This window comes from Pseudorca crassidens, chromosome 16, assembly GCF_039906515.1.
Source record: "Pseudorca crassidens isolate mPseCra1 chromosome 16, mPseCra1.hap1, whole genome shotgun sequence".
NCBI lineage: Eukaryota > Metazoa > Chordata > Mammalia > Artiodactyla > Delphinidae > Pseudorca > Pseudorca crassidens.
The window spans coordinates 44,795,914-44,868,002 of NC_090311.1; the positions used below are offsets into that span (position 1 = coordinate 44,795,914).

Consider the following 72,089-nt stretch of genomic DNA (forward strand, 5'->3'; position numbering starts at 1 on the left):
GACAAAGGAGGAAAGAACATACAGTGGAGAAAAGACAGCCTCTTCAATAAGTGGTGCTGGGAAAACTGGACAGCTACATGTAAAAGAATGAAATTAGAACACTACTTAACACCATACACAAAGATAAACTCCAAATGGATTAAAGACTTAAATTTAAGACCAGACACTATAAAGCTCTTAGAGGAAAACATAGGAAAAACACTCTTTGACATAAACCACAGCAAGATCTTTTTTGACCCACCTCCTAGAGTACCGGAAATAAAACCAAAAATAAACAAATGGGACTTAATTAAACTTAAAGCTTTTGCACAGCAAAGAAACCATAAACAAGACAAAAAGACAACCCTCAGAATGGGAGAAAATATTTGCAAATGAAACAACAGACAAAGGATTAATCTCCAAAATATACAAACAGCTCATGGAGCTCAATATCAAAAAAAAACAAACAATCCCAAACTTTTGTCTTTTTATTGAGATATAATTGACATATTACATTGTAGGTTTCAGTTATACAGTGTGTTGATTTGATACATTTATATATTGTAATATGATTAACACCGTAGTGTTAGCTAACAGCTCTGTCATGTCACATATTTATCATTTCTTTTTTGTGGTGAGAACAATTAAGATCTAGTCTCTTAGCAACTTAAAATGTATAATACAGTATTTTGTTGTCTATAATCACTATGCTATGCAGTAGATCTCCAGGAGGTAATTATCTTCTAGTTGCAAATTTGTATCCTTAAACAACATCTCTCCAATATTCACCCCCCAGCCCCTGGTAAGCACATTTCTGCTCTCTGTTTCTATGAGTTTAGCTTTTTTAGATTCCACATATAAGTGATATTATACATTATTTGTCTTTCTCTGTATGATTATCTCACTTAGCAAAATGCCTTCAAAAGATTTTATATATATATATATATATATATATATATATATATATATATATATGTATGTGTGTATATATAGTCTCACATCTTCTTTATCCATTCATCCATCAGTGACTACTTAGGTTGCTTCTATATCTTGACTATTGTAAATATTGCTGCAATAAACATAGGAGTGCAGATATCCTTTCAATATCCTGTTTTCATTTTCTTTCGGTGTATACCCAGAAGTGGGGTTGCCGGGTCATATGCTCTTTAAACTTTGCAAACTGCTTTGCTCTTTTAGGTTTGAGCGTTAGAAAATAGTTCCGAGGCTGGGCTCTGCGCCCCTGCCCCTAGTGGCTACAGAACACACCTGCCCTCCCTTGGACCCCTCCCCATGGACCTCTGGGGGCAGCAGAGAAGTGGGAAGGGCCACAGGCAGTCATCCCAGCTCGCTCTCCTTCACATGGTATGCCCAGGCCTGCAGAACACCAGCATCCTTCACGGGGACCATCGGTGCAGTCAGTCCTCTTGTGGTTTTTCTGCTTTTGGTCTCCAGCCAACAGTCCAGGTCTCCTGTGTTGTCAGAACAAACTGTCTAAGACTAAATCTGGGCTCGTCACTCCCTGTCTAAAATCTTTCAGGGCATCCTCTGTTCATAGGATAAAGTGGGAGATCCTTACCTGAGAGACCAGATGCTCTAGGGCCCAACCCTGATCTCTAGACCCTCCCTGAGTTTTCCTTAGGCCTCTTTCTACTGCTCCTAATGACCCCACCACCAGGCTGGCAGTTCTCCCACAGTGTGGCTGGTGTCTTTTTCTTTCCTTTACATATTTTCTTACTCCCTTTCTCTACCTGAGTAACTACACACTAATGTTTCAGGATCCAAACATCCAAAGCCAGGTGCTCTCCTGGAAGAGGAGAGAAATGCTTCAAGGTGAGAATGAGACTGAGTGGGCAGAAGCCTCAGACAGTGGGCAGAGCAGAGAACTGAGACAGGCCAGAGCTTCCCCACCGGCCACCTCCTGCTGTGTAATATCGGGTGCCTTAGTTAGCTAGGGCTGTTCTAACAAAAGGCACAGACTGGGAGACTTAAACAGCAGAACTTTTATTTTCTCACATTCTTGGAAGTTGGAAATCTGAGATCAAGGAGTTGGCAGGTTTAGTTTCTTCTGAGGCCTCTCTCCTTGGCTTGTAGGTAGAGGTCTTCTCCCTGTATCTTCACATGGTCTTCCCTCTGTGCTGTCAGTGTCCAAATTTCACCTTTTTATGAGAACACCAGTCATACTGGACTAAGGACCCCCCTAATGACCTCATTTTAACTTACTCATCTCTGTAAAGACCCTATCTCCAAGTAAGGTTACATTCTGAAGTACTGGGGGTTTAGGACTTCAACGTGAATTTTGGAGGGAGAAACACAATTCAGCCCAGAATGGGGCAATTAAAGGTGTCCTTTCTCTCACTGTTCTCAATTTAATCTCTTCATCTGTAACATGGGGGTTGGGGGGAGTATAATAGGTAATCTTGTGTATCTTTTACAGCTCTAGACTTTCGGAGTTGAAAATCAGGCAACACAAAATAAGAGCTTGAGCAATTAGATTCTTGTGTCTTTCCATTAGAAAACTAACCAACAGTTTCAGACCTGAATTATCTGTGTAGGTGTTGGAATCCTCCCTCCACTTTTCTTGCATGCATGCGTCATGAAAGGGGATCAGAGTAAAGAAGGGAATGAGTTTGCTACCTACTTTTCCCTATCACGTGGGAGAGATAGAAGAGGGAGTCAGAGAGGGTGGGAGGTGAAAAATGCCCAGATTTTTAAGTGTCCTGCAAGGCATGGGAGCCAGCATGAAATGGGCTTAGAGAGAGGGAAAGTGAGTGGAGGGAAGAGGGGAGCAGTACCAGTTTGTGTATCCACGTCCTAAAAGGACCAAGAAAAGTTATTTGAGATCCACAGTGGCCAGAGAAGAAAGTGGCCACCCAGGAGGGGCTGGGTCCTCTCCGTTCTTCCCTCCAATCTTGCACATGCCCCCAGCATATGCCCCTGTCAACATGAGAGAGATGTTTTCCTCTGACTGCTGGGGGATGCTCCCGGGGTACCCAGGGCTGCAGGCTCCTGGCTGTGGGCAGCTCTTTTTGGGGTTCTCTGAGTCATCCTAGCCAGATGTCTAGGAATGTCAGGCATGCGGTGAAGGATGGTGGTGGTAAGCATTTGGGACAAGAAATACCTAACGTTGCTAAAAAAAATTTATTTTTTTAAAGATTCTTATGTATTTACTTTTGAAACCAGCACATCCCGGAGGACTGGAAGGCAGAATAACTTGGTGATTTTGGAGGCAGATAGGCCTCTCCTTCCAATTTCAGGTCCAACTCCAGAAACATTCTCCTCATAGTGGCCCAGGGATTGAAACCTTTGCCCCGAACCCTATGTATTCCGTCATGTACAGTATTTACGTGATCATATTCACATAAATGCTAAATGCTCCTTATTGATTTTTGTCTCTTCAAGCTCATGTGTGGACAGAGCATAGAACACTCAGTCATGGTTAAGATGAAGGAATGGGTAGGTTGCACCACGCAGAGCCCTGTCCCCTCTCCTCACATACTGTTCCCTCTGCAGGGGAGACTCTCCCCATAATTCTCCTTCTCCCTTGCTCATTCCACCTTCAAATCTCAACCTCCAGTGAGAAGCCTTGCTGACCCTTCTGCAGGCTTGGATGAGCCCCTCTGACCCCATGTCCCTTCCTGGGGTCTCCACATCTAGTTGTGGAGACTGTGCACAGAACACAATTCACATTCAGAGTCATTATAGATACATATTGTAATACGACCCATTTTCCATGGATGGTAGTTACATGTCTGGAGCAAGGGGCATCTTGGTGGTGGTGGTTCACCCCCCCCCCCCGTTTTATTGAGATTTGATTGACACACAGCACTATATAAGTTGAAGGTGGGCAGCATAATGACTTGACTTACATATATTACAAAATGCAATAATTTAGTTAACATCCATTACCCACAGAGTTACAAAAAAATCTTTTTCTCTTGTAATGAGAACTTTTAAGATCTGTTCTCTTAGCAACTTTTAAATACACCATACAGCGGTGTTAACTGTAGTCATCATGTTTTAAGTTATATCCCCAGTATTTACTTATCTTATAACTGAAAGTTTGTGCCTTTCCACCGTCTTCATCTGATTCCCCCACCTCCTATCCCCCGCCTCTGGTAACCACAAATCTAATCTCTCTTTCTATGAGTTTAGCCTTTTTTTAGATTCCACATGTAAGTGAGATCATACAGTATTTGTCTCTGTCTGGCTTACTTCACTTAGCATAATGTCCTCTAGGTCTGTCTGTGTTGTTGCAAATGGTAGAATTTCCTTCTTTCTTTATGGCTTTATCCATTCATCTGTCAATAGATATTTACATTGTTTCCATGTCTTGGCTATTGTAAATAATGCTGCAATGAACACAGGGTTGCAGATATCTCTTCAACATAGTGATTTCATTTCCATCAGATATATATCCAGAAGTGGAATTGCTGGATCATATAGTGGTTCTATTTTTAAATCTTTTGAGGAGCCTCCATACTGTTTTCCATTGTGGCTGCACCAGTTTACATTCCCAGCAACAGTGCACGAGGATTCTCCACATCCTTTTCTCCACATTCTCACCAGTATTTATCTCTTGTCTTTTTGATAATAGCCATTCTAACAGGTGTGAGGTGATATCTTATTGTGGTTTAGTGGTTTAGATTTGTTTTTTCCTGATGATCAGTAATGTTGAGCACCTTTTTATGTACCTGTTGGCCATTTGAATATCTTCTCTGGAAAAATATCTTTTCATAAAAATTAACTTGAAATGGATTAAAGACTAAAATGTAAGACCTGAAACCGTAAAACTCCTAGAAGAAAACATAAGGGAAAAGCTCCTTGATATGGGTCTTAATGAGTTTTTGGATATGACACCTAAAGCACAAACAACAAAATAAAAAAATAAACAAGTGGGACTACATCAAACTAAAAGGCTTCTGCACAGCAAAGGAGATGATGAACAAAATGAAAAGGCAACTTACAGAAAGGGAGAAAATATTTGCAAATGATATATCTGATAAGGGGTTAATATCCAAAATATATTAAGAACTTATACAACTCAATAGCAAAAAACAAAAACAGTTTGCAACAATGGGCAAGGGGCATCTTGTTCTAATTCTAATGAAGGTGTCCATGGGTTACCTATGGGGCTGAGTGTACTCAGGGGATGGTGACAGCTGAATACTCCTCTGTTTTTTTCTCTGGACTGTGAGCTCATCAGGCATCAGCCATGTCAGAACAGCTCAAGGTGGGGTCTCCAGCTTGAACACAGGGCCTGGCACTGGACCGTCATTCACACAGTGAATCAAAGGAATTAGTGGAGGTCTGGGCAGTGAGAGAAGAGTCCATGACAGCACTGGACCGTCATTCACACAATGAATCAAAGGAATTAGTGGAGCTCTGGGCAGTGAGAGAAGAGTCCATCCCAAGGGGGATGAGCGAGGGCTCGCAGAGCTGGGCTGGAGGCAGAGAGGAGGGGGGCCCAGCAGGGCTCATGAGAGCACAGGCCGTGGGAGCCAGTTGTGTGACTGGTAGTCAGTCCAGCAGTACATGGATAGCACCTGTGTCAAGCGGGTAGAGGGGAATTCGTTGAGTTCATATTTCCAAACTGCTTAGAATAGCACTAGGCACACAGACATCAGGATACAATGTCAAGTATAAATAAATAAACTGAGAAAATGAACGTTAACCTTAACAATGTGAAATTAAGTGCGAGTGACGGAAAGTGCAGATGCAACTTGCCCAGAAGAGCAGTTGAGGAGACCCCAGTGATGGGCTGAGCTGTCCTGCGCAATCACAGCCTCCATGATAGGATGTCAACCTTCCGTTCAAGTGCATCGTCACCATTCCCTTGGCTTATGGTGCAGACTAACTGGACTCTTCCCAAAGCGAGGAAAACCAAGAACTTGTGACTGTCTGACGTAGGAGGTGTTGCCTTGCCCGCCTTGTGGTTCTGGGTACGCTGTGGTAATGAATGGCCACAGGATGAGCTGTGATGAAAAGGAGGGGTGGAGTGAGCGCGGTGTCTGGGGCTTGGCACTTGAGTGGAATAAGCACGGCTGCTACCTCCTCTCTCCCTTCCTGTGGTTTTCTTCCTGAGGCCTGGTGTTAATCATGTGACTTCTGGGTCTCCCACATGAAAAATCCTGTAGCTGGCTCACCCCTGAGCCAAGAAAAGGTAGGTGCCACATTCACGCAGGCTCCAATGCTTGTGTTTTTGGAGAGCAGAAAGAGGCAGATAAAGGACAGAGGCAGACAGGCCAGGAAAACGTGAGATCGCAGAATCAACAGCTGTGGCTAAGGAATCCTCCGCCCACATCCTGGGTGCTTGGGACCCCTCCAGGATCTGCCAGGGGGCAGCACGGGTGCTGGGGAGGCAGAGCACTTCCCTGCTGCCCCTGGCTCTCTCTTTGGGCATGCGTCTCAACATAAAGTCCCCCTCCATCCCCCCCATGAAGGAAATTTCACTCAAAGAAATGTTTCTATCCAGTCTCAGAAGCTCCATTAGTCCTATTAAACATCCTCTTCAGAAAATGGTCTCTACTTCTCGTTACCAAGGAGATTCATTCTTTCCAAATGCATTTGTTTCTTCTAATAGGAGAGTGCCAGAGAGAGGCGTCCTCTGTCCGTGCCATGGTGAGGTCCAGGCTCAGGGTATGCCAGGAACTCAGGCTCCAAGAAGGAAGAGGTCAGCCTCAGGCTGGACAGAGTGCTTGCTTAGGCTTCCAGAGGGTTCCCTGGTTGCTAGAGGGAGGATGAAAGGGGTTTCACAAGCCCCCCATCATTCAAGCCTCCTTCATCTCCACCTTCTAAACTAACTTCTTTTTGAAATACCTAAGATTTTTCAAAAACTTTCACTGGGGAAAAATGATAGGAAAACCACTATGAAAATATTCAACAGCTTGTCTAAGTGAGAAATAAAGTCTCAACCCTAGGGACCTGGTTCAGTCAGTCTGCCACCCTGTTCCCTCACTGTTTTGAACTTTATACAGCTGTGTGTGGGAGTCTGGGGCTTGGGGGGTGTGTTAAACAGACCTAACATGGTAAGAAATTTCCCACTTTTGCTGCAGGAAAGGGAAGAGACAAGTAGCTTTGTATGGCAAAAATGGTAGAATGTGAAGGTTGGGAGGTAACTAGGCCCTGAGATCAGAAGCAGGGGAGCAGTCCCTGGCCCTGGATCTCTTAGTGGGGGAACAGCAGCCACTGGCCCCCATGACCCCATTCTCTTGCTGAGGAAGGCTGAGGACATGGCCCTGTTCTTCCCTCTGAGCTCAGTATTAATGGTGATGGAGAGCAGTCTGCCCCCTTGCACATCCTTGAGAGCAGTCAGTGGGGATGTGTGTTAGGCTGTGGGGGCCTTGTTTACCCCTTCTCCAAAGAAAGTGTTCTTCAGTTTCATTGACCCGTCTTCCATCTATCTCACCCCAGTGAACGTGCAAGCGGGCTTCAGTGAGTGACACAGAACTCCTCGTGAATGTGTGTGCAGTGACCTTGGTTAGTTCCTGGTGGGCATCAGAGACCCAGGTGAACTGAGGGATGTACAGCATTATTTTTTCTCTTCTCTTACTCCCCCGACAAGTAGGATGCCAGAGGACAGGAAGGGCAGAGGAAAGTCTTAGCAGAGCTGGGAGGGGAAGGGAGACCTTCTGTTTTCACGCTTGGGCAAGAAATCCTAACATGCCTCCAAGTAGCATTGAGGACACTCTGTGGCCACTGAATGGGAACAGGATTCAAACCAGGGGCAACCCAAAGGCATTGTACCTACCTCTGTCAGGTGAGTCCACTGGGCATCTCAGTGAAGGATGTCCCAAACTATGAAAAGATTATTTTAAAGAGGCTATAACCAAGTCTCTCATACAGATATTTATTAAAAGAACACTTGTCAAGTATTATATTTTTACGCATTAATAATATAATAATTTTGGAATAATAATAATGCAATGAGTATGTGTAAGATGTTTCTTTCAACTGGTTCAAAGGTGAATTTAAAGTACCACTCATTCATAGGAAGACAAGAGATGTTAAAATTAACTTGGATGCAGAACGGGAATATCCATAGGGCAATAATTGCATTCCACTGAACACAGTTCATTTGTATTTCTACAGACAAGAATCGTTTGCATTATTATCAGTTTTTCACAATTGTAAAACAGCTAAAAGGCAGTGAAAGGTAGAGGTAAACCAGAGGGTTCAGTGGACAGGGCAATGAATAATCCTTTCTAGTTTCCATTTCAAACTCTTTCACACTTTTCTCTGACATTTCAGCATGCCCCAACAACTGATTTGACAAAAGTACTTCTGACCACTACTCATGCAACACTATTGTACTGGACTCCAAGGAGGGTTCCTCCTCAATCACCAGTTCTCACATGGTTTTTAGTGAAATAGGTCTCCTTAGTTTTTGAACTCCTATCTCTTTTGTTCATGTAGTACCGGCCAATCTAGAGAAAGTCCACCATACTGTACTCAGAACCACCTCTCCGGGCCACACTGGACCATCATACTTGCTCCAAGTTACCACATTCCTACTCTCCATCCTCTTGAAATGGAAATATACAAAATGGCCTCAGCCGGTCTACCCCGTTATGCCTGAAATGAGGAACAAACCTGATTTAGGCTACCAGGTTGGAGCTCTCTAAGGAAAAAAAAGCATTCAATTCCTACAATAAAAAGAAAACAAACAAAACTTCTTTAGTAATTAGAATATATAGAGATCATAGGACTCAGTGTCCTTGCGTGAGGGAAAAAAATAAAGTGTGAAGATTAGACAGTGTGATTCTTTTTTTTTTTTAACATCTTTATTGGGGTATAATTGCTTTACAATGGTGTGTTAGTTTCTGCTTTATAACAAAGTGAATCAGTTATACGTATACATATGTTCCCATATCTCTTCCCTCTTGCGTCTCCCTCCCTCCCACCCTCCCTATCCCACCCCTCCAGGCGGTCACAAAGCACCGAGCTGATCTCCCTGTGCTATGCGGCTGCTTCCCACTAGCTATCTACCTTATGTTTGGTAGTGTATATGTGTCCATGCCTCTCTCTCGTTTTGTCACAGCTCACCCTTCCCCCTCCCCATATCCTCAAGTCCGTTCTCTAGCAGGTCTCTGTCTTTATTCCTGTCTTACCCCTAGGTTCTTCATGACATTTTTTTTCTTAAATTCCATATATATGTGTTAGCATACGGTATTTGTCTTTCTCTTTCTGACTTACTTCACTCTGTATGACAGACTCTAGGTCTATCCACCTCATTACAAATAGCTCGATTTCGTTTCTTTTTATGGCTGAGTAATATTCCATTGTATATATGTGCCACATCTTCTTTATCCATTCATCCAATGATGGGCACTTAGGTTGTTTCCATCTCCGGGCTATTGTAAATAGAGCTGCAATGAACATTTTGGTACATGACTCTTTTTGAATTATGGTTTTCTCAGGGTATATGCCCAGTAGTGGGATTGCTGGGTCATATGGTAGTTCTATTTGTAGTTTTTTAAGGAACCTCCATATTGTTCTCCATAGTGGCTGTACCAATTCACATTCCCACCAGCAGTGCAAGAGTGTTCCCTTTTCTCCACACCCTCTCCAGCATTTATTGTTTCTAGATTTTTTGATGATGGCCATTCTGACTGGTGTGAGATGATATCTCACTGTAGTTTTGATTTGCATTTCTCTAATGATTAGTGATGTTGAGCATCCTTTCATGTGTTTGTTGGCAGTCTGTATATCTTCTTTGGAGAAATGTCTATTTAGGTCTTCTGCCCATTTTTGGATTGGGTTGTTTGGTTTTTTGTTATTGAGCTGCATGAGCTGCTTATAAATTTTGGAAATTAATCCTTTGTCAGTTGCTTCATTTGCAAATAGTTTCTCCCATTCTGAGGGTTAGACAGTGTGATTCTTAGCATTCTTTACGATCACTTGTTTATTTCTTTGCATAAAAAATAGTAGCTACTATTTGTCAATTTTCATCCATGTGCCAGCCTCTCTGCTAGGAATTCCTACATGCATTAAACTTAACCTTTATAGGATGCCAAAAGGAAAATATTATTATTGATATCTTACAAATGATAAAAAAAAAACCCACATGGCTGAAAGAAGTTGGAAGTTTTGGCCAAAGTCATAATGAATAAGTGGTGGCTCCTGAGTTAGTGTGACTCTAAAGCACATCCTGTTTTCTTCACACTCTTCAATGAAGGCTTGCAAAATGAATTCTCCTGCTTTCCACCTGGCAGGGTGAGAAGGAATTGCCATTCCTACTGGGATCTAGAGGCTGCTGCACATGATTATTAGCCCAAGGAATCTTCATTTCAAGCAGAACCAGATCTCTCAGCTGATTACTCACAGGGGAGAGGATTTGGCATACAGTCAGTCAGACAGGGACTGCAGAGACACACCAAGTCCTGGATATTTACAGTGACAAGGTGACCCCCAAAGCCCAAACACAGAACCTTGGGAGATTCCACCACTTCTCTTTAGAAACCCCTAGCTGGGTGGACTGCCTATAGGATACAGGCCAGGGGGACCAGAAAGAGCACAGTCATCATCAGTAGCCTTTGTCTTGCTGGAGGCTGATACTTCAGAGAAACACTCCAATGGGCCTTGGCCAATTGATGAGCCTCCTTTTCAGTTTTCACCTCTGTCCCTGAGTTTAAGCTCCGAAGTGCTGGTTACTTTGAGAGGCAAAAGGGAAAAACATTTGAGGGCATGAAGTATCCAAGGCTAGAAACAATCCGATGCTGATATTGGAAAAATTGTGTGTGTGCAGAAGGTACTCTGAAGTTCAAACAACAAATGATGAGGATGTGCGGAAAAGGGAACCCTCATACACTGTTGGCGGGAATGTAAATTGGTACAGCCACTATGGAGAACAGTATGGAGGTTTCTCAAAAAACTAAAAATAGAACTACCATAAGACCCAGCAATTACACTCCTGGGTATTTATCCAAAGAAAGAAAAGAAATGAAAATACTAACTTGAAAAGATAATGCACCCCCCTATATTCACAGCAGCATTGGCTACAATTGCCAAATATGGAACCAACCTAAGTGTCCACTGATGGATGAATGGATAAAGAAGGTGATATATAGATATATATAGATGTATAGATATATATATACACACACACACACACACAATGGAATACTATTCAGCAATTGAAATTTTGCCATTTGCAACAACATGGATGGATTTGGAAGGTATTATGTTAAGTGAAATAAGTCAGGCAGAGAAAGACAAATACTGTGTGATGTCACATATATGTGGAATCCAAAAAATAAAACATACTAGTGAATATAACAAAAAAGAAACAGACTCACAGATATGGAGAACAAACTAGTGGTTACCAGTACAGAGAGGGAAGCGGGGAGGGGCAATCTACTATGTATAAAATAAATAAGCTACAAGGATATATAGTACAACACAGGGAATATAGCCAATATATTATAATAACTATAAATGGACTATAACCTTTAAAAATTGTGAATCACTATGTTGTACACCTGAAAGTTATATAATATTGTATATCAGGGTTCCCCAACCCCCAGGCTGAGGACTGGTCCACAGCCTGTTAGGAACTGGGCCACACAGCAGGAGGTGAGTGGCGGGCAAATGAGCAAAGCTTCATCTGCCTCTCCCCATTGCTCCCCATAGCTCACATTACTGCCTGAACCATCCTCACCCCCCGCACCCCCACCCCCCTGTCTGTGGAAAAATTGTCTTCCATTAAACCAGTCCCTGGTGCCAAAAAGGTTGGGGACCGCTAATGTACATCAACTATATCTCAATTAAAAAAAAGAAAAGCATAACCAGGGTCATTTAGAAAAATATATAACTTTACTAGTAAATATCGCTTGGGAACTTCTTAAGTGTTTAAAAAAATCTGTTCTTAAAATCAGTAACTATATAAGTTACTAAAGTAACTTTTTCTCTCAAATTATATTGTTGACAATATAAGATAAACAATGTTGGCAGTTCACATTGCTAAAAAGAGTCTATGCTGGCGTAAACTTTGAATACTTAGGTCCTGAGCCTCTCTTAACTGTAATTTGGAAGTCAGAAAGAAAGTAAGGTATACTAGTTGAGACCCTGTCCATCCTAGACACAGCACGGCTAGCTTCCCCCTGCTCTCATGGGCGCCCACAGCAGAGGGACAGACACCCCAGGCAGGACTAGCTTCATGGGCACGCAAGCAGTACCGTCACCTGAGCCTGCTTCTCAGAAGGACCCCACATGTGGTTTAATGTTCTTCTGTGGCCATCTTGAAATCCTTAATAATTTCATCTTTGGACTTGCGTTTTGTAAATGAAGTCTGACGTGACACTGGAGCACGCGCCTGAGTAGAGGAGCCTGCGCTGGGCGGGCCCACGTGCGCACGCACCTGCCAAGCCAGTGTGCACCATGGGCAGAGGACGCCTTGCACGCCCAGCCATCAGCTTGGCTGCCCAGCACTGCCTGGAGCAGTGTGGGACACTGCAGGGCCCAAAGGGGGTTGTTATTTCTGGGGACCTGGGCCTAGACTGACAGTGGTGGCAGTGGTGGTTGCAGCAAAAGCAACAGAGCTGGCTAGAGTGGCCATGGTTTCAGGAGACCATGGAGACAGTGCCTGGAGGCTTCCCTTTTCCTTTTAGGCTATGTTATGTCATGTCATTTTGAGAGTAAATAATGTCACTATTGCCCCATTACATTCTCTTGAGTAATAAAATATTTTTAAAGGAAAACCTTATAGTTTTTCGTTTTTAACTGTACTCCTTTTCCTGTTTTCTGAACAAGGGACTCCCATTTTGATTTTTCCCTGGGCCCTACAAATTATGTAGCCAGCCCTTAGGACAGGACTTGAGAGAAGGCAGAATATTTTAAATCTAAAAACATGCAGAGCGAGCAGTGAGGGATTCAGACAATATGAAAATACAGAGTGATTTGGCAGAGGTTGGATGGAAATTAGGGAAGAGAAGTAAGAATTGGGTGACTGTGGAAAGGGAAGGCTGGTTCTATTAAATGGCTCTTGACATAATTTTAGCAGTAGTAATAGAGAAAGAAACAGTTTTCGGAACTGCAGCCTGAGTAAATAGCCTATGAAATGAAAGGAGATAATGAGTGTCAAAAATAGTCTAGTGTGTGACCCAGGATGTTGCAAAATAAATTTTTTGAATTGACTGCACTGGAATGAATGATGCCTGGGAGATGGGAAAGATGAGTGGCCAATAGCAAGGGATACTGTCAATAAATAACAAGAGAAACTTGGAAAAGGAAGAAAGAAGGATGTATATTTTTTAAAAGCTGTATTGCTGGTTAGCTAATGGGATGGAGAGCTGAGGAAAAAGAAAAGAGGAACTACTGTTTGTTGTATGGCCAGTATTTGAATATCTCATTGAGGCATCTCAATAGATCTCTAAAGAGAGATATAAATAGATACAGATATACACATAGGTGTGCACATACATATAGGATATAGATACATAATTAAGATATACTTAAATGATAGGTTTTATATATAAATATATATATAGTTTATATATAGTCTCTCTATATAGATAAATCTATATAAATCTCTCCATATAGGAAATCTATAAAATTAAGATTAATAAATTGTCCCAGCTGACACACAGAAGTTGGACTTGAACTCAGGATTTTCTGGCTCAGAATCCTGTGGATTTTGTACTCTACCCTACTGCTTTGCCTGCAATCTATCTTTTAAATCTGCTATAGGAACTCTGCAATGTAACAATTACTGTTTTAGGACAAATGATTCTGCTATTTTGAAAAGTTTAAATAAATACAAGATATTAACTACCAACTAATTTATCTAAAGTAACCATAATCTGAAATAGTATTTAAAAATATGAAAAAGAACTCACCCTCAGTTAAAAACAAAAGGCTAACCCAAGATAATATTGGTTTTACCACCAAGCAAAAGAAAGGAGGAAGCGTAGCCATATGAATGGGCAACAAAAGGAAGGGCTCATTGAAAAAGATGAGGGAAAGACAAAATCAGTACTGAGGTTGGGAGCTCTTCAGTTTATGAGGTGGAGAGGGGTAGATATTGAGAAGCACTCTACTGAGATTTTGCAAGCATAACTCCACTTCCTGCCCTCTCTTCAAGGCTAAACTTCTTGACAAAGTTGTCTAAACAGGCTGTCTCCCTTGTTTAAATCTCTGATTCATTTTTCAACTCATCTCTTTCTGGTTTTGTCCACAAAAATCTACCGAAATAGCTCTTGTCAAAGTTTCCAACAATTTTCACATGTCAAATTCAGTGGTCGATATTTTGTCCTCTTCTTACTTCATATCATAGCAGCATTTGATAGAGCTGTCTACCTCTTTGTTCTGGCAACATTCTCCTTTCCCATCTACTGTGATGCCACATTCCCACAATTTTTCACCTACTATTTATTCTCAACTTTCTTTCTGTACCCAATTTTAAAATGTTGATATAATTACTCAGAGCTTTGTTTTAGAATATCTTCTCTTCTTTGTCCTGTTTCCATAAAATATGCTATCCATTCCCATATCATTAAACAATATCTGTATGGCAAGGATATATAATTATAATTTATTAATACCATTAATCATGTTTTGTAATATATTTATTTATTCTTATTATGTTTTCTCCATTAACATGTCTGCTCCAACAACCATATGACTTTGTAAATTTGTTCACTAAGAGGTTAAGAAACAGGTTCAAGTTCTCAACGTTAGTGAGTGACGGAGGCAAAAATGGATCACAGATCTTCCTATTTCTAGAGTTGTGGCTGTGTGTTACTCTGTCTCTCATAAAATAAAAATTTAAAGGGGTTTCTAAGTATGACAAAAATAGAGTAGCTTGAAGTAGACCAACACTTGTGCCAAGAAAAATTTTAAAATCCAGATAAAATGCAAAATAAACAGCTATTGAAAGCATTGACGAGATACCAACGTAGCTAGGAATTAAGTGGCAAGAATGCCTGAGAGAAGTAAACCACATAAAATAAGCTCAACAGTTGGTGGTTTTCCCTCAAAGTAGTTGCCAAAATCAATAATAGAGGGGGGAAAAAAGCTGAATAGACTGAAAAATCAACAACTCTTCTTGATCCATAAAAGAGGGAAGGACACAGGGCAAACCACTGCTCCTAGGATTGAAGAGACAGACAGGCGAATACAGAGTCACAGCTTACCAAAGCAGAGACTCACACAAGGAAACAGCCTTGGGAACCAGTGGTGGGGTAGGAAAATGTGAACTGTAATTGATGAATTGCTAGAGGGTCAGTGCAGATAAATCTGAGAGCTAAAAACTCCAGGAGGACCCAGACATAGGAGGGTCCCCACAACCTCCAGGAGCTTGACCAGGTTCCCACAGTAAATATCAGAGAAAAATCTGCTCATGCTTCCGGCAGAAGAAAGAGAAAGGGAACCATTTTTGGAATATACCAGAGCACTTTGTTCTTCTTAACAAAGCCTCACCTCAGGGGAAACTAGTTAACCAGAGCTTAACCTGCTGGGGTATTATCAAGAACTAACTAACTTGGGGAAGGTAAATACCCAACTCCAGCCCACTCCAGCCATCCTGTCCCAACCAAGATGTAAAACTGAGAAACCCTTGGGAAGTTCACAGAGGTACAGGCTCACTAAAACACAAAGACCTAATTATAGGATTACAGAAAGCTTCCGCTTCCCCAGCATTAGAACCAGACGTGGCAGAGACATTGGAATTATCAGATTGGAAATTTAAAACAACCATGATTAATATGCTAACACTCTAATGGACCATTAGACAGCAAGCATGACTAAATGTAAGTAGAGAGGTGGAAATCCTAAGAAAGAACCAAAATGAAATGCTAGAGATGAAAATCACTGTAACCCAAATGAAGAATGCCTTTGACGGGTTTATTAGTAGACTGGACATGGCTGAGGAAAGAATCTCTGTGCTAGAGGGTATATCAACAGAACCCTTCAAAACCCAAAAGCAAAAAGAACAAAGACTAAAATAAAACAGAATGGAATATCCAAGGATTGTGGAACAACTGCAAAAGGTATAACATATGTGTAATGGGAATATCAGAGGAGAAGATAGAAAAAAATAGAGGACATGTTGGAAACAATAATGAATGAGATTTCCCCAAATTAATTTCAGACACCAAACTACAGCTCTAGGAATCTCATAGAACACCAAGCAAGATAAACACTAAAAACAAACAAACAAAAACTCCACCTAGGCATATCATTTTCAAACTACAGAAAATCAAAGATAAAGAAAAAAATCTTGAAAGAAACCAGAGGAAAAATAATCACCACCCATGGCCACTCTTAAAGGGTCCACATACAGATTCACTCAACCTGAAAACCAGTGCAAAAACACCAGATTAAAAAGAGCATGGACCAGGGAGGACCTTCAAGATGGCAGAGGAGTAAGATGTGGAGATCACCTTCCTCCCCACAAATACATCAGAAATACATCTACAAGTGGAGCAACTCCTACAGAACACCTACTGAACACTGCCAGAAGACCTCAGACTTCCCGAAAGGCAAGAAGTCACGTGCCCCGTGTACCTGGATAGGGCAAAAGAAAAAAGAAAAAACAGAGACAAAAGAATAGGGACGAGACCTGCACCTCTGGGAGGGAGCTGTGAAGGAGGAAAAGTTTCCACACACTAGGAAGCCCCTTCACTGGCAGAGACGAGTGGTGGGTGGGGGGGGGGGAGCTTTGGAGCCACAGAGGAGAGCCCAACAATGGGTGCAGAGGGCAAAGCAGAGGGATTCCCTCACAGAGGAATGGTGCTGACCAGCACTCACCAGCCTGAGAGGCTTGTTTGTTCACCCACCAGGGCAGGTGGGGGCTGGGAGCTGAGGCTCAGACTTCGGAGCTTAGATCCCAGGGAGAGGACTGGGCTTGGCTGCGTGAACACAGCCTGAAGGGGGCTAGTGGGTCACAGCTAGCCAGAAGGGAGTCCGGGAAAAAGTCTGCACCTGCCTAAGAGGCAAGAGACAATTGTTTCAGGGTGCTCGAGGAGGGGGGATTAAGAGCGCTGCTTCAAGGAGCTCCAGAGACGGGCGCGAGCCGTGGCTATCAGCAGGGACCCCAGAGACGGGCATGAGACGCTAAGGCTGCTGCTGCCACCACCAAGAAGCCTGTGTGCAAGCACAGGTCACTATCCACACCCCCCTCCCAGGAGCCTGTGCAGCCTGCCACTGCCAGGGTCCCGTGATCCAGGGACAACTTCCCTGGGAGAACACATGGTGTGCCTCAGGCTGCTGCAACGTTATGTCGACCTCTGCCACCACAGGCTCGCCCTGCATTCCATACCCCTCTCTACCCCCAGCCTGAGTGAGCCAGAGCCCCCTAATCAGCTGCTACTTTAACCCCATCCTGTCTGAGCGGAGAACAGATGCCCTCAGGCGACCTACATGCAGATGCAGGGCCAAATCCAAAGCTGAACCCCAGGAGCTGTGTGAACAAAGAAGAGAAAGGGAAATCTCTCCCAGAAGCCTCAGGAACAGTGGATTAAATCTCCACAATCACCTTAATGTACCCTGCATCTGTGGAATACATGAATAGACAACGAATCATCCCAAAATTGAGGTGGTGGACTTTGGAAGCAACTGCAGAATGGGGTTTGCTTTCTGCATCTAATTTGTTTCTGGTTTTATGTTTATCTTAGTTTAGTATATAGAGCTTATTATCATTGGTAGATTTGTTTATTGATTTGGTTGCTCTCTTCCTTTTTTTAAAATATTAATTTTTCCTTTTTCTATTTTTGTGAGTGTGTATGTATATGCTTCTTTGTGTGATTTTGTCTGTATAGCTTTGCTTTTACCATTTGTCCTAGTGTTCTGTCTTTTTTTTTTTTAGTATAGGTTTTAGCGCTTGTTATCATTGGTGGATTTCTTTATTGGTTTGGTTACTCTCTTCTTTCTTTCTTTTTTATTTTTTTACTTCTAATAATTTTTTTATTCTAATAACTTTATTTTATTTATTTATACTTTCTTTCCTTCCTTTTTTTTTTTAATCCCTTTTCTTCTAGAGATGTGGCTGACAGGGTCTTGGTGCTCCAGCCAGGTGTCAGGCCTGAGCCTGTTAAGTGAGAGAACTGAGTTCAGGACATTGGACCACCAGAGACCACCAGGCCCCATGTAATATCGAACAGCAAAAGCTCTCCCAGCAATCTCCAACTCAACACTAAGACCCAGCTCCACTCAACGATCAGCAGGCAACAATGCTGGACACCCCATACCAAACAACTAGCAAGACAGGAATACAACCCCACCCATTAGTAGAGAGGCTGCCTAAAATCAAAATAAGTTCACAGACACCCCAAAACACACCACCAGACGTGGTCCTGCCCACGAGAAAGACAAGATCCAGCCTCATCCACCAGAACACAGGCACCAGTCCCCTCCACCAGGAAGCCTAAACAACCCACTGAACCAACTTTAGCCACTGGGGGCAGACAACAAAAACGACGGGAACTACGAACCTGCAGCCTGAGAAAAGGTGACCCCAAACACAGTAAGTGAAGCAAAATGAGAAGACAGAGAAACACACAGCAGAGGAAGCAGCAAGGTAAAAAGCCATCAGACCAAACAAATGAAGAGGAAATAGGCAGTCTACCTGAAAAAGAATTCAGAGTAATGACAGTAAAGATGATCCAAAATCTTGGAAATAGAACGGAGAAAATACAAGAAACGTTTAACAAGGGCCTTGAAAAACTAAAGACCAAATAAACAATGATGAACAGCATCATTATAAGGAGGCAAGAATATACAATGGAGAAAATACAGCCTCTTCAATAAGTGCTGCTGGGAAAACTGGACAGCTACATGTAAAAGAATGAAATTAGAACACTCCCTAACACCATACACAAAAGTAAACTCAAAATGGATTAAAGACCTAAATGTAAAGCCAGACACTATAAAACTCTTAGAGGATAACTTAGGCAGAACATTCTGTGACATAAATCACAGCAAGATCCTTTTTGACTCACCTCCTAGAGAAATGGAAATATAAACAAAAATAAACAAATAGGACCTAATGAAACTTAAAAGCTTTTGCACAGCAAAGGAAACCATAAACGAGACCAAAAGACAACCTTCAGAATGGGAGAAAATATTTGCAAATGAAGCAACTGACAAAGGATTAATCTTCAAAATATACAAGCAGCTCATGCAGGTCAATATTTAAAAAACAAACAAGCGAATCCATAAATGGGCAGAAGACCTAAATAGACATTTCTCCAAAGAAGGTATACAGATTGCCAACAAACACATGAAAGGATGCTCAACATCACTAATCATTAGAGAAATGCAAATCGAAACTACAGTGAGATATCACCTCACACCTGTCAGAATGGCCATGATCAAAAAAATCTACAAACAATGAAGTCTGGAGAGGGTGTGGAGAAAAGGGAACACTCTTGCACTGTTGGTGGGAATGTAAATTGATCCAGCCACTGTGGAGAACAGTATGGAAGTTCCTTAGAAAACTAAAAATAGAACTACCACATGACCCAGCAATCCCACCACTGGGCATATACCCTGAGAAAACCATAATTCAAAGAGTCATTTACCACAATGTTCATTGCAGCTCTATTTTCAGTAGCCAGGACATGGAAGCAACCTAAGTGTCCATCGACAGATGAATGGATAAAGCAGATGTGACCCATATATGCAATGGAATATTTCTCAGCCATATAAATAAATGAAATTGAATTATTTGTAGTGAGGTGGATGGACTTAGAGAATGTCATACAGAGTGAAGTAAGTCAGAAAGAGAAAAACAAATACCATATGCTAACACATATATATGGAATGTAAAAAAAAAAGAAAAAAAGGTTCTGAAGAACCTAGGGGCAGGACAGGAATAAAGATGCAGACGTAGAGGATGGACTTGAGGACATGGGGAGGGGGAAGGGTCAGCTGGGACAAAGTGAGAGAGTGGCATGGACATATATACACTATCAAACGTAAAATAGATAGCTAGTGGGAAGCAGCTGCATAGCATAGGGAGATCAGCTCGATACTTTGTGACCACCTAGAGGGGTGGGATAGGGAGGGTGGGAGGGAGACGCAAGCGTAAGGAGATACGGGGCTATATGTACACATATAGCTGATTGACTTTGTTATACAGCAGAAACTACCACACCATTGTAAAGCAATTATAATCCAATAAAGATGTTTAAAAAAAAGGGCATGAAGGGAACCCACTTACTAATCTTGAAGCATCTGTCATGGAGGCAGGAACCACTTGGGATGATCCGTGGGGACTGAGACACTGGTTGGCGCTATTCCCTTGCTAATGCCAGTGTTGGCAGTTGCCATTTTTGAAATTCCCTTCTAACCTATTAGTGTCAGAGGGTATGCACTGCTGAGAGCCCTGCCTATCCCTGCACCTTGGTTGGGCCTCACAACTGGCTGAGCGATAGCCTTGCCCACAAGCATGAGCAGCAGTTGTGGGTGGGCCCTGAAGCCAGTCCAGGGACCAGCCCCCCTCACTCGTATGCTGCAGTAACAGCCACAACCCTGTCACAACAGGGGAGTCCACAGAGCCCACATAGGGGTCATCCCTTGAGCGCCTGGCTCTGGTGGCCATGTGGGATGTTGCCTTGAGCTGCACAGGACATGTCCTAAATATGGTCACACCTTCAGGATGGAAGAGATAGCTGATTTACCTAACACATAACAAAAAAAATACAGAGAATTCGGCAAAGTGAGAAACAGAATTATGTTCCAATAGATATAACAAAACTTCAAAAAAAAAAAAAGAGCCAAACAAAACAGAGATAAGAATCTACCTGATAAGGAGTTCAAGGTAATGGTCATAAAGATACTCACTGAACTCAGGAGAAGAATGAATAAACACAGTGAGAATGTCAACAAAGAGACAAGTTATAACTGAACTGTAAAATCACTAGAGGGGTTCAAAAGCAGACTGGATGAGGTAGAAGAATTAATCAGTGAGCTGGAAGACAAAACAATGGAACTCAGCCAGACAGCAGCAAAATGAAAGAATTTTTAGAAGTGGAGATAGCTTGAGGAACCTTTGGGACAACATCAAGTGTGATAACATTTGCATTATAGGAGTCCCAGAAGGAGAAGAAAGAGAAAGGCACAGAAAAATCATTTGAAGAAATAGCAGCTAAAATTTTCCCTAATCTGTAATGGTTTAAGTGTTCAGGATCTGGAACTTGACTCTGGCCTTGGGGTTTGTTTCAGTCATTTACAACTTGTGAACTTGGACAAGTTACTTAACTTCGTTGTCTGTTTTATCATCTGTAAAATTGGAAAAATAAAAGTACCTACTTCATTGTTGTGAAAATTCAAAGGGTTTAGTACCTAAAAGTGTTCGTACAGTGCCTAGTTCTATTTCCATGTCTACTCTAATTTATTTATGAGTGATAATACAGAACGTGCACTAGGAGGGGAAGTAGGTCTAAATGATTAGGACATTTTCAGCATAAACACAACACATCTAAAATCGTAAGTGTCTAAAATACTTCACTATCATACCTGGCTGGGGTTCATCTGAGAGTGAGCATTGATTAAAGAGGAAAGAAAGGACAATAAATAGGATTATATGCCAATCACAGCATTTTCATCACATCAGACACAAATGCCCAGACTTCATTTGTTTCTTGGCAAGTTCTGACTGAAATTAGAAAATACTGAAGTTCAAAAGACTTGTGAGCACATTACAAACTGAACCAAATTGAATTTGACAGCCTAACAGCCTCAGTCTCATTTTTCTAAACAATGTCGTAAAGAGACGTAAAAACACAGAACTAAGTGCAAAGGATTTAATGAGAAGTATTATCCAGTGATGATTTATTTGACTTCCATGATGGTTACCCCTACACAGATTTAAACTGATTTAAAGAGAAAGAAAGGAAGGAAGGAAGTATGGGAGGGAGGAAGGAAGGAAGGGAGGAAGAAAGAAAGAAAAGAAAATTAATTCAAAACTGTAACTGTGGCTTCAGGAGGCTTAGCCCAGTGTTATTATTCCTGTGGAGGCCTTACTCATCCTTGTTAGTGGGCAGAGTCTTGAGACCCCCGAGTCCCTGCGTTGAGAAGGGGCCTCATGTGTGCAAGTGTCACAGGGCCAGGATAGGAGCAGCTCTTCTTCCAGGGTCCAGGTTTGGTGCTGGTCTATGTTTGGTCTGATTTCAATTGGCTTTGACTCTGCTTTGTCATGTCCAACACCTGCTGTCAAAGAAGGACCGGGCCCTGCCACCCCAGCTCCAGGTCTGACCCTTACCGCCCTCAGACCCATTGCTAGTGAGTGTTCATCCTGACACCTGTTCCCTCTTCGCTGTTCTTGCCCCTTAAGTGTAACTCACTGTTCTTATCCCCACTGCTAGACCTGGGGTCTACTGGGCTGGTGAGCTCAGAATAGAGGGTTATCTACCACATGCCAGGTGCTGCATAGAGAGATCAGCTATTTCAACCTTTAGAATCCTTTGTATCGCATCTGTGTTATTATCCCCAAATTATAAACAAGGAAACTGAGCTTTACATCGGTCAAGGTCAAGTTGCTACTTGCTTCCCTTCCCTCCTTCTCTTCATATTCCCCATATCCCTTAGAAAGACTACTCTCTGAAGAGGTGAACTATTATGAGGTCTCACCTCCACCAGACAAAACCCTGGTGCTTCTCAGGAGATTTACAGTTATTCCACAGGCTGTGGGAAGCCTCTCCTATCATAGAGAGGTAACACTCAGATTTGGAGTTAATAAGTACCAGGACTTAAAACACATGGCAAATGCGGTCAAGGCTACATCCTTGTCCCAGAAATATTGCAAAATATTGTTCCAGTGATGATGCTGACTCAGGAAACTGCACCCACGTACCAGCAAAATAGTTCTGGGCCCTGCTTTCCTACGGGTGGTCAATGACATGACCTTCATGTGGAGAAGGCAACCATGGTGTGGCACAGTGGGTGATGATGGGCTGCTCATCAAGGACTGGGCAGAAAAGGATGGAGTCTCAAAGGCGGTTTGCCTGCTTCTCTTCCAGACCCTGGCTCTGGGGAGTCCACTCGGACACTCTAACTAACGTGTCTCAGCCCAGATTCCTAACACCTGCCAAGCTGTGTGGTCGCCTGCCTGGGCCTCCAGGCGCTCGTCAAATGGGAACTTGAAAGGCTTCGAGATCTCCAGATAAATCAAGCAAGATCTGAGGTAACAGTGCAAATCAGGCAAATATTTGCCGTAGGAACTGCTTTAAACCTTCCCCTTGTCATGCAGGTGGTTTGCTAGCACAACTCGACCTCTGTAGCTGTGATCTCTGCTCAGTATTTTGGGATAATTCATATTATTGCATAGATTTTCAAAATGCTCAGTATGAGTCAACCAGTGATCTTGTGACTCCCCAACGCATGCTATTTGGGGCTACTCTACAGGAAACCTAGTGTAGGTCCTGGGCAGGTGGGTGATGGTGTTGTCTTTTCTGCTCTGGATAGACACACCTAGATGCTTTAGTTCTGGTACCCACACTTTAGGAAGGGTGTAAAACCTGAAGCCTGGCCTAAGAACATCTTGGGCATTAGGTGGCTCAAAGGGATGGGTTAATATAAAAAATGATCCCATATCCTGTGCCCACTACTTCTTGGCTCATACACTGTGGCTTTCCTGTGGTCAATAAAAAAGTCTTAATTGTAAGAGGATGTGCATTTATTATTTAGACTCTCACTAAGAAGGAGGAGGAATAGAAGGATAGAAGAAGAAGAAGGGGAGGAAGAAGAAGAAGAAAAAGGAGGGGGAGGAGGAGAGGAAGAAGGAGAAAAAGAGGAAAGAAGAAAGGAGAAGAAGGCAGAGATAAAGGGGAAGGAGAGGTAGAAGAGGAAGAACTGGTACTTACTGAGCACTCATTGCATGTTAGGCACTTTGCATGGATTATCTTATTCAGTCATTTAAACAATCTTCTGAGGCAGGCACTAATATTCCCCAGATTTTCAGATGAGAGACTCAGGCCTAGAGAGGTTAGATAATGTCCCCAAGGTCACACACCCAGGAGTGATGGGGCTGGAATTGGGCCTGGATGGTGTCACTTGTTCTAGTGGTCCACGGCTGCACAGGATGCCAGCATATGCCTGGGTCATGTTAGAGTGATACTGGACCAATGCACAGCTGGTAACAGATAGACATTTTTAACTTCTAGACTATACCAAAAAGGGAAAGGCTTAGTACCTAGAACCCTCAGCTAACAGGAGTTTTATTCACTCAGTATTTTTTTGAAAAGAGAAATATTCCCACAGTGCTAGGAAGCCATGTTAGACTCCACATGAGGCTGACTGTAGTACGGGTTTACCTTTCCATTTCACAGTGCCATGTCTCAAAAGTGTGCAGGCGTCCCTTGAGAATGACACCCTGGTTCCTAAGTGACAGATGAAGATACTGAGGGTAAAGTTATGTCTGTTCATTTCTATAAATGTATGTCAAGCCCCTTCTACCCCAGGCACATTATTATATTGTTGCACTGGAGATTCAGAGGAGAACTTGTGTAGGTTACCTTGCAGTTGAGAGAGACAGACAGCAAACTAGTGGGCAAATAAAATAATTTCAGTTCATGATAATTTCTCTGAAGGAAATAAGGTGATATGATCAAAAGTCGTCTGGGTGAAGGGACTATTTAAGACTGGGTTTTCAGAGAAGGTCTCCAGGAGACCAAGTTCCAAGGATCAACCCAGATATACTCCTGCTGGCTTGGAGCTTTCTCTGGGCTGCACAGGCTGCCTTGTTCAGATCCACCAAAGCCACGTTCTGACCCTAAGAGCTGACAGTTACAATACGTGCTGGGGTCCTCTTACCAATAATACTTGCCATGACAACCAGGCAGATTTAATTTCTAAGGCAAAGTAAATACTATAAGAGTCAAACGGAACTCAGTAATAATGAGGAGGAGCCTATGTAATACAAACAGTAGAACATATTGACTTATCTTTAATGACTCTCTAGCTCCCCAAACCAGGAAGGCCTTCAAAAACATCTTAAAGCTCAGACATTGACTAGGAGAAGGCATGACAATTTTGTCTGAAAGATAGTCTTGGAGGCTAAAAAGACCCAATGACAGCATAGTGCTTCCTAAGCAGAGATGGGGCCCTGGAGAGAATCCCTATGACAAAGGTCCACATGAGTGGTCCCCAGCTGGAGTGGATCTGCTGAGGAACCAAGGAAGGGACAGTTGGATCCTTGAAGGCTCATGGGGTCTGCTTGAAGAGTGAGGAAGGAGATGAGTTAATGATTTCGGATATTAGTTCCCTCTGTGGTGTTCAGTGCCAATGGAATATGTCCTTTGTGAGTGAATGAATGAACGAATGAATGAGTGAATGAATGAGTGAGTGAATTCCTGGCAAGATGCCTCGTTTGGCTTTAGAGAAATTCTGATTTTGGTGGAGATGAGCTCTGTGGGCTGGAGTGAATACCGAAGGAGGCATTGACCTGTGTGAAAACCTCAGGGGTTGTTGATGAGGAAATTAGGGACCAGATGTGTTTGTGGGAGGTTCAGGCAAGTGCCTTCTCTGTGGATGAGTTTCCGGAGCATTTACATCCTGGAAGAGCCCTCATTTCCTTGGGACTAGAAAGCTTCCAGAAGGGCCGAGTCTCAGAGGTGGGAGCCCTTGGCCCAGCCTGCTTGAGGGCTGGGGGTCGGCTGTGCAAGGGTGGGGCTGGACTGGACCTAAAGGCTCATCCTGGGCAAGGGTCCTCTTCCTCCTCGTGGGATCGGAGCCTGGTAAATCCCCCCTTCAGCGCAAGAGGGCGCTGTCCTTTCCGCAGGTAACGTGCACCTGCCCAGCTACAGGTGGGGAGATGCTGAACCTGAAGACCCTTCCGGGACTTAAAATTTTACGTATGTTGCATTTAAAAGCCTGTGCTGAGTTCGCAGGCTCGTAGTGCTGTGGATCGTGGAGAAAGGACACTGTGTCTCCCAGGGCTGGCACGTGAGAAGTTTTCCTTACAAGGGGGGAGGCTGAGCATAGTGATGTGACCCTTGGACACTGCTCCTGGGATCTGCTTTCAAGGGGACCATACCCACCTGCTTAGGGTCATGCCAGGCTTGGAAACACCTGGGAGGAGGAAGTCCAACCCCGCCACCCACGTGAGCCCCAATTATCACATTACCTGCTGCTGCCTGATGGCCCTGAAAGGAGGTGGCAGGTGCTAGGACAAGCATAGACCTCCAGGAGGCCTGTTTTGGGCCCACAGCTCCAGCAAGGCCTCACCTCCATCTCCCATCTAGAGTGGGACTCATCGCTTTGTCCAGAAGGTGTTCTTTGCTATATGGGTCTCTCTGTGCCTGATTTGGAGGAGCTTCATAAATGGAACATGCTCGTGCCCCCTGCCCCACCCACAGCCAGAAACTCAGGTGGAAAGTTCTCTCGTCCTGTCACTGCCCACCGTTCCTCCCTCCTCCAGTCCCCCTACTTCTAGTGTCTCCCCGTCAAACCATCTATCTCTAAGTTCTCTCTGTTCATGGTGTTGCTGCTGAGACAGTCAAGGATGCGTCACTTCACACAGACAACACTCTAGGGTGTCAACCCATCCAGGCTCCTCTGCACTGTGGTCCTGGCTCCTTTCTCTGGCCTTTTACCTCACAGTCTCCTTGCCTTGGGAGTGGTCTTTCCCCAGGTCATGGTGGGCTTATGAAGTTGTCCCTGCTGGCCCTCCTCTGAGCCACTCCAGGTCCAGCCTGCCCTGCAGGGTCTGACTTTGTTCCCCCTTCCTCCTCAGAACTATTACTGATAAGCATTACTCTGAAATCTTATAGTTGGTTCTACTGTGATATTAATTTAACCCTTAACATGTACTGTCTTATCTCCTTCCTTAAATAGAACCCTCTTGAGACCAGGGGTTAATTATCTCATCTTTAAGTCATCAGCCAATTACACATAAGACACATCCATGTGTGTCAAAAAAAAAAAAAAAAAAAAAGACACTAATGCATCTGACAATCACCAAGAAAGAAAAAATTTGTCCCAGAAAGTTGTAATTTAATGAACTAGGATCCATATTAAGAAGTTAGGACCATTTGTAGAAGGGAGGAGATAATGAAAGAAGAACAGAAAGTAATAAAACAAACAATTACGCCAGAGAGGATAATGAAATCAAAGTTGTTTGGAAAAGACTAATAAAAATGATGCATTTCGGGAAAGATTGATCAAGGGATAAGTGGGAAGTTCTTGGTGGTTCTTAAGCCAAATGCCATCCAGATGTTGGGCTGAATTTATGAAAACATTCCAGTCTGAAGCTGCTGCTTCATTAACATTGACTTAGCACTCCTGTGCAGACCTCTCCTCCCACTGCACTAGCGTCTCAGGCCCCCAAATCCAGTGTGCTGAGGTGGAGGAGGAGGAAATTGTAGAAGGAGCGGAGCACATGAAGCTCCTGCAATCAGAGATCCTCAGCAACTTGGAAGATAGAGATGCCATTCCTAAGTCCCTGAAGGACCACAGGTCATTAGAGATCAGAGAAGAGCCAAACAAAACTCAAGCGAGGAGAGTAACTCAACCCCACCCTTGGAGACAAACGTGTGGCATTTGAGGAGGTGACTGGCTGAAACTCACCTTGAGGACAGCGCTGCCTTTGAAAGAAGAAACCAAGAGCAGCTTTACAAAGCCTGCCACTGAGCTGGGAGAGTTAGCCCGACTTGCTGAGCCATTGCAGCAGCATTTCAAAGCTTGGCTTTATAAATAAATAACTTACATTAGAGACACATGTGCAAGCTTTATGGAGCGTTTATTTTGAAGCATCTCCATTATGAAGCATAGTGGAGATGCTTCTTAGTTTGTTACAAAAAGAAAGAAAGAGAGAAAGCAAGCAAGCTAACAAGCATTATCAGGAAATATAAAGACCCTAGCAAGGCACTTGGAAGTGGGCAACATGTGAGAGAGAAACTTTCACTGACGCCCTTGCCCTCCCCTTGTCTACCCAGCCAAGGAGACCCTGCAGGACCACCCCCATGGGCACAGAAGAAAGACTGTTTGGGGCGTTCAGCACTAACGAGGGCCAGTCCTCCTCATGGCTGTCTTTCAGCTGGAACTAGGACATCTTGCAATTCATCAAACATCTGCTGGGAACCTGATGTGTGTCAGGTATTGGGCTGGGATCTAGGGATGCTGGATGAATTAGATATAAGTCCTGTCCTTGAGGAACCCACAGTCTATCTAGGAAGACAGTCACCTGAACACAAACGTAGCAGCCAGTGTGATAACAGGCACAAGGTACAGAGGTCCTTTTGAGGTGAGTGAATGACGGAGTAAATGAATGAATGGAGATGCTAGCTTTCTAGTTTTAGGTTCTCTGGCTGTCCTCTGCTACCAAAGGCATATTGGATAAGAGGAGCATAATAATTATCACCCACAACACTTTTCAGAATGAAAGGGAGACCTGTGAATAATTGCACAAGGACAAGAGTGAGCCAGGACTGTCCTACGTAAACTGGGGTAAATGGTAATTCTAATTATGGGAAAGTGAAAATACAAGGAATCATAACATGTGAAGAATATTTATTTCTCTTCCACTTATTCTTTTTGTTTTAATTGAAACATTTTGTGGTAAACCATACATAACATAAAATTTACCATCTTAGCCATAGTTAAGTGTACAGTTCAGTAGTGTTAAATACATTTACATTTTGGGGCATACAATCTCCAAAACTTGTTTAATCTTGCAAAACTGAAACTGCAAACCCATGAAACAGCAACTCCCCATTCCTCCCTCCCTCAGCCCCAGGGAACCACCATTCTACCTTCTGTCTCTATGAATTTGGCTACTCTGGGTACCTGACATCATACAGTATTACTAATTTTTGTGACTGGGCTTATTTAACTTAGCACAGTGTCCTCAAGTTTCTTCTATTTATTTTTGATAAGTATTACCACAATGTCAAATTCACACTTGCAGTGACATCACTGAGAACTAAAACTGCATGTTATGACATCATTGGTATTCTCAACTGATTAGATTTAGTTTTAGCTTTCTTTATTTTTGTTTTATTTGCATTGGGTCAGCTACATTTCAGGCATACTTAGATGCTTGGTGTGAAGGTTCTACTGTGAGAAAACACAGGTTGTGCAAAGCTTCAAGTGTGTCATACATGGCAGCTATTCGGAGAATGGCCAGGCCAGTGCTTGCTGGGGCTGGCATGCTGGGCCCATCGACATGCTATTTCTTCTATGGTACCTAGTCCACGGGAGACTTTGTTGGTTCAGAGATTCTTGAATTTAGGACTCATGGCTATGTTATCAGTCTGTGTAATCCTCAACTTTCTAATGGAATGTATGACTGTTTTACTTGAAAGTATGTTGTTTCAAAGAGCAAATTACAGAGCAGCATATATATTATATAGATAGGAAGATAGATGGATAGATATAGATAGACATAATGACTGAGCATGCATTAAAAGTCTGCAAAGCTACAATCCAAACTATAAAAGTACCTAACTCGAGGGAATGCATTGTTTAAACTCAATATGATGTTATACTGTATTTATTAATAATATTTTTAACGAAAAGTCTTTACAAGGCAGGCATTTGGACTCCAGGATATACACTTATCCTTGAAGTCATTCATTTATCTATCCATTTACTTATCCAATCAGCCAACAAATTCTGCATGCCAAGGACTATTCTAGACATCAAGATGTAGCAGAAACAACACAGACATAAACCCTTACTCTGGAAGAATTTATGTTTAAAAAAGGAAACAGGGGAAGAGAGTAAACAAGCAAGAAAACAATAGAATAAGCCTGAGAGAGAGAAAAGCTATAAAGACAATAAAATAGTTTAACGTGGTATAGAGTGGCTGGAGGTGGGATGTGGGGAAAGGATCCTTTGGTTAGTGTTAAGAGAGAACCTTCTGAAGACATAATTGCAGAAGAAGCTCTCGGAGAACTGGACAGAGAACATTCCAAGTAGGCAAAATGGCAAGTTTAATGTTTAGGTTGCTGGGGTAACATAAGCCAAGATAGAAAGGTTGCCATGGGCCAGAACAAGGAGGGGAGAAGATTGTGAATAATAAATAGATCACTGATGGGGATTAAGATTGTCTGGAGATTTATGAGAAGGCAAGAACTGGCTGGTTAAACATCCAAATTAGGGCCTTTTAGTGGATGGTGCCTGAGGCCTTGGGGTGGCTCAAGGAGATGTCAACTTCATGGTCCTCCAACGCCAAAACTGAAACCACCAGGAGTTCATGGACATTTTACGAAAGACTTCAGTGTTTTTAGAGCAGTTAAAGCTTCACAGCAAAACTGAGAGAAAAGTACAGATGTTTCCCATCTATATACACCCCCCCACATGCATAGCCTCTCCCAGTGTCAGCATCCCTACCCAGAATGGTACATTTCTTACCACTGATGAACCTACATTGATATGTAGTAATCACCCAAAGTCCATAGTTTAGATAGGATTCACTCTTGGTGCTATATATTTTATGGGTTTGGAAAACTGTATAATGATATGCATCCATCATTACTGTATCACACAGAAGTTCTCACTGCCCTAAAAATCCTCTGTGCTCTGCCTATTTATTCTCCCCAGCCCCAACCCCTGGCAGCCACGGATCTTTTTACAAGTCTCCTGTCCAGAGTCCTTACCTTGGAGTTTCAGGGCCCACTTTCAGGTCCCCGCAATGATAAGTGGGCACAACAAGTGATGCTCACAGGGAATTGATGGATCAGGTGACCGTAAGAAAAACACGGTCCAGATTATGCAGAAATAGCTGTTTGGAGCCAATATCAAGGCCTAGGAAACCACATGACTATGAAACCAGGTGTTTAAATTTAATGAACATAAACTGCAACCTAATAACCCTCAAGTTCCCTGCAGGCAATTTTCCTTCTAATTACCCACCAGCCTGTGTGTGCTCCAGGCCTCTCCATAGCCCTCACGTGGCACGTGTTTCTAGTATATGTTACTCTGTATTTCTTAGATTAGTTGCTCTTGCTTAGGATGTTGACCTTGGGGCAATTATAAATTGCTGTCTTGTAATATGATCACATAAGAACATCTGGGAAATATTTTAAGTTTTTAATTGATAGTGGTTATGCAAATAAGTTAATACATTCGAACCAAGATTCCTGTTCCCGTTTGCATTCCATTTATATCTTCCATCAACCAAGGAACACTGGATCTGAGACGTTTCCCCTAAGCAAGGGAGAAAGGACATGACTTCAAGGAAGGAATCAAGCCTGGCTAACACTTAAAGAAGGGAATGGTATCTGAGCTTGCCAATTTCTGCTTTTCTTAAAGGGTACACAGAGGAAATGTTATAATCTCGAATAAAACAAAATGTGTACACACACACACACACACACACACACACACACACACACACACACACACACACACACACACACACACACACACACACACACACCAGTACCAATAGCTTCCACAAGGGAATGCCATGCTTCAAAAAGGAGGATTTCTGAACCTCAGACCAGACACCATCCAATTTTTCAATCATCGTCTCTCTTGCCCTCCCAAGACTGAGCTGTGAGAGCTAAGATTTGCTTACATCCATGGACCCAGCTCAGTACTATTGCAATAATCATGGCCCTGCCACACAAGAGCAAATGCAGAGAGCTCTGAGACCTGGGAAGGGGCAAGCGGCCTTGGGGCATGGAAAACTTGGAGGATTCTTGTATTGTTTTATTTTTATTGAGATATAATTGACATACAAAGAGCCCAAACATCACCTAGAGCCTCTCCCAGAGGTGCTGCTGGGCTAGCTCTGTCAGTATCTACCAAAAGTATCCACCCATGAGATGCTCCTAAAATTATAATGTACACTAATAAGGATTAACAAGATCACACTTACCTTAAAATAGGAGAACAAATTTGTAAATTTTTGGATTCTATAATAGAACCAAAAAAGCACATCAATTAAAAATACTCTTTCATGGTATACTTTCTGGGGGGTTGATTTAATAAATGTAATATTCCTTTATCCTTGCTCTAAATCTTCTTCTCCCAGATCCTGAGAGGCAGTCCACACGGTGAAGGTCTGGGGACAGACTAGAGTGGCCCTGGTCCATCTTGTTTCCCTGCAGGACACAGAAGCCAGGCCACCTGCCCCGCTGTGAGAGCATGCCCCGTGCACATCCCTAGGCCTCTGGAGAGCTCCTCCATAGACTCACCCTCACCCCCTCACCTCCCTTGTGGAAATGCTGATCCCAGAACTCACCTTGAGGCCACAGGTGGTCACTGTCCTCAGTGGCCTCCCTCGTTCCTGGTGCTGGAGAGAGGGACAGGCAGGTAAATGAGAATCCTGAGACCTAGAAGGGACAGAAGCAATGAAGGAGGACCCCATCCTAGACTTCAGCTGCCTGTTTCTTAAAGTAGCTTAAATTAAACACACTTCACACCATGAGATTTTTTTCAATATATATTGTTAATTTTTACTTTAAGATAATGGTTAGGTTCACATGCAGTTGTGGGAAACAATACTGAGAGATCCCCCGGTTTCCCCCACTGGTGACATCTTACATAACTGTAGTACAATGTCACAACGAGAAAATGGACATTGATCCAACCAGCGACCTCACTCAGGTTTCACCAGCTTCACACGCACTCATTTGTGTGTGTATCTCTTTGTGTTTAGTTCTATGCAATTTTTCACGTGTGGAATCATGTGACCACACCACAAAGTACCGAGCAGTTTCCTCACCACAAGGGTCCCTTGTGGTACTCTTTCATAACCATTCCCATCTTAGCAAGGTGAGTGCCAGAGCAGATGTGAGACGTGGGAGGTACTGAGTGTGACTGATACAAACAGTGTCAGCAAATGACATTTCCTCTCCTTCCCCCAAGAGGAAGCGTCAGAGTGGAAGAAGTCTGCCTACCCCTCAACATCAACCAGCAAAGAGGGCACAGATGAGAGAGGAAACAGGTTTTTCAGCAGATTCCCCTGTTAGAGTCTTTGCTGTGCTACATTCTGTCCTTTGTTTGGGGGAAAGTCATATAACTTCCCAGGCTGTGCCCATGCCTCTGGAGAGGGGAGAAGGGCTGCACCCCTGCACAGAGCTCGGGGCTCAGTGGGCACTCACTCTGCGGGCCAGGCAACTCAGGGGGCCACCCTGTCTCAGAAGATAGCTTTTGAGCCTCAGACCCACCCTGCTCACAGGATATTATGAGGACTCATGGAGCACATGTTGCCAAAATCACAGATTACTTTGGATCAACCGCTCATCGGAGAGAAGGACCAGCCAGTGGTCATTTGTTCCTGGTGGCAGATGGCTTCACTTGTGTGCATTTCCCATTGACCCAAGTCTTCCCCACCAAACTGAGGCCGGAGACCTCAGAGGAGGAAGTGCAGGGCAATAGGCCCGGGTGATGGAACATTCTCCCTGGACCTCTTCAATGTGGGTTTGGGAGAACTGTTCCCAGAGCCCCAGCACCTTGATGCTCAGATCCCAATGCTCAGCTGGCCCCTTGTGCCTCACAGACCCACTGTGATGTCCAGATGCCTTCACCAGCATATCCCAGGCTTGGCACTGCTACAACAGGGAAACATGCCAGAAACCTCCGTCCCTGGCTTCACGGGTCCTGCAAAGGTGTCAGACATTTGGTTTTCACAAATGCATTCAAGGATTGCGTCTCTGAATCTCAGGGATAATGCCAGAAAGTGACATTGCTGCCACAGTCCAAGACTCAGATGTGAGTTACTTTTCACACCTACCAACCCATGGAGGAGTTAAAAGAATCATTCTTCACTTGGGTGAGGCCCTTGTCAGGTCTGCAAACACTCGCCCATGGGGTATCCAATCCAGTCCAAGTCACTTAATTTAGAGATGCTCATTCCTGCCTCAAATTGTCTTACAGTGTCAGGTGCCTAGTGGTGCCTTTAAAACTCTTTGGAAACAAACAGACTCTTTGGAACAAGAATTACACTCACCTGGGGCCCAAAGTGGCAGTGGGTGAAGAAGACACCACCTGCTAGGTCATTCAGCTAGGTCATTCAGCTCTTACTTCTGCCACGAGTTCACTGATGGCTTCCCTGGTGTCAGTTTTGCTTTAGTCACACCCTCTGCTAGCTCGTGGCCTTTCGGAGTCTCCTAGTATTGTATTCTGGTCACCAGGCATATCTGTGACCTTCCAACACCGGATCTGCAGCTTGCTTTGTTACCTGACTCTGTGGGATGATGGCAAAGCACGCTGTCTCGTAGTTCAGTGACATAGAGGAACGCCAGGAGGCTACAAGGAGAAGCAGGTTTCTTTCCCTTTTTTTTTTTGAGAGATAAGCTGTCACCGTGCAAGGCAGTGACATAGATGCCCTGGATGGCTCTCTCCTTTCCACTAGATCAATTTCCAAGCAGAGCTGTTTCACTTGTGGGCTCTTTGGATGTGATTATCTTTGTTAGATGTATGCATATGGATGTGGACCTGAGTCACACTGACCCCATATCCAATAGAGACTGTAGTCCACATTCCTCCAGAATTCCACCATCCAATATGGCAGCCACTAGCCACATGTGGCTACAAATATTTAAATTTGAATTACTTAACAGCATAAAATTAAAAATTTAGTCACACTAGACAAATTTCAAATGTTCCATAGCCACGTATGGCTAGTGACTTCCATATTGGGCACTGCAGATGTAGAACATTTCATCACTGCAGTCCCTTTGAACAGCACTGTTCTAGAAAGTTCTAAATAAAGAGAAAGCATGGTCCCCTTGCCTTGAATGGTTTTCATTTGAGGTCTGAGAGAAAAGAGGTTTGTGCCGCTTGGCCTTTGAGTCCTGCTTTTTCTGTTAATGGCTTTCTTACCAGTTTTCACTACCATCTGAGGGCCTAGTCTGTGTTGCACATGGAGACCCATGTCCCACACATTGGTCACTCGGGTGCTTGTTACAGTCACAGATGCTGCACTTACTCCTCCAGAGCTGCTGGCTGGGGTTTCTGGAGAGGGACCCATGAATCTGCCCATTTAAAAGGAGCCTTGGGGTGTAAAGAGGTCGGTAGCAGTGAGCCCAGCTCCTGAGTCAACATTAGGCAACTCTATTCCAGGAAGAGAAAATTCAGAACAGAGATGCCACCTGTGCACCTAAGCAGGGATACTCAATTCGAAATGCGAAGCTATCATTTCCCCTAGAAAAAATACTGCTAAATTTTGCTGTTTCTGCAGAGAACGCTCCATGCGTCCCACCCCTAGCCTAAATCATCAGGCCCCCTGCAGTGTTTGTAACTGGGCCCTGGGACCCAAGAACACCTTGGCTTCCCTGTCAGCTAGTCCCCTCCCTCGATCCTGGGCTAGCAGCTTCCTGCTAGGGCTTAGGCCTGTGTTCTCTTTCTTCTTCTGACATCATCACGATGACAGGATGGTCTGAGCAGCTGCCGGCCTTCAGGCTGGACCCATGAAACGTCTTTGGCTTCACGCTCTGCAGGCCCAGCGCTTCCTCCCAGTCATCTCTGGAGCACAGGTGCTGGGCCAGCCTTTTCTCCTTCCTTTTCCCAAAGCAGGGTCCTGACTCTGGGCACCATCTCCTGGTCCATCATCTTGAAACTTGCCCTTGGTCTCTGACTCCACATCCTTCCTCGGCTCCCATCTAACACTGATCCTAGTTTATTTACATGCACTGAGAACGCAGTGGGGACCAGGCTCTGTTCTAAGCTATTTCCGTATGTTCACTCAGTCTTCATGGCATCCCAACCGGGCAAGTGCTGACACAGTCCACATTTTGCAGATGAAGAAACTGAGGCAGAGAGAAGTTAAGCAAATTACCCCAAATTACATAGGTAATTAATGATGGAAACAGGTTTCAAACCCAGTGAATTGAACTTTGGCCCAAATTACATTAACCAATTGTGGTATGGCCTTTTAATGATTACCGATTTCTTTGAAAGTTTTTTCAAAATTATGTCTAAAATATACACTTTTTCTTTCTCCCATTGACAGCATCTTAGCCTATGAGTCAAAGCTTTAAGAGAAAAATAAATGAGACAGAGAATTTTGTTGCCATCCGATTGCACGTCATTTTAATTCTCTCCAACTCAGGGCAGGGGTCCTGAGGACAGCCCCGTGCGGAAGAGGCATGACGTTGGTTGGAATTCAGGGCAGGATTCCAAGGTAGCAGCCTGATTGCTCCCTGGGTGTGCCTACTTGGCCCAGAAACAAACAGAAGCAGGTTCTAGTTGGAAGTTTCTCACCTCCTGCCTGAGAGTTCTCCCCAGGACTCTCCCACTTGCCCCAGGCCCAGCGGGGACCAGGCTGAGATGCAGGTGAGGCCCGTGGCTGCAGCACAGTGGGGACGTGTGCTTCTCTGAGACTGAGGAAGAGAACTCTGCTCACCCTCGGCATCCTATGGGACACAGAGCGGCGCTCGAGAGGAAGAGATGGCCGACTCAGAAGCCCGCACATCCAACGGTGCCTGGATGTACCCAGGGAGAGGCTGCCAGGGCAAGAGCTGTCAAGTTCAGAGGCAGGCTGGATAGAGCAGAGACACCTTCTCGAAGGCATGGGCAGGACAGAGCGGAGAAACCTCCAAGGCCTGGGCTAGAAGTGGGCCTGATGCAGTGCAGAGCCTGGAGGAGAGGAAAGAGGCCAGTGGGGTTGGGATTTGGGCCTCTCAAATCCTGCCTAGGTGTCTGTGTGCCGTGGGAGGAGAGTTCTAAGGGCCATTGTGATTCCAGCTGAGAGATGCAGGCTGGCCTCAGAAAATCGAATGCAGAAAGTGGGATGCCGTGCGGAGACTCAGAGCCAAGGCTCAGGTACTCCCAGTGGGCCTCTCCTGGCTAGAGGCATCCTCTCTCTGGGTGCCGGAAACTGAGCCATGCTCCACTGCAGTGATGTAAGAAGGGACAACCAGGCTTTCTCTCTCCTCTTAGCTACTACTGCCTAGTCCCTTGGGCTTGTGACTTTGACTCCATCTTCTGACCTGAGTGACAGGGATGCAGCATCAGCACATCTCCCTCCCAACACCCCACTCTGTCCTGGGTATCAGATGAGGTAGTGGTCGGGGGAGTACCCAAGGAGCTGGAGGCAGGGCCCAGCACGTGTGCATCCCTATGCCTACCTATGAGGGCAGGAAGAACAGAACATGGGCTGCAGGGACCGGAAGATTTTAGAGCCGTCTCTTCATTTAAACACTGGAGGCTGGGCAATTTTCCATCAGGCGAGTCAAGTAATTGAGTTCAGGTTAGATTAAATCCAGACACATCCCATGTTTAGTGCCAATTACTCACTGCCAGCAGTGAGGGGTGAGGGGTCTGCACTGTGTCAAGCCGAGCCTTCTGGTGACTGACTGTTCCTTGAGCTCAGGGTGAACCGACCTGAAATTATACAAGTCGTGGCCCTGGCTTTGTTTCACCTGGAACTGGAACTTAGCTTGATCTGCTGCGGCCCAGGCAGATGGCTTATTCTCTCCCTGTTTACCATGGAGGACGGGGCACTCAGGACCCTCTTTCCCACCTCGCTCCGGACTGGGCGGGCAGCGGATTCCCATGGGTGACAAAGAGGGGAGGAACTGCAGCCCACCCTGCCCTTTCATTCATCAGAGCATGAGATGCAGGCTGGGCGTGCCTCCCATGGACCCTTGTATTCTGCATCACGGCCCGGAGTGGTGCAGCTCATGAGGGCAGCCGGGCAGTCAGGAAGAAGATATGCTGTGATTTGTCATCTAAGTTCACAGCCTGGGAGGAAGACAACCTAGATTTAAGAGCCTGGCTTTCCACCGTGAAATGGCTTAAATCAAGCCATGGCTTTAAGCCAGGGCCTGGGTAGCTCCAGATGCACCCTCTTTGGAGGAACTCTGCTTTCACACAGCCCCAGCTCACTGCCGAGGCTGGAAGCTACATGCAGGGAAAAGGCCACCGAGAGGAAAGCAAGGAGTCCAGAGGAAGGGCACGTGGGTTGGTGAGCCTGGTACTCAGAGTGAAACAAAATATTAATCCAAACTAAGGAGAATGCTGGGGAGAACCTTGGGAACAGCAGAACCCTGGGAAATGGAACCTGGGGTTTGGCAATGTGGCTTTTCATCGCCCTGCAGAAGAGGGGAGGCATCCAGTGTGAGCACAGTGTAATTGCGAGCCTCTGGCTGGAGTGACAAAGGCCAGGATGAGAGCTCTGTCTTTGAGGATAGAGAGCAGTTTGGCTGGGATATTTTTTTTTTTCTCATTTTTTGATGCAACATTTTCCCGCTCTTTTAGTGAATAAAGGCTGTGTATTAGTTATTTATAGCTGTGTAATAAGTTACCTTAAAATAGAGAATCTCCAAACAGCAAACTAGTGTTGTATGTGTATAACGCATGTTTTGAGGGTCAGGAATCTGGGAGCAGCTCAGTTGGGTGATTTGGGCTCAGGATCTGCGGAAGGATTGGAGTTAAGACATTGGTCAGGGCCGCTGTCATCTGAAGGCTGGACTGGGGCTGGCGGATCTGCTGCTAAGATTGTCCCCACCGCCCATCCACCAACCATGGGTATGGGATGCAGGACTTGGTTCCTTGCTGACTGCTAACAGAAGACCTCATTTCTACCTGGTGACTTTTCCAAAAAGCTGCTTGGCCTTTTGGCAAGTCACTGTATGGCAGTGGACTTTCTCCAAAGTGGGAGATGCCAGAGAGAGAGGAAGAAAGACAAGCAGGAATCCACAGGGCTTTTTATCACTCAGTGTGTCAGGCAGAATTCTGTAATGGCCCCTTAGATTCTGCCCGCTGGCGCACATGTGTAATACCCTCCTTTTGAAAGGAAGCAGGACTTATATAAATATGATGGGATCTCACTCCCATGATGATTATATGGCAGCAGGAATATTGTGATTAAGATCCCTAACAAGTTGACTGAGTTAATCAGAAGGGAGATGATCCTCGGTAGGCCTGATCTAATGAGATGTTCAACCAGGGATTTGAAGGAGCGAACTGCCTTATTGTGGAGGGCCCCATGTGTCAAGACCCCAAGAGCAGCCTCTAGGAGCTGAGAGTGGTCCCCAGCCAACAGTCAGCAAGATTATGGGGACCTCAGTCCCTACAACCACAAGGAACCGAATTCTGCCAACAACTTGCATGAGCTCGGAAGAGGACCCCGAGCCTCAGATGAGATCTCAGTCCTGGCCACCCCTGATTTCAGCCTTGTGAGCCTCTGAGCAGAAGACTCCGTCACACTGTACCGGGACTTCTGATTTCTAGAACTGTGAGATAATAAATGTGCATTAAGACAAGTTCATGGTAATTTGTTATGCGGCAATAAAAAACGAATATACTTGTTCTCTGAAATTGCACCCCAGCACTTCTGCCTTCTCTCTACTTGCCAGGAGGCAGTCACTGAGTCCACACACTCAGGGGAGGGGTTTGCTGTTTGAAGGGAGTGCCCAAGTATTTGTGGACAAATTTCAAACTACTGTAGGCTCACAGTGAGTGCAAGTGGGGCATGTTGATACGCCCAACACAGAGGTGAACACTGGCTAGTGCTTTTAACATCCTGAGTGAACTCATGGGGAACTTTACAGGCTTAGGTGAGGCAAGTGAGAGTTTTCTTTTAGGAAGTGACAATCCCAGCTGTGATGTGGGTGGGTGGTGCTTACTTTTTTCCGTTTTGATGTTCCCTGGTGAGCAATCTATGGAGTAATTGTGCAGAATTGGGATGAGGAGGGAGAGTTCCTGTCTTTAATTTGAAAGTTACAATATGTTAATCAGCCCCAGTCTGAACCTTGCTGAATTTGGGGAGTGTTAGTACAGCACCTTTCCCAGATGGGGCAGGGTTAGGACTAGAGAAGAGTTCAAACGACAGCCCACAGGCAAAATCTTTTGGGACTCTTTGAGCAGGACAAAGTCAACTGTCTCCAAAGCTATATTGCATTTCTCTGCTATAAAATAACTCGTGGCTTCGGATGAAATAGTCTTTGACGCTTGCCATCATGTCATTCCTTGAAGCCTGCCATCCTGTCAGTCCTTGAACCCATTGGAAGTTTTCTGAATTTGCTTGGACCATTAGAGATCACGCAGTAGAAACATGTATGCTGCCTGAGGATTTCTGAATTACAAATTTTAATTTTTAATAACAGAATTTCTTACTATATGGCTACATAGATGAAATGAAAAACAAAAACCTTTGCATTGTAGTTTCTCCCCCTTAATCCTTTCTTTTCTGTGTTCCTAAGGGCTAAATACCTCTGAGGCTTCTGAAGTCTGGGTTAAAATGGTAACTGCAGTGAATGGTGGTCTGGGTGGGGGACAGCCGCCCAGAAAACCATCATTGTTATGAACAGACAGAGGCCACATGCTTGAGGCTTTATCTTCCCAAGAAACAGAGAAGAAGGAAAAAAAAAAAAAACTGGATAATTTAAGAACATGTCAGCAATCTGGCTAAAGTGAAAGAAGTCAGAAAGCCACATGAGTTTATAAATAAGCCGCAGGTCCTAGCTGGATTTAGTAAAAATCTCTGAGGGCTTTGCCTATTCACAGCAGCTCCCAGTTTGGATTCTCTTCATTTTAGCCGTGGTAGGTACCTGTGTGGGACTGGGTGGGTGGGCATGGGAGCATCGGCAGACCGCCATGGGGTGGGGAGGGGTGGTCAGGATGGAGGCCCCAGAGGGCTCAGTCAGGGGGAAGCAGGACCACCTCCTGGGCTGCGTCCCCACCTGTTATCATCAGGTGGTGATGGTGATGGTAGCAAATATGATAGTCATGCCTCCCAAGAGGAGAGGGCTGGGGGACAGGGAATGCACTGGAGGGACTGTATACCTTTAATTTCTGAATCCCAGCCCAGAGGGGGCCATTCCTGCTGGGTGCATCCACCCTTCAGATCTTGGTGCAGAAAGGGAGCGATAGTCCTCAGCAGCGCCCTGTTTTGCCTATTGTGCGTCTAAGTATCTTTATGTATTTGAGATCCAGGAAACAGGAGGAGGAAATCATCTTGGATCATGGGGTGACTGTCTTCTGTCGGAAGAGAGTTTCTCTCCCTACGTAAATGCATTGACCTATGATCGTTGCCACTTTCTCAGGCTGGATGGAGGAAGGTAGGAAGTGCCCATTGAGTCTCTGGGGCTTCCTGAACCCACTGGGAAACAGAGTGGAGAGTGAGGACTTGCCTCAGGTTGTTCCACTTACAGCAGGTGCCAAGATGACCAGCCTGCCCACCGTGCTCCTCTCCTGGTCCCCGGCTGCTCAATCCCCTGAACGTGTTAAGAGTTTAGCTTTAATATACGTACATTTTACCATTTAATTCTTGCAAAATCATAAAACATAGAGATTATTTTTGTCCTTCTTTAAAAAAGCTACATGTCTTGTCCCAGGACAGAGGGCTAGTAAGTGGAGGAACCAGGACTTGAGCCCAGTGTTTCTGCATCACACCGCCACGCCCTCACACCCACGCGCTCCCCCAAATATGGCTGCTGCCCTTTGGCCCAAGGAATCCCTGGGGCCAGACCTAGCACACGGAGTTTTGAATTGGCCTAGCAGACACACACAAGGATCAGCGTGGTGTGAGAGACTTGAGTCTACACAACTCAGCACTTGGCAAAGAGAAACACACTTTGCCTGGGTATGACTCACTGCTGACTTGTTTATTTGGGGGGAGTTATTTGTGTGGGCTGTGCTTTTGACACCCTTTCGATATCTAACATCTGGCATCTCTTCCAGCTCCATGAATAGCGTGGGTGTGTGTAGTGGGGTGAATGGTGGCCCCGAAAGATATGTCCACACCCTAAACCCCAGGACCTGTGAATATCACCCTATATGGAAAAAGATGTGATTAAGTTAGTGATCTTGTGCGGAGGAGCATATCCTGGGTTATCTGAGTGGACCCTTTATAAGAGAGGGAATTTGACACAGACCTACACAGAGGAGAAGGTCCCATGAAGACGGTAGCAGATTGGAGTGATGTGGCCACAGCTCAGGAATGCTAAGGCAGCCGCCAGAAGCTGGAAGGAGCAAGGAAGAGTTCTCCCAGGGGGGCTTTGCAGGGAATGTGGATGGCCCTGCTGACATCTTGATTTCAGACTCCTGGCATCCAGAGCTATGAGAGAATGAATTTTGGTTGTTTGAAGCTACTGAGTTTGTGGTAATTTGTTACAGTGACCACAGGAAATGTGGGTAAAGACCCCTTCCCCAAGGACTGCTCCACCTGTACTTAAGCTGCCCCGGGGAGGGGAGGGTCCTGGCTCGCCACTGCTTGACTGCCCCTGGACAATGAACCATTGCTCAGGCCAGCTCTGAGGTCACCCCTGGCCCCGTGTGACATCAAGTCACCTATCCAGACACACGAAGGTGTCATGGGGTTGCTACCCAGCACTGTGCACCCAGGCGTGAGGCTTACAGGGAGACTGAGAGAATGAGATCCTTCTTAACATACTGTCCTCCAACTCTGTTTTTAAATTAACACTATATCTGGGACTTCTTTCATTCTAACACCGGAAAAGCCATCTTTGCAGGGCTAAGTGGTATCTCATTGCAGGAACCCAGAAGAAAGGCAGAGAGGCAAGGTTTGGGTGAAAGTTAGTGTTAAAGGTTAGGATTAGGGCTTCCCTGGTGGTGCAGTGGTTCAGAGTCCACCTGCCGATGCAGGGGACACGGGTTCGTGCCCCGGTCCAGGAGGATCCCACATGCCGCGGAGCGGCTGGGCCCGTGAGCCATGGCTGCTGAGCCTGCGCGTCCGGAGCCTGTGCTCCGCAACGGGAGAGGCCACAACAGTGAGAGGCCCGCGTACCGCAAAAAAAAAAAAAAAAAAAAAAAAAAAAGGTTAGGATTAGGATTTAAAGCTAGTGTAGAAATACAAAAATTGGCCTAAAATATCAGAATGAAAGCCTTCTGTCCAAGGAAACTGAAAAGAAAGTAGGAAACTAAAAAGAAAGTAGAAAACTGAAGAGAAATGCTGATGTAATCAATATGGCAATGAACTGAAAACCACGGTGATTAAGGAACCAAAACCTCAGGCCACATAGGAAAAGCAGGTACCAAGGAGGATATCAGGTGATAGGCCTGAAAAAGGCTTTCAGGAAAGGAGTGTTCAGAAATTCACAGGGCAAAGAAGGGATTAGGGAGAGAATTTGAAATAATCCTCACCCCTGAGGTGTGTCTGTGCCCACACACATAGCCCGGGGGGGAATGGGAGCCCTGAGGTTTTAGCACCAGGATTGTACGTGAGCTCAGGCATCCTGAGACCAGGTGGGTGATGTCTATAGAGAACACTTGCAATGGCAGAGGCAGGGCCGAGAGAGCCGGAGCCTGCTTGTCATTGCAGGAAGGTGGCGGTGACTTCGTGAAGGTCCTGGAGCGGGGAGCTTCCTGGAGGAGCCCCTGAAACACACTTCCTCCACCAGCCGTGCTCTCCTAGCGCCCTGACCACTGAGAGCTGCCCCGGCAGTGGCCCTGCCCCTGAACCTGATGCGAGTGGGCTCAGTGGTGGCCTGTGAGGAGCTCAGGTGTGCTGCTTGGCTTCTGAGAGCCCCAGCTACTGTGGGCCCCTCCTGACCCTCCCTGGGGAAAATCTTGTTTTTAGATCTTCTGCCCTTGCATCGTTGCTCCACAGGGCTGGACATGACTCTCCTTAATGTCTGTGGCGCCTTGAAGGCACCTTCTCAACACGTCTGGGTCCACATGACAACGGAGCAGCTTTGTGGAATCTTAGGCTGCTTTCCTCCTCCAAAGGCCTCCAAGAACCAGGACTGGGGATGACTGTACCCTGCGAATCTGCTCACATGGTGAGTAAAGCAGATAGCTATTCTCATCTTTTTTCCATTTTTTTGTATTGTTTAATCTTTATGGTGATGTCTTCTAAAAATAATCAAAACATTATAGATAAAAATGTGAATTATTCACCCAAATTGCTTACCTTCTCCCTTAGTTTTACTTTCTCCCCATTCAAGCATGTGTATTTCATCAGAAAAGGGATGTGATAAGGCAGGGGAAAAAGACAGCAGGGTTTTTCTGGACTTGGTTACGAGGTCCAGTGGAAGCAGCTGAGTGGAACTGAATGGAAGCATCTTGGTGAACCGTCTGGGAAGCAGGAAGAGTTAAAAGTACTCCATTGTCACATATGGGGAGGGTGGAAAGCTACCATGCCCTTCCCCCGCTCCCAGAACCATCAGCATTGGGGTATAGTCTTTCAGATCGTGATACGATGCATAACCTGTTCTATGCAGATAATGTTTACTATACATATTTTATTGCAATTTAGTTTTTCACTTAAGATCCTGTTGAATCTTTCCATGTCAATCCATATAGAACCATCTTGGTCTTTCCAATGAATATCAGTTATTATTAATCCAGTTCTCTGTTGTAGCATAATTTATTGATTGAGTCACCTCTCAATGGAAAGTTGGGTTTTTGCAACATACCCGTGTGCATGTTTCTGTATAATAAATTCGTAAAACTGAAATTTTTGGTCAAAGGCTAGAGTATATTTTATTTGAACAGATTTGGTGATATTTCCCTCCATAAAATTTGCACCAGTTTATAGCCCCACTGATAGTATATAAGAAAGTCTCAGACTGGCCTCTTCAGAATTTCAGAAACCCAATATCAAGACAGAAAGTTGCCCCGAGCAGACAAGGCCCTCAAGATATTAGGACAACTCATTCAATGGGGGCCTTTCCTAAGGGCACTATAGGAGTTCAGGACTGAATGGAGAAGAGTAAAGGGTGGAGGGATTGAGTGAATCGGGCCAGAAACCTTTAGTTAGCTGCCATGACAGAAGGAAAATATGCATTCAGCTAAGTTAATTAAACCAAGCTGTATTATTTTTCTTGGCATCCTTTGCTTCCCTCTTACAACTAATCTTTCTGGAAGTCAGCCTTCATTCTGGCCCTGGCAGGAAACTGATACCTCACCTAGGAATCGGGAATAGATCCCCTTTTTCTCCTTGATGTTGGATTCACCCAACAGATTCTTTGGTATTTTTGTAACTGTTTCTTAATTTCATTTCACACGTGCTAAAGAAGTTTTTGACTTTTTCATGTGTCTTCTATTAAAGTGATTTATGGAAAACATGCTGAGCTGTGGCTTTTGGAAACAACACCGCCTGCCTCATAAAACCATATCCAAGAGCATGTGGGTGAGAGAAATGGCAGGGCTTCCAAGGGCTGGCAAAGTGCGTCCTCAGAGAGGGTCCTTGTGAGCAACACTGGGACCCATCTTTGTGGACGATGGAGTGTTGGTGAAGCAACAGCTAAAGATGTTTATTCTCACCCTCCACTGAGGCTTGAGAATTCTTTTCTATGTACCTGCCACCCCATCAAGAACCAGTAACAGAAAGTCTTGCAGTTTGTGCTTTGTACATCCTACCTGGATTGACCAGCTTGTTTCCCTATTTTCTTCCACGAACATCTGTCAGTGATCAATAGAACGTGCTCAGTACAACTGAGGATCCTGGGCCAGGAAAGCCATGTAAGCCCAGGATTCTCCTACTCAGCCGGCACATGCAGCTCCTGCCTGGCTGGGCTATGAGGTCCCATAGAAAGTTCTCTGGGTCTTGTGTCCAAGTGATCTAAGCTGTGGCGCCTCTTCTCTAGGCAAAGCTGGATGGAAGGGTGGGAGGGGTAGGAGGAGAAGGGGTGGTGAGGTGAAAGAGGGCATGGTTAACAGTGCCCTGAGCTGCCACCTGGAGAAACGGGAAGAGAGGACAACTGACTTTAGTAGTCAAGAGGTTACTCAGATTTGCCCAAGAGTGGCCTCTGGGAATGGTTGAAGCAGGAGCCAGATGTGCAGAAATCTTGCAGCAGATAAGGGGCCAGATCTGTATTCTGTATTGTTAAGGACTTCACTCTATTAAAGAACATGAAGATGGGACAGTTTTTGGAGGCAAACAGAAAAGAGTCTCCACCTGGACTCCACAACTGATTATATGTGTTATGACATATACAGGCACACCTCATTACCTGCGTTTCGCTTTATTGTGTTTTTTACAAATTGAAGGTTTGTGGTAACCCTCCGTGGACCAAATCTATTGACATCATTTTTCCAACAGCATTTGCTCATTTTGTGTCTCTGTGTTATATTTTGGTAATTCTAGCAATACTTCAGACTTTTTCATTAGTATTATTATATTTGTTATGGTGATCTGTGATCTGTGATCTTTGATGTTACTATTATGACTTGCTAAAGTTATGGTTACCATTTTTTAGCAATATAGTATCTTTTAATTAAACTATGTACATTGTTTTTTTAGACATAATGTTATTGCACATTTAATAGACTATAGTAGAGTGTAAACATAATTTTTAAATGCCCTGGGAAACCAAAAAATGTGACTCATTTTATTGCAATATTCATTTTTTGTGGTGTCTGGAACCTTACCTACAGTATCTCCAAGGTGTGTCTCTATATATGTATATGTATATACATGCATGTGTGATATACAATATATGCATGCATGTATATGTATACACACATATGTGATACATATATATATATGCTATATGTAAAATGTAAAGATATACATGTTCCAAAGTGTAAATAAATGTATATATAAGCAACCACACGTTTTTAGTCTTCCCCCACCTCCTTTCTGCTGTAGTTGTAGTGAGTCCTTGCAGGTGTGTGTACGTGTGTTGAGATCCGGGAGGAGGGTGGGGGAAAGAGCAGAAAGAAAAGCTCTGCTTCCCATTCAGTTTGGTCCTGCTCCCGTGATGTTGGGGGCTACCTGACACCCAAAGGCGACCACCAGGAAAAGCACCTGTTGCCCTCACTGACACTCAAATGCAGTGACATAGCCTCAGCTTTCACTGGTCTCTCAGACAAAGGAAGAATAGAAGGAGAGTCATTGAGATGTGTTGATACAATCAAGATTTTTCTCAAGCAAGCCCAGGGCTGACTTGTGTCTTGGAGGAGCTGACTCCTTCACAGCACATTAAAAAAGTCAGCTGTGTCTCTGCTCTGTACCACAGGCAGCCAGGAAGTCCGAGAAGGCCGTCCATGGGCTGCTTCCGTTCCCAGAGCCACGTCTCCCACCGTGCTCCTGGCAGCCTGGCCTTGTGTGCTGCTGGCCCGCACAGCCTCCAGAGGAGGTCTGCCTTCCTGGCGCCTTTGATTCTGGTAAGGCTCTCTGTTCAGCTGCTCTGACGGTGATAACACAACATCACTAAAAACAAAGGAAGCATGCTTGTCTCTTGAAGCAGTCGCATTCCGAAGGGAAGTTTCCAAGCTTCCGGGGGAGCCTTTGTTTCATCGGTGGGCCTGGGTGACTCAGGTCTGTGATGGCCCCCACCCAGCCTGGGGGAGCAGGCAGGGCTAGGAGGGAGATGCCTGCCTCTTAACCTCAGCTCTGCTACCAAGCTACCCTGTCACTTGATGCTCGTTTTTTTTCCCAGATGTAAGTGTTCCCACCTGTAAAATCAGGGAGCTGGGCTAAAGCACATTTCTCCTGTGATCATTTGTCTTTTGGGGCAGTGGTTGTCAAAGTTAGTGGGCAAGTGTTGGTCACCTGGGCCCATCCCCAGAGCTTTGATTCTGTTCATCCAAGTAGGACTTGAGAACCTTACATTTAACAAGTTCCCAGGTCAGGCTGATGGTGTTTGTCAGGAACATACTTTGAGAACCAGCTCCAGGGCAATAATATACATTTATGGAAAAGTGCACTTTTTCATATGGATCCGAAGTTCAGGCCTGGTATCCTTAATTGATTTGGGGCAGTTTCCTGTAGATTTTACATGTTAAAATGTAAACTATCAAGAGAGTGGCATAATGAGTTCTGTTAATATATGTCTTTTCTTCACCTTTATAAGTAGCCTGAAACTGAATATGGTATTAACTAGACCCATGATTAATGGGCTTTTCCATAAGTTGGCCTGGGGCTAGGTTCTAACAATGGGAAGATAAGCAACAGTTATCCAATCCTGAACACCCTATGGCAAGTTTCTGACATACAGTTTAAAAGTGTAGGTAAGAATAAATTGTATTTTTTAAATTCTAAGTTATTGTCCTTAACTTTGTCAAAGCAAATCGTGATTATATCTAGATTTTGAGTATTTGAGGTAATCTGGGTGCATATTCAGTGCTTAGTGTAAACTTTATCTTATTTGATCTTTATGCCAACCCAGTGAGGGAAATTCTATTATTCTAGCCTATTAGGATCCTTGGTGAAGTACACTGAGGGTGCAGAGGATCGATCGCTTGTTCCAGCTCAAGCAGTTAAGAAGTGATAAAGATGTTAATCCTAAATTTGTCAGACTGTGGATTCGTTTTCAAAGTGCGTCCCTGGCCAGAAGCATCAGCATCACTTGAAAATTTGTTAGAAAAGCAAATATTCAAGCCTCACCCCAGCCCTTTGGAATCAGAACTCTGGAGCCAGCAGTCTATTCCAACAAGCCCTCCAGGTGAGGTTGACGTATGCTGAAGTTTGAGAATTGCTGTTCAGGAAATCAAGCCTTTAACCACTGTACAACCCACTTTCTCAAACACACATTCTGTGGGAAATCAAATCATGATTAGTCCTGGTGCTTAATGAGCCATTAAGTGTCTGTATCCATGAGCAGATTGAAATTAAAGGCTGAGCCTCTCATCCTGGGTATGGGCTTCTGGAATCCACCCAAATAGGTCAAAACAATGTTCTTTCCTTTGTGCCCTGCCAACCACACACAGACTTTCCTCAGCTGTTGGCACAATTCCTTGGATGGGTATTTGCTTTCTTCTCTTTCTGCCTTTGCCAGTGTAGATAAGATCCACATCCCCTTAGTCTATTTTAATTTATAAATATTTTAGAACCAGTCTATAACTTGGCTGTCATACAGAGCGAGCAATCTGAGAAGGGGGAAAAAGAGTGATTAAAGATAAATCTTCATTGTTGAATTCTTCAGTGAAGGCAACTTGATTAATTGATAAAACAAATAATAGCAAAATGGATACTGAAAAAATAAATTCAGGAGGCTGATGCAGAAATTAATTTGGAACCCAGTTTCAAGAGACAAATGTGAGGGAAAATTAGATGAGGATGGTGAACTACACCTACTCTCATTCTCATCTCCAATTCCAAATCCTGAAAAGTTACAGAAAAGGTATTTTATAAAATCAATATTAGAGCCAGAAAACGAACAAACAAAAAATACATTTCTATAATGGATCAGAAACTATGAGGAATCCTTAAAAGACAGAAAGTGAATGGGATCATTTTGCAGAAGGGAACTATAAGCCAAATTCACACAGAAAAGGACTTTTGCAAAAGGTGGATGCAGCCCACCAGGTGTTTGAAGCCCCAAAGGTGGTGAATCAGGAGCCAGAAGGGAATCTGGGGAGACCGACAGGGTGATTGGCTGGGCACAAAAGGAGCAGCCAGGGCTGCAGACCCTCCCCTCTCCCCACCCTGCTGCTTCTGTCAATCAGGAGAGGGTGTGAGTTGAGTACCTGAGCCCAAGAGTCAGGGTAGTGACCTGAATGTCTGGAAACACCCAAGAGGCGCTGGGAAGCTCCTCACCCAGGAGAATAATGAGGAGTAATGAGTGGAACCCTTGGCCTATTGGTTCATCCCAAGCCTCTGCTGCTGGGTCACAGCAACTAGTCCCAGCATAGAGGAATGCCAGATTCAAAGATGAGCAATACCAAGAGTTACCAAGCAGCTGAGGAAGCCCAGGACCAGCAAGAGAGGAGCCAACATCTGCAAACAAGATGTGCGAGATTCTGTGTTGGGATAATTCAAGTTCTCAGAGAGAGCCAAGACACTGTTGATCCCCATGAAACAAGCATAGGCTGCTATTATAAAGAAATGATCACGATTCTTTAAAAAATGTATGTATGTATGTATATACACATATACATACACAAAGCTATTATTGTAAAAAAACTTACTATATACTCAATATACTGCATGGTAAAACAGACATAACTAAAGAAAAATCAAGCTAAGAAATTTTTCCTGAGCATAAAACAAAGGAAGAGTTGGGTATAATCATTTAAAAGTTAAGAAATGTGAATAGATGTCAAAGTTCTAAAATTTATTAGCAAAGTTCTGGAAGGTACGAATGTGAGAAGTATAGGAGAGGGAATATTAAAAATAAATACAAAATTTTCCAAAGCTTAAGGGAAAAAGATGAACACTTAGAAGAGTCCACTGAGTGCCAAGCTATAAAGAAAAAGTAACTTAAAAAAAATTTGTAATAAATTTGATGACATCAAAATTGAAAGTTCTTAGATGATGAGACACTGTAATCGTAGTTAAAAGACAAACCATAGACTAGAAGAAAATGTTAGCAATTTATAAAATGTATCAATCTCCAGAATATATAAAGTACTTTTCTGTCATCAATGAGAAAACAAATAGTCAAAGACTAGGCAAAAGATGAAAGCAGACAGTTCACAGGAAAGGGAAGCCAGATTGACAACAAACATGAAAAGCTATGTAGCCTCCTCCATGACCAAGGACATGCAAGTTAAAACAGCAAGGAAACCGTTGGTTTGCTCATCATATTTATAAAAATTGAAAAGGAATGTGGGTATTATTGGTGAAAGTATCAATCGGCAAATCCTCTTGGGGAACTTTTTGGCATTATCTGTTAAATTTTAAATGTACGTTTCTTATCTTGACATTTCTAAATCTAAGTAGCCATTTTAGAGAAACACTACATATCCATCAAGATGTTCATTGCCGTATTGTTTAAGGTAGGATAAAAAGGAAGCACTTCAAATGTCCACCAAAAAAAGTGTCACATGGAATTGGGGTGTATTTTCACTGTGCACTGCAATGCAGCAGTTTAAGATTAGGTCCTTCTGCATGTTCTGATCTGGAAATACCTCTAAGGCATAAGTGAAAAGAGAATTTGAAGAAAGTGTGTGATATAATACTATATATGTTAAGAAAACTACGTATTTTTGTCTGTGAAAATATGTATAAAACGATAAACATTAAACTGATAACCCTTGAGGAGGAGGGCCAGGATTAGAAGTAAAATCCAGGACAGTGGTGTCAAAGGGGGCTTTGACTTTGCGTGTGGTTTGCAATATTTCAGAATGGAAAGTTAAAAACAGTACATTCATGTATTCATATAATCACTAAAAAAAGAAGGTAGAAATTATGAGAGAGAAATCAGAGACAGCAGGATAGATCCAAGAGCACTGATCTATTTGCTCACAGGAGCAGGGCTGAGCCGGTGCCTGTGAGGGTCCTCAGAGAGGAGGGGCGGCACTCAAGTCTCCTGGCCCTACCTGGGCCACGACCAGCATCTTGCTCTGCAGCTCCCCTGCTCCACCAGGAGCAAAGATGCAGGTTTCCCTGCATCGACCGGCATCTGCACTCCCTTGGAGTGCTGCCCCCCTGCCGCTGGCTTCAGAGAGGATATGGGGGCACGCAAAGACTGCCCTCTGTTTTACTGGACCGCGAATCAGACACACCAGCCTGTCTCAAGTGCCCCTCGGTTCAGCAAAGGCCAGATTCCTGACGGCTTGAGGTTCATGAACCAGAAACACAGCATAGGAAAGCACACCTGCCAAAAGTAATGCTGAAGACTAAGAGTAGAAGGGAAACCCTTTTCCTGAACGCCTCATGGGCACACCTTGCCTTTCACCTGGCCCCCTATCACCCAGGGAGAAAGAGAGTCTTTCCACACCTCCCTCCTGCACTGAGTCTCCGGCCCACCCAAATCGTTTCCAGGACTGTCCCCAAGGCCACCCTTTGTGACCCTGCATCTGCCACCTTTGTAATAATTGACAGGAGGAAATCTCACAATCCTCAGGACATAAAGGAGTCCACCCCTAACCCATGGGACCTTGATGTAGGGCCTGGGGTCCCTGGGACAATTCTTTGGAACACCGCTACTCACTTCCATGCATCTCCCCCAGACTGTGGGCTTCTGTTCACCACATCTGAGAGGATGCCTCCTGCTGGGCCAGGGAGGATAGACGGGCTGAGTGGGTTCCAGTCCTCTTGGCCTGGTCCCCACCAGGACCTGCACGGGGTGAAGAGAAATTGCTTCTTCCAGTGCAAGATTAGATGCACAGGGCCCACGACCACACCCAAGTGCACACACACACTACCTCCTACACAGACTCACTTGCACAAGCCACACACTATACGCACCACAGGTGCTACACATGTCCAGTAAACCAGACACGTACATTATACACTAACACACACACACAAGACACATGCCACACACCTATCACACACACCACCGCAGACGTGCTACGTATACCTATCACACTATACACACACACCAGACACAAAGTACTTTACACACAAATACCCACAACATACACATACTACATCACACATGTATTACACCACATACGCACTCACACACATACACACACCACGTACACATATGCCAAACACATCAAACGCAGTACTCTAGGCATGTGGAACACACATCACAGGTGCCCACACACAACTTGCTCTATAAGCATCACATGTCACAGATCACATAAACTACACACAACTCAAACAAGTACAGAAATACCTTGCCACACAGAAATACCACACATGCCATACCCATCACAGGCATTTGCACAGCACACACACAGACACCACAAACGCACCACACATCTACACACATGCACTGCATACACATATCACACACGTACACAAACCATATGCACACCAGAAAGTACACACACCAAGCACCCAACACATACCACAGACACCACCAACACATTCACATGCACATAGCACACACACTTCTAAAAACAAGTAGCTTTCATAAATAGCTCAGTCTACATGCACATCAATTAAAAGAACAAAACAGTTCTAAAAGAAACACACTATTGGAATGTGTTCACCCCCTTTTACGTTATCATGTGTTTAGCTCATCGTTTTTCATTCCCAAATAGGTTCTCTGTGACAAAGGCAAAGCCACACTGAACTAATTTTCCCTCAAACAAGGGCAAATTCAAACTTCTCGCCAGCTGCCTTGCCAACTGTGGGACATCCAGATCTGATATGGGAAGAAGGGAGGGAGAGAAATACAAGATGTCTTTCTCTTCTAAAGCCTGTTTCATGGAAACGATTTCATTTTTTACAATTACAGTGAAATATAAGATCAAGGTTGTTTTCATGTAATGTTTTGTTTTACAAAACTGGATTGTACAGTTACAAACTGAATTGTAACCACTGGAAAATATAAATTGGATCTATAACTTGCCAAATTCTGAACAAGCAAAGGAAAAAAATATTATTGGGTCAACACACTGAAAGTAAAGAAGATAAAACAGAAATACTAGAGACGAGGTAAATATAGAAGATGAAATAAGAATATGACCCAACTGATCAGTTATCAGAATACATTCAAAAAAATAAGTAAGCTGAACTTCCCTACTCAAAGCCCAAGTAGCTCAGAGTGCTTCAAAAGGCAAAACCTAGATGTTCCTAAAGAGAAGTGAACAGAAAGATTGATACTTTGACACTTAGGAGATAGGTAAGGATCTAGCAGACATATTTTATATAGGAAAAAAGTATAAAAATAGTAAATGGGGAAAATTATGTTTATTGATAAAATATACAATCAAAAATTAAGACATTGTGGTCATGAAATTTGCATTTGAAATACTGGTTTCAGAAGAAACTATGCAAAATGTAAAACATGTAAGGAAATGAATGTTTGGTATCAAAAAGTTTTAACACATTGCACAGAATTTTGCAGATCAAGGGACTTCCCTGGTGGCACAGTGGTTAAGAATCCACCTGCCAATGCAGGGGACACGGATTTGAGCCCTGGTCTGGGAAGATCACACATGCTGCGGAACAACTAAGCCCATGCGCCACAACTACTGAGTCTGCACTCTAGAGCCTGCGAGCCACAACTACTGAGCCCACATGCCACAACTACTGAAGTCCGCGCACCTAGAGCCCATGCTCTGCAACAAGAGAAGCCACTGCAATGAGAAGCCCATGCACCGCAACGAAGAGTAGCCACACTCGCCGCAACTAGAGAAAGCCTGCACGCAGCAACGAGGACCCAATGCAGCCATAAACAAACAAACAAAAACATACATAAATAACTATTAAAAAAAGGAATTTTGCAGATCAAGGAGATAAAAAATAAAGACATAGAGGGACTGATAGTATAATTAACAAACTTGCCATACTACAGAGGAAATTTTTATAAGCCACAAAGAGATAAAGCACATTCTTTAAAAATATTAACATGTTAATGAAATATTTATAAATAATGATCATGAACTAGGCCCAAAAGCTTTCGTAAGTTCTACTTTAAATAAAGTAGAAATTTTCAAGCCTTATTCTTTGACCACAGTATAATAAAATTAGAAAGTAATGGCCAAAAAAATATCAGTATTTAATCACATGGAAATTGTAAAACTACTCTTTCTATCAAAGAACCCCAACCCCAAGAAGGGAGGGCTTTTAAAAATGCAAATTACTGGGCTTCCCTGGTGGCGCAGTGGTTGAGAGTCCGCCTGCCGATGCAGGGGACACGGGTTCGTGCCCCGGTCTGGGAAGATCCCACATGCCGCGGAGCGGCTGGGCCCGTGAGCCATGGCCGCTGAGCCTGCGCATCCGGAGCCTGTGCTCCACAATGGGAGAGGCCACAACAGTGAGAGGCCCGCGTACCGCCAAAAAAAAAAAAAAAAATGCAAATTACTGTCCACCCTCTTTCAGATTCCATATAAATAATACAAGTCACAGATGATTTTATCAGACCTTGATGAGATACTTAAATGTAACGCTATTTTAAAGATTCCAAAACATAGAATGTTTTTTAAAATTGTCTTAACTGGTTATATAAGGCTAGCATCACATTGAAGCCTGAACTTAATAAAAATAAAAAGCATCTATAGAAAAAATGCACTTATGAATATGGATATAACATTTATTAATGAGATATTTTCACATTAAACCTGGGAACACATTCAAATAACAAAGTAACATGAACTAGCCAGATTTATTCCAAGGAATATGGGAATAGTTTATCAGCATGAAGTATGTTAATATAATTTATATTTTAAAAATTATATTTGCTAAGGGAGAAAATCCACCCCCCAATCTCATTTATTGCTTAAGTGACAGATAATAACTGCTATTGATAATAATTCAATAACTGCTCCTGTGTTCTCCCCACATTATGGAGAATATTTGTCAGAAATACCCTGCCTGTGTTATACTTAGTTGTGAGACAGAGGGATCTGTGGGTAAAGTAAAATAAGGATGTCCCCACTCGGTGTTATGTCTCAGCATTGCTGCGGAGCCACATTTTAGCTACTCCCAGAAGGAAGGAGACATAAATAAAGTACATAAATATTGGAAAGGAAGAAACAAAATGTTTATTATATTTAATGAGACTATCATAATTCTCTGTAATCTGCAAATATAACAAAATGCCAGTCAACATCCCAACAGTGTGTATGTATATTCCAGAGTTTTTACCTGGAAGCAACAAAAGTGCTGAGTCAGAGAGGTTCCCCTAACAGGTGTCACCATCTCTCATCATGATGTGATGCCCACAAGAAGTGCCACAGAAGCACATGGGACGAGGTACATGTGTAAAGATGTCTCTTTAAATCTAGGGAAAAAGGAAGGATTAGCCAGGGAACGTGTTGTGACAGGCTACTAATCATTTCAGGGGAAAATAGTGTTAAATTCATACCTCAGACTGAAATGAATTCCAGATGGGCTAAATATTTTAAAGTTAAAAAAAAAAAAGGAGAAACCATAAAGGCAATAGAAGAAAATATAGAGTGAAAAGTTGTATGAAAATTTAGATTGCGAAAGTTCTTTCTAAGCAAGTAACCAAAATCTGACATATTCTAAGGAAAAGATTAATACATGTTAATACATAAAAATTTTAAATGTGCTTTGAAATAAAACAACCACCTGCCAGATATAAAGTTAAGAGATAAGGAAAATTTGTAAGAGGGTGTGGGCAGGAAAGGACTTGTCAAATGCGTATAAAAGGATTAATATAGCTATTATATAAAAAGGTCTTATAAAACATTAAGAAAAAGGTAAACAACTGTTTTTAAAACCAGAGAGAATACAAAAAGGCAATTCAGATAGAATATAATGAAATGCAAATGATCAATAAATGTGAAAAAGCCTTAGTGAGATATTTATAGCCCCAAATCAGCATAGATTTAAAAAGATCTTAAATGTTAACAAGGACCATAGCTGTTCGTGCTCATAAACTGCTGCTAGAAATAGTGTTACAACCTACCTGCAGGGCAAGGGCAGGAATTCAAAGCATACTCCTGCTGACGCTAGGGACTCCAGCTTCAGGAGCCTGTTCTAAAGAAATAATTCAGGGACCCGTCATGATGCTTTTTTTAATTTGACTAAAAAAGAAAAGGACAAATTTTAAATGTCTATCGATAGTATTAAGGAAATTGTGTAACCTCTGTTCTACAAAATATTATAAAGAAATTGACATATGATCTATATTTACTAACATAAAGACCTACCCATAATGGCTATTAAGTTAAAAATATGATTAAAGAATAGTATGGGGCTTCCCTGGTGGCGCAGTGGTTGAGAGTCCGCCTGCCGATGCAGGGGACACAGGTTTGTGCCCCGGTCCAGGAGGATCCCACATGCTGCGGAGCGGCTGGGCCCGTGAGCCATGGCCGCTGAGCCTGCGCGTCCGGAGCCTGTGCTCCACAACGGGAGAGGCCACAACAGTGAGAGGCCCGCGTACCGCAAAAAAAAAAGAATAGTATGTATAATAGAACGAAAATAGGATGTGTGTGGGTCTGTCTAGAAAAGCATGACCCCAAATATCTCCAGTGTTTAAGTGATCGGACACACTCCTATTGATTTTAGGAAACACTCGTGTAATATGAAATGAGAAGACAAATTGGTTATAGAATATCATCTCTAGCCCCCCACAGCCTCAAAATTCTCTCTATATATACAATGTGGATTTTAAAATTGCAAGAAAAATCACTAAAATATTAACTGAATTTTTTGCTGCGTGGTATGGTTTAGAAAAAGTGTTGTTTCCTCCTTTGAAATTTGTCTGTATTTCCTCAGTTTTCCAAGGTGGGCATGTGCCATAATCCAAGGAAGATGTTAGAACAAAGGGAGAAGGGAGAGAGCAGAGAGTCAGGGTGGGTCTTTCTTGGCACCAGTACAGGCGGCCATCCCCCACCGTCCAACTCCGGGTCGGGAGTCCGGAGCAAAGAGGGCAGGTGCACTGAGCCTGCACAGGCTGGCACAGATCTGATGGCCCAGGCCAGGAATGCATATGCCGGGAGAACTGACCCAAACTTTGGATCTTTTCCCAGAGAAGCGCTGGTACCTAGGAGAGAATTCCTGTTAACAATCCGACTCTGAAAGGCCCGGCTCCCGTAGAGATGTGAGCGCTCAGGGTAAAAGCTTTCAGCTGATGACTACCGAGGTGTCTTTAATCCATCCCCAAAGATGACTTTCTGTGCCACATTACACAACGGAGAATTAAAATTCCTTACTGAGATGTCGTGGACACAGGCTCTGCTCACATGGTGGGGCTCTGCTAAAGTCGTTTCTCTCCATGGTCCACCCTTGGATGTCTACTCCCCAGCTCCGGGATGGGTGGCAGGCAGAGTTCTTCCTGAGTGAGAGGCTATCGGCAGGCCTGTCTGCCCCCGCAGCCGCTTGCCCACTTCCTTCCATGAACACATGCCTGCCTGACCTCACCTGCCTGAGTCTGTCTGGAGTTCCTGGAAGATTCCTGGTGTTGGGTAAAATAAGGCCATTCAACCTTGCCAGAGGTAAAGAGAGTAAGTAATGTAGAGATAAGTTTGGACGTGAAGGAACTCATCGAGAAGCAGAGTTCTTGAGTCCCCACGCTGTTCCCATGGCACGTGGTGTAACTTCTGTCTCGGCATTTTAACTGCAGGCTGTGGATCCTTGTGTTGATAGCGTGTCCCCAGACACACTGAGTTCCTGGGTGGCAAGGGCTTTCTGTGCAGCACAGCCCCCTGCACAGAGCTTCATTCATCTTTTGAGCCTAAACTTGTCCATTGAGTGAATGAATATGTAAATACATAAACAAATAAAGAGAGGTGCTTTTAGATCTAGAGATTACAATGCAAATCGATTATTACTGTTCCTGTTGTTATTACTGGCTCACCTCAGCAGATATTTATCTGGTTACTTTTTGCTTGAACAGAAGATGCCTAATTACCAGAAACTAAATGATTCAGCACTGGGCCAGACTTATTGACAGACATGCCCTCGGACTTGAGCCTATGATCTGTTCCCTGGAATTACTTGTGGTCAATGGTTCTGATTCTCCAGAGCTGGTTTACTGACTTGTACTTCTTTGCTTGAGATGCAGCTAAACTGACTGCCCATTATTATTGGAGTTAAGATCCCTGTGGCCAGGGTCTTTTGGGTTATGATGGTCATGATGACACTAGGAATGTGTATGTGTGTTTGCATTCTATCCTAGAGAAAGAGCAGCAAACGAGTGGCCAAGTCACTCAAGCCACCTGCTTCCAGCTTCCCTGGACCTAATTAATCTCCTGGTGTCAGCAATCTGTTGGCCCTGAGCCGTCTGCAGGGGAGGCTGGGGCCAGCTCAGTGAACCAGGCAGAGTGGGAAGCCAAGAGCCAGCACAGGAAGTCAAGACTTGAATAATGAAGAGGAGTCAAGTTGAGAGCCTGCAATGGTCCTAGACCTTTGGGCAGAGTGGCAAGTGGCAAGTGGGTGGTGATCCTTGAGAGAAGAACCAATCCCAAGATTTTTAGCAGCCCCAATGAGGAAATATTAAGGTCTATGCCAAAGGAGGCCAAGACAGCATCAAAGTTTAAGACAGGATATCAGGGAATCTTTGCAGGAGGTGGGGAGCAGCAGCTGTGGAGATGCTCAGTGCTTCCATCTGAGGGCGCTGCAGGTCCTTCTAGATCAAAGCACTCAGTACGTCTACAATGTAGTCTCTTAAATATTCTATTAATATAGGATATTAAGAGGAATCAAAACTTGCACCAGGACAAAAATACCCGTGTTGTCTGACACATGCTTGGCATTTTTCCAGCTCTCTCTATTTATTACTGTCACCAAGTGAATTGAAAAATTAAGAAATAGAGATATTTTAAATAACCAGATATTCTCTTCCCTAACCTCTACCATCTCCCCACTCTCATAAAAGCCAAAGCCTCTCATGCTGTGAGGCTTAGAGGGTCTCTGAGGAGGTGGTAGAAGAAAATTAACGGGTTCTCCACCAGAGCGATCGTTTGCAAAGAGTAGTGAATTGCTACAAGGAATTGGCTGGCTTCCTTGGGGGAGCAGAGAAAACCACTAGTGGAAATCAGCCTCGGTTCCCTTCTCAGGAGCTCCTGGTCTGGCCGCTGTAGTACGCTGATGCTGGACTTGCAGTTCGAGCAGGAGAGTGTCAGCTACATCACATTAATTGGGACGAGTACATGCACAGCCGACAGAAGATGGGAGGGCTGAGATGACCTGAAGAGTGGGGAGAGGGAGAAGAAAAGTAGAAGAAAGTGCCCAGAAACGAATACCCTCATTTTACAAAAGAGAAAATGTGTCAAAAGTAACTGGAACTAGAGGTAAGGGGGGAGTGTGTTAAAGTTACAATTTAACAATAGAGATGCTAGAAATAATAACAATAATACAAATAATAATACAATTCTCTAACATTTCAAAGAGAGAGGAGGGAAGGGGTTGGTTGTAAGGGGACCAAACCCCTCTACATCTCCAGCAGAACGGGGAGCGATAAGTGGATAATGCATGTTATTTAGAGTTATGGGGAGAGACTTCAGAACAATTACCAACAGAAAGAGTGAACAGTCTCTGCAGGCTGGTTCTGGGCTATGGAGGCATCTGGTAAGAAACTGCCACTTTGTATTATAAGCCTTTTTTACTATTTGATTTATTACTATGAATGTATATTATTATAATTTTAAAAATGACATAGGACCAATTAACTGCATTTGACAGGCATGCTGAAAGGCAAGTTGTTGGCTATCTCCAGGAATTTTCTGACCTTGGGAAGGGGAGTCCCTCCAAGGTCAGCAAGGTCCTAAGACGTCAAAAGCACCAGAATAAAGAAAGTAAAAGACATGGTTAACATATGCTCTGAAATAGTTTCTTCTCTCAAAAAATATCCAGTGTCCTTTGCCTGCATCAGTAAAATAATATTACAAAAAAAGTACTGATTGCTAGATATTCTTACACTGGGTGGTGGCTCATAAAAGCCATGAGCCTATTAACCATTGTTGATGGGCGATGATAAAATCTTTTGTTGATATTTTAGCTATTTACTCAGCCTTTCCCATCATCGTCTCATCTGCCTCTGAGCCAGAACAGCACCCAGGGCTCATCCAGGGGGCAGTGCACAGAATATAACCTTCTGGCTTGAATTTGGTCAGCTCAGAAAAAAGAGTGTGCCAACCAAGTCCACGGGAGTGTGAGACATTACACTCCCATATCGTATTAACAATTGATACTTTGGTCATCTACCAACTTCTTGTGCTTCTAATTAACACGAGCTAAGTCTCACTCCCAACCCTGCCCCAAGCCCTGTACAAACGGGATATATTTTTGGACCTCTAAGCAGTTGTCCCTGTTAAGCTTCAGTGTCCTATCTGATGTTTTACCTGTGCCCTCTCGTGTGAGTAATTAACTCAATCCATCATGAGGCTCTAAGGTAATTCAGTAATGCCTAGAAATAAGAAATAGAGAGTAAAGACTTCAACATGGGAAAGGGAAGCAGAGCGACAGCCTTTGCTTTGGGCCTACCTAGCTGATTAAACCTTCATAACACAAACAAATAGAAGAGTCCTCTGCTAATTTAAAAAAAAAAAAAAATCTGGAACTTACAAGCCCTCTTCATTTTTCCCAGTGAATCGTTGGCAGAAATCTTCCAAATTGTTTACATAATAATTTGTTTAAAAGTATAGTGTTGTAGCTGGGTGCTGTGTTTACTCTTTTTTCCCCAAAAAATCAAGTGTTACAGTTGGGGTTGGCTGGTTATGATGGTAACCGTATGGACGATTTGGATTTTGATAAATGTCCCCCTCAGTCTGTAAGCGACTTGCTTTGGAGGCCTGCCTTGGCTCCCCTTTCATTGGCTGTCATTACTCCTCCTCTGGTCCACGGTCTAGTTTCCAGGGCTCTGCCATCAGGAAGTTTAAGGGCAGAACATACGCAATCATGCAGCGCTGTCAGGTCCAAATGGGCGCTGTGGTGCTACTCATTTGGGAGCTGCTGGCTGCCTAGAGAAAGTGAAAGCAGTCAGTTTGTCACAAGCAAAGTCTAATGAACTGTGGCCCTTTTGAATCATAAACAGTTTATCCACTGAAAACATCATGTGGTTCAAAAAATCAGAGAACTTTTTAGAGGAATAATCCATGTGGTTTTGTGTGTGTGTGTGTGTGTGTGTGTGTGTGTGTGTGAGAGAGAGAGAGGCACCCCAACCAAGTGAACTGGTCCTGGTGTGCATGGAGGAATTTCAGCTCTTCACCTCCCCATTCAGCCTCCTGACCCCGGATAAAGCCACCCTGACTCTCTTCCTGGTGCAGACTCTTCCAAGCTTGGTGCTGAGGATTCTGGGTGATGTGGAGAAACCCCGCCTGCTTATTCAGTCCACAAATGAAAGCCTGAAGTCAGGCTGCCCGCTTTCGTAAGCTGGACTCTCCCACAGGTTGGGGCATCAGCAGAAGTACCACCTTTGCTGCCCACTGGACACACGGTGAGGGAGGGTGGGCTAGGGGACAGAGGGAAAAGGACACGTTTCATAAAGATGAAATGTGCCCCAGCAAGGGCCAGACGTCTCTGTAAAAACTTGGCTGCCTGATGTGACTGACACAGACCAGAGACTTGGCCCTGGGAGGCTCAATATGAGTCTCACTTCCCTTCATCCCCTTTTTCCCTGTGGGGAAGGCACTTGATATGGTGGGGTTTGCTAAACCGGTGGGAAGCAGGATGCTGGTGTCTAATAGTGCAGTCCAGGTGTGACTCGACTGGGCTTACCCCCAGGGAAACCTGCAGAGGAACTTTCATGTTAAGGTGTGTAAAAGTGAAAAGCCACTAAGGAAACCAGAGAGGGTGGCACCAAAAAGATGGGTTTTTTGCCTCTAGGGCTGATTGGCTTCTCTTCACCTCTTAGCACGAGATGTACACAGAGTCAGAGGGTTCATTTCTGAGCAGCTGATTCCTAGAGGGCCAGGGGGAGAAACCCCCTTTCCCCCACTGCCTGTAGGTGCCCATCGTGAGACCAGGAGTGTGTGGATATGGAGGGGACCCAACTGGGGGCAGGGGGAGAAGGAAGGCAGGCCTGAAGAGAACGGTGTATGGAAAAAACCCCAAACAAAGTGGAAACGTGAGAAATGCAAGGACTGTGGTTTAGTAAGAGTTCCTGACATGCTGCACAGAGGAAGCGGCGAGAGTGGGTGGTCTGGAGTTGAGTGGCCACTGTCCCCTCCAGAGGGGCCCCAAGCTCTCCCATGGCCCCTCCCGGCCCACTTCACCTATTGACCGCAGCCGCCTATGGCCTGCAGGCCTTTGCATTCATGCCAGCGCTAGAAACCCGTGGCCCCCTAGCTCAGGTGAACAAGTTTCTTCACCCTGGGCCCTGCCTGCTTCATCAACTTCTCTCTGGACCCGGTGACCAGGCCCCTGCCAGCTGTTTTCACTTCGAATCCCATCACATCTCCTTACAACACCAGCCCGTGGTCCAGGCAGCCCGCGCACCGGTCATCAGTAAGCACGCCCTCTGCTGGCAATGGGTTCTTCTGCCTGGGCCAGCAAGGTGGCAGCCTTCCTCTAGACTCAACCCTAAGGGGGATACAAACCCGTCTGATCGTCCACCCCAGGCGTGAATCGAATCTGCTCGTGCCAAACATGGGAAGTAACCGTTCAGCCTCTGACTGAACACTTGCAGTGACGGGGAGTTCAGCAGCAGTCCATTCCACTGTTGTCAACTCCCACCATTGGAAATAGCTCCCTATGTGAAGCCAATATCTGCCCTTTAGCATTTGTTCCATGTCCCCTGACTCTGTCCTTTTAAGTCACCCTGAGCAAAAATAGTTCTGTTTCTCACAACAATCCTTCCGGAATTTGAACCCAACCATCACCTAACCCGAGTTCCTCCCCTCTTTCTAAACCTTCCTAAGGCCTTCAGCCGTCGGGCTGTGATGTGACGTCACCATTTGGATCCCTCGCTTCCAGACACAATTCATTTCTCCAACCCTCTCTCACACAGTGGTGCCCAGAAGCCCACCTGACCCTGTAGGCAGAGTCTGAGCAGTGCACGAGATGAGATGTCGCCTCCCAGGGCTGACGGCTGGACTTGGGCACACAGTGGAGGTCACAGCAGTTGATGTGGCACAACCTTGGCACTTCTGACACACTTCGAGTTTATGTTCAACTTTTTATTTTTATACATGCTATTAATTAATCCCATCCATTAACGGAGCCAGAAAACCTTTCATTCCTATTGAATATTACACGCCAGGCAGTTGCTGTTACTGTTGTTCAATCTTGGTGTTTCTTCACAATTTTTGTATCATCATTTGGGATGTGATTTATTTTTTTGATATCCAGTATATCTGTAGTGCTTTCCAAAACAATTTAGTGAGTTTGGCAGGCAGCCTTTCTGTCCTAGTGCCTCTGATTACCACAATCCATCTTAATATTTATTTAAGGAGACTCTGCAGCTCCTAGAGAGCTCCCTTGGGTCCACATTCATCACTCCCCTTTGTGAGAGATTGTTCAATCAACTACCAAAGCTTTTATGAGGGGCCTATGAGGCTCTTGTTCTGTCATCTTTAGATCAAAAAGCTTCCACGTGTCACCTTGTCACACACCTCACAGAAATCCAGAGACACTGAGCCCATCACATATCTCTACATGCAGCTAGTAATTGCCTTCGTGCTCCCCTGCCCTGCTGTGGGGTTCTGACATAGCATCTTTTAAGTTGCCCTTAGTAGTTTCTAAGCCTGTAGCTCAGCTCACACGGTCGGACACTAAGATGAGGCTGCTGCACACAGAGGCATGCTCTGTTGGGGCGCAAACTTCTGCTCTACGTCCTAGACTCAAAAAGGAGGCTAAGACTCAAGCTTTGTCCCCGGGAGCATCCCCTGGGAGGGGGGCACTTTGTTTCTCTCTGTGCTTAGCAGTGCCTTGTCCTGGCTGAAATGTCTCAAGTCACGGGGCCTCCTCTGTGTCCCTGGGGAGGCTATTTTAGTCTAATAATAGACGGCACACTTAACAAAGACTTCCTGATATTACTCATAAATTGTCCTGCACTGATTTCATACTATTATGTCTTCTTACACCTTTTGTTTTTAATATAAATAACATCCATCTCTTCAGGGTGTGCCCGAACATGTGTGCTGTGTGTATGGTACGTATGACAAGGACCTTATAGAAGATAGCTACTGTTTTAGATTTATTTTATAATATATAATACACACTGTATACTAGACTATACTGTATTTCATACTACCTACTAGACTATACTTATTATATACTATATTACATATTAATTGTATAATACATTAAACGTGAGAACTTTTATCTCTCCTTAAATAATCATAATATAAATGGAGTATAACCTTTAAAAATTGTGAATCACTGTATTGTACACCTGTAATTTATATAATATTGTACATCAACTATACTTCAATAAAAACATAAATAAATAAAACAAAAAATGTGGAATTGATGTCAGAGCCTAATATGTGCCTTTGGGAGGTGGAGGAATATGTGAGAACATGTGACTAGATGTCAGGGGTCCACTCTAACCTGCCACGGGGTGTTGTGGCATCACTTCCTCTCTCTGGGCCTCAGTCTTCTTGCTTATGTGATGGATGGCTGGGACTGGATGATGTCAAACCTCCCTTCCAAGTCTCCCACCACGTCCTGAGATGATCACTCACAATATAGACCCGTTGTCTGTGAGATCCGTACCTGGATGCTGTTACTACTAGTACTGATAACAGTGATCGACACTCATTGACTCTGCATCTGTGACTTTGCATTCAGCAATGTTTTAAATCCTTATAACAGACTTAGGAGATAGAGACGCTGTTCTCATTTATAGATGAGAGAGACTGAGGTGCAGCATGCTCAGGTCACTTGCTCAAAGTGACACACCATCATGTGGCAACTGGTGGGCGGGTCTGCCTGAGTCCATCGCGCTGCCTTGCCAGGCATGGTGGTTCTAACTCAGTGGATACAGAGAATCTAGAACTGTGCAGTCCAGTGTGGAAGTCCCTAGCCACAGGTGGCTACAGAGCGCTGGAAGTGTGGCCAGCTGAAATGCAGATGTGCTGTGAGTGTGAAATGCACACTGGGTTTTGTGTAAATGTAAAATATATCAATAATTTTTTATATTGATCGTATGTTGAAATATTATTTTGGATATATTGAGTTAAATCAAATATATTATGAACATTCAGTTCACTGTTTCTTTTTTCACTCTTCTGGATGTGGCTGTAAGAAAACTGAAAATAACAGGTGTGGCTCCCACGTGTGGTTCACACATTTCTGCTGGACAGAGGGATGGAGAGCTTGCATCGAGAATCGAAGCTCCATTTTCTTGTTTGGCTTTTCAAGACAGGAAGGGCAAACAGGAATAAATGCCCAAAGAAATATTTCCAAAAACAGAAAGGGGCATTAGCCATATAACTTAGTTTCTTCTGTCCTTGGGCAGGGTTATTTCTCAAGCTACATTTCAGAAACTTCTAGGAAAAAAATATGCCATTTTATTAAGAACAAGAGGGAGAGAAAAAGGGGGAGGATGAAAATATTGAGTGAATGCTAACAAAATAAAAAGATTGAATATTTTTTTAAGCTCCCCGAGGCCTATCTTCACATTTACTTTATGAACGCACAGAGCTCTCAACGAGGGGACAGGAGCCCCTCCTCCACCCGGCACTGAGCCCCCGTTCCTGCAGCGGCTCCCAGTCCTGGGGGCACGTGGCGCACCGCCTGCCCTATCTCCTCCACCCGGCAGCCAGCGGCCTTTCCCTTACAGCTCCGCATGGCAATGATTCCCAGAGAACCCAGACGTCATTCAGCAACTTTATAGCAACCAGGGCCTGGCTGACGTTCCGACGTGGCCCCAGAGCTACCTGCATGTCCAACAGTTAAAGAGGAGTCAAAAGCCTCGGGCCCGGCACAGGGCTGAGGGCACAAGCACGGCATCCACAGCCCAGGGCAGAGTTTCTGCTGAAGCCTTGGTAAGATCCCTATGTCTGGGGTAAGCCGCGAAGGTTATAGAAATGGAAAGAAAAGCATGATTCCTGGAGAGACTGTGCCTGGGACCACATCTGCACAAGGGCACCCTTTGAGCTACCACAGAAAACTAGACCCACTGTAAACCACTCCCCCCGTGTGTGGAAACTGCATTGAAGATATGAAGGTAGTTCTGGGGTCAGGGGGGTTTCCTAATAAATACAGTAATAGTGCTGAGGTATGTATGACTACGAGGAAAGAGAGATGATTGGAGGAAATAGCTCCTCCTACAGATAGAACAATTCCACCCTGGTGCCTGAGAAAACTCAGCTTCGTTAGGGAGAAATAAGAAAGAGAGGCACTGATAATGCTTCCTCACCTCCTGAGGGCCAGGAGCAGGACTAGGGTGAGGCATACACAGGTGCTCAAGGTCAAGGTCATGCTGGGTGGAGGTCGGCTCCTGAGAGAGACCACCTTCTTTCAAAGTTGGGCCCTTGGTGGGTGGCCGGCTGGCTTCACCCTAGTGCTAGCCCTGATCAGGAGGTTTGGTAAGACCCATTAACATTAGCCTATTTAATTCGTACAAAAGCCTGTTGTTCAAAACCCTTATCCCCATTTTACAGATAGAAGACACTGAGGCTCAGGTTCAAAGTCACACAGTGAATAAGCTCATGCACATTCCCTGAACTGCACAGCTCACTGGATTTCATCTCTCCAATTTGCTTAGAATGATTTCTGAAGTTTTCTACCTTCAAACAACTCTGGAGGGCAGGTGGATGAATCTGGTCAGGGTCGTGACTCTGCTACTTACAAGTCGTCTGACTTTAGGTCAATTACTTTGTTTCTTGGTTTTAAATTGGGACAATGTGTTTTTAGGATGAAATGAGAAAATGCATATAAAATGCTCAGCAAAATGCCTGGCATGTGGTGAAGTCAATAAACACTGACTAATGCGTGTGTGTGCGTACATGTACAACAACCAGCAGCAAAGGATCACTCATTCAACAAAATGTTTTTATGCCCAGGTACCTCCAGCAAGTGACTGTCCTTGAGGAGCTCAAAATCTGGAGGAAGGACAGAAGAAAATAAAGCAGAGCAAATGAAGGACAGGACTGAGTCTTCCAGGCAGGTAGGGCACCCCAGGTAGCTGCATTACAGCCTGTGACCCTTTTTTGTTTTTGCGGTACGCGGGCCTCTCACTGTTGTGGCCTCTCCCGTTGCGGAGCACAGGCTCCGGACGTGCAGGCTCAGCGGCCATGGCTCACAGGCCCAGCTGTTCCACGGCATGTGGGATCTTCCCGGACCGGGGCACGAACCCGTGTCCCCTGCATCGGCAGGCAGACTCTCAACCACTGCGCCACCAGGGAAGCCCAGCCTGTGACCCTTTTAAGAAGCTTGAGAGGGCTTTAGATACCTGGCGTGGCAGAAGAGGGTAGGGGACAGGCACGTTTGGACTGAGAAAGTCAAGACACCAGCTAACAACGATAGTCATCACTGAGCTGTGAAATGAGCACCAAGGAAGACTTTCAGTGGTAAGCTGTCAAGGTAACCTTTGGGTTCTGCAAAGTGTATTGGTCAGAGAAACTGTATCTTTGCCATGAGGGCTTCCCCAGCCCAGGCGTGTGGTGCTTCTGCTCTCTGACTTAGAAAGCCTCTTCCACTGGGGAATAAGTTTGTCCAATCCTGGCATCATAAAGAAATCAGGGAATGCTGAGAGTGCAGGGTATGTCCCAGAACTTCCTTTTACCCATTTCGGGACATAATCATTGTCTCCTGCTGTATCTGATTCATACAGGGTGGGTTCTTTGTACCTCTCCCCACCCATCCACTTCCTACATTTCCAAACATGTTGCTAAAAAAAATAAAGGGCTGCTCAGTTTGTGTTGGAATCCACCACAAACCCACTTCTGAGATACTGCCCTAGAGCTGCCGGCTTGCATGATGCTGGAGAGTGAGAGGGGAGTTGTCCACGGAGCATGAAAAGGGGCTCCCTAGTAGCCACAAGCAGAGAGAGAAGCTGGGGGCCCTTGGGAGAGCACAGGTGTAGGAAGAAAGGACTACAGAGGGAGCTGGAGCGCCTTTCGATAGGGTCTCCTTAACTCAGATCCCCTGGCAGTCTTAACGCCTTGGGTGGCCATGGTGAAGGGGGAAATTGGCTTCTTCCTCTGGGAGTGGTGAGGAGAAGAGGGATAAAGGGGGCATGATTCCCAGCAAGATCATTATTCTTACTTCCATTTCTTAGTTTGGGGTCCCGTGAGGCTCTGTTCCGTTCAAGATTACCCAGCTCACAGGTGACAGAAGTAGGGTTCCCATTCGATTTGTGCTGCCTCTGAAGTCCAAGCAACATCCAGCACTACTTGTAGCCTTTCAACCATAAAACTAGCACCAATTTTCCCAGCTTTCTGCTCTTACTTTGAATCAATTCTCTATTTTCATTGCTTTAATGACATTAAGGAGAGGATACCTATGTAGCTCTCCCCTGCACCACCCACTTCCTTCTGTGATGAGACAAATAGGATTGGTTCTGAAAGTGCTCCTGAATGTTTCGTTCCTTCCTGCAGTAACTTGGCAGTTGCCCCTCCCACCAGCCCGGCCCCTCCCACCAGCCCCAGCTCCTCCCACCAGCCCCAGCTCCTCCCACCAGCCCTGGCTCCTCTAGGCATTCCCTCAGCTCTCTTTGCTTCTGGTGACTGCAGGGCTCTTCAGGACCTCTGACCTCTTCTTTAGATACTACTTTCTGGGATCATGGCCCTGAAAAGGAGGTGGAAACCTCTTTTCCTTTGCTGCTAATATCGTGTTTCCAGACCACCACCTCAAAAGGATGTAGGAGTTTAGCTGATCCTTAAAGGTTTGAGAAGGTAGGGGGAGGTGAAATGTCAGTAGCATGTAATAAAAAAAAATAAAACTAATGTATGCTAGCCCTGTGTTTCAAAGTAGAAAGCCACCCTGTGCCTCTGGGAATTTGTCACTGCACATCTCTCTTCTAAGTGAGCCATGTGGCTGTCCCTCCCTCTACCCCCCGCTTTTTTTCTCCCCTCCTCTAAGATGTGTCCTCTTCTCTGTGGCCTTTCCCACCCCTGCATTCCCTTTGATTTCCTAGACAATGTCTTTTAACTATATCTTCCATTGTCCCTTTCCAAATAACATCTTGGGAGCCTCCTCTTTCACGTTACAACGGTGTACCGTACCAAAGTATTTTGCTAAACAAAGACCATCTACTCTGTAGTAAAATTGCTCCACTAATTCAGGTTCAGAGGCCAAAAAAAATGAATTTGGGGTATGTTTTGTTTTTACTGCACTGCACACTCACAGACACAAAGCAGTGCTTTACTTTGGACTATATCTGGTAAGGTCCAGGGTGAGAATACCATCCAATATGCATCCCATTGTACATCCTATTGGTGCCTTCGTCCCCAGTGCCGACACAAGGGACATTACTAGCCCAGTTCCGGTGCACCAAGAGTGGCCAGCAAGAGAAAGTAAGCCTCTCTGTTCTCTGAAGCTGTTGGCTATTACTGTGCCAAGACCCCCGGATATTTTACTTTTGGTCATTGTTTTAAGAAGTCTTCTGGCTCCATTTTTTAAATGAGCCAGCTGTGAGTGTTGTGATTGCAGTGACACGCCCCTGACAACTTCCAGATTTCCTCTTGAAAATATTTTTCAATTATAATTTAAGTTTATAATTTCAGCACCAAATCACTTAGTAGAAAATGCTACATTTGGGTCGCATCATGGGTAATCACCCCAAAGAAAGGGCTTTATTCCAGGAAATACCGAGGTCAAGAAAGCTTTTGGTGAACCCAAGGCTCGCGACGTCAACCAACCCCTTAGGGGGGGCTGAGCAGCGTTCAGTCCCCTAAAACAACCTGGCTGGGAGGGACGAGGCACTGCCTGCCCCCACTTCCCTTCCTCTGTACCCTGAGTCGGGTGCCCTGCGTCGTCCTGTGACAAAGAAGTGCTTCCACATCCCTTTCCTTCTGACATGTGGCCTCGCTGCACACTGCAGAGGAAGCTGCGGTGAAGGGGTCGCAGGCCCTTAGGGGCTGCAGTGAATGTTTCGTTCCTTCCTGCAGGTGTGCAGGGAAGCAAATCCCCAGCCTTTCTTATTATGTTATCGTTGTCCTATGCTCCCTCTGCCCCAAAGAACATTGCCTGTTCTAGGCATCCTTCTTCCCTGATGTCCTATTTCAGTTCCTGCAGACATTGGTCACACGCATTTTGCACCCACAATGTGAAAATCATAAATTGAGAGCACAGATCCAACTTGTTCGGCCATGAGGCAGGGGGCAAACCAGACCTCTCTGTTTTCTACCTGACCAGTCTTCATCATCAGCGTCATCACCCTCTGGTGCGCACAGCACTATAAGGCTACCACACATTTGCACATCCATTCTTATCACTGGATAGTCACATACTTGGTTGGAAAGTAAAAGCAGAGGCAAGTTCCCTCGTGGAAGGGTTCCATAAGTAAATCCTTACATTTACGATCAATAGATGGGTGTCAAGACCATTCAGTGCGGGAAAGCATAACCTCCTCAACAAAGGGTGCTGGGACCACTGGATACCCTCACGCAAAAGAATGAAGTTGGACCCCTACCCTCATACTCCATAGAAAAATTGACTCAAAATAGATCAAAGATACAAATGTAAGAGCTAAAACTATAAAATTCTTAGAAGGAAACATAGGGTAAATCTGAATAACTTTGGATTTGTCAATGAATTTTTGGATACGATACCAAAAGCACATGCAAGAAAATAAAAAAGTTGTTAAATCAGCCTTCAATGAAATGAAAAACTTGTACATCAAAGGACACTATTAAGAAAGTGAGAAGACAGCTAATGTGGGAGAAAGTAACTAAAATATCTATAAATCTTATATCAGATAAGGGTCAAGTATCCAGACATATAACCCAATTTAAAAAATGGGCAAAGGATTTAAATAGACATTTCTCCAAAGAAGATAAGCAAATTGCCAATGAGTACTTGAAAGGATGCTCAACATCTTTAGGGAAATGCAGATCAAAACCACTTTATACCCACTAGGACAACTGTAATAAAAAAAAAACAGATAATAACAAGAGTTGACAAGGATGTAGAGAAATTGGAACTTTTATACATTGTTGGTAGGAATGTAAAATGGTGCAGTCACTTTGGAAAACAGTTTAGCAATTTCTGAAAAAGTTAAAAAGAGAATTACCATTTGACCCAGTAATTCCACTCCTGAGTATATGCCCAAGAAAATTTGAAACATATGTGCACACAAAGACTTGTCCTTGAATGTTCATAGTGACATTATTCATAACAGCCAGAAAGTGGAAACAACCCAAGTGCCCATCAACTGATGAATGGATAAAAAAATGTGGTATATACAAAAATGGAATATTACTTGGCAATGAAAATGAAATACTGAAACATGCTACAATATGGATAACCTTGAAAACATGCTAAGTGAAAGAAGCCAGACATAGAAGACCACATATGTATGATTCCCTTTGCATGAAGTGTCCAGAATAGGCAAATCCGTGGAGCCAGAAAATAGATTACCCTTGCCCAGGGTGGAGATGTTTGAGGGTGGGGGTGGGGAGTGACTGTTAATGGGGATAGATTTTCTTTTGAGGTGATGCAATGTCCTGGAATTAGATGGTGGTGATGGTTGCACAACCTTGTGAATATACTAAAAACCATTCAATTGTGTACTTTAAAAGGGTGAACTTTAATTTTCCCTTTAATCATTTATTGTTCCTCTTAGGTCTAGTCCTAGTTCCTCCCTAAGTTTGGGAAAATATGAAGCAAAGGAATGAATGTCAATTGTGGACTGATCCAAAACCAGGTGCAGCTGGGATCATCCCTCCTGTCAAAGCAGCCATGCCTTTGAGGGTGGAAGCTTGGGGGTACCTGGCTGGCTGTGTGTGGTGGATCTGCATGGCAGTGGGCACAGTTTCAGCTGTGCACCCAGGTAATGGTTAGTCATCACCATCCTGGCTCCTAAAAATACCGGGCATTTACCTCAGCCCAAGAACGTGAGCTCTACATACCGCCCTGGCCTCCCCCTCCTCCTGAAGAACAGTCCCTTCAAATTTTCCCCCTGTAGTATCCTGGAAGGTAATGTCACATGGACCTCCGATGCTAGAGGTGGATGGGGAGGGTAGAGGGGAGGAACCACAGGAATGAGAAAGGGCATGGGTTT

The 72,089-nt window shown here is 44.4% G+C and overlaps 1 long non-coding RNA gene across 1 annotated transcript; it reads left to right on the top strand.

Annotated features, from left to right (window-relative positions):
- Positions 1-22,942: 22,942 nt before the first annotated feature.
- On the top strand, positions 22,943-52,761 carry LOC137208492 (uncharacterized). The gene is made up of 4 exons (XR_010935641.1): positions 22,943-23,098; positions 43,382-43,553; positions 46,737-46,884; positions 52,603-52,761. It is a non-coding gene; the product is annotated as an uncharacterized lncRNA (long non-coding RNA).
- Positions 52,762-72,089: the final 19,328 nt, after the last annotated feature.